General features: G+C 39.8%; 3 protein-coding genes and 1 long non-coding RNA gene across 5 annotated transcripts; all 4 read right to left on the minus strand.

Annotated features, from left to right (window-relative positions):
- Positions 1 to 1,577: 1,577 nt before the first annotated feature.
- Positions 1,578 to 7,207, minus strand: LOC110686846. 2 transcript variants are annotated; one of them, XR_002504323.1, is made up of 3 exons: positions 6,806 to 7,207; positions 4,391 to 5,223; positions 1,578 to 2,052 (listed from the first exon to the last, which is right to left on the minus strand). It is a non-coding gene; the product is annotated as an uncharacterized LOC110686846 (long non-coding RNA). The 2 variants fall into 2 exon arrangements; XR_002504322.1 differs by lacking the exon at positions 1,578 to 2,052 and having other exon boundaries at positions 4,078 to 5,223; positions 6,806 to 7,203.
- A 23,694-nt stretch (positions 7,208 to 30,901) lies between these two features.
- Positions 30,902 to 33,806, minus strand: LOC110686847. The gene is made up of 6 exons (XM_021863445.1): positions 33,474 to 33,806; positions 33,201 to 33,404; positions 33,014 to 33,106; positions 32,810 to 32,926; positions 32,333 to 32,719; positions 30,902 to 31,111 (listed from the first exon to the last, which is right to left on the minus strand). The coding sequence occupies exons 2-6, from the start codon at positions 33,393 to 33,395 to the stop codon at positions 31,076 to 31,078; spliced, it is 828 nt and encodes a 275-aa protein (XP_021719137.1). The 5' UTR covers positions 33,396 to 33,404; positions 33,474 to 33,806; the 3' UTR covers positions 30,902 to 31,075.
- A 973-nt stretch (positions 33,807 to 34,779) lies between these two features.
- Positions 34,780 to 37,077, minus strand: LOC110686803. The gene is made up of 4 exons (XM_021863391.1): positions 36,945 to 37,077; positions 36,541 to 36,798; positions 34,925 to 35,240; positions 34,780 to 34,814 (listed from the first exon to the last, which is right to left on the minus strand). The coding sequence occupies exons 1-4, from the start codon at positions 37,011 to 37,013 to the stop codon at positions 34,780 to 34,782; spliced, it is 678 nt and encodes a 225-aa protein (XP_021719083.1). The 5' UTR covers positions 37,014 to 37,077.
- Positions 37,078 to 37,085: 8 nt separating this feature from the next.
- On the minus strand, positions 37,086 to 40,171 carry LOC110686804. Its single transcript, XM_021863392.1, has 3 exons — positions 37,629 to 40,171; positions 37,204 to 37,528; positions 37,086 to 37,103 (listed from the first exon to the last, which is right to left on the minus strand). The coding sequence occupies exons 1-3, from the start codon at positions 40,169 to 40,171 to the stop codon at positions 37,086 to 37,088; spliced, it is 2,886 nt and encodes a 961-aa protein (XP_021719084.1).
- Between the last annotated feature and the right edge of the window lie 31,918 nt (positions 40,172 to 72,089).

Here is a 72,089-nt window from a genome sequence, read left to right on the forward strand (position 1 = left end):
TGTAAGGTGTTTAATTTGTGCCCGCATAAGGTTTGGGACTTTAATTTGTGTAACGCCCCGATTTCTAATTCAGTTATTAAGAGAATCTTAGCAGCAAAGTTAACCTAACTCGATGGAGGCGTCGCTGTCGTAACTCCCTCTGATCTCAGGATTTACAAGGCAACAATCATACTTAGTCAATAAACATTAGATAAAAATGGCATCCATCAAAAATTGATTCTTCCTAAATTACTTTTCGCATTCATGACTTTATGCTCAAACATTTGATAAAAGTAACTCCTATACAAAATTGGCTAAAAACTGATGAGTGCAATTTATGGCAATCATTTGATGAGTTTTAAGGTTGTTTTTACCTTCTTTTTATATAGCTTTCTTTCTAAATAAATGCTTAGTTTAATTCATTTTCTCTTGAGTTTCCTTATTCTTTCTTATTTTGTGGTTTTGTGCACTTTTGTGGATTTTCTAGTGTTTTCTCCTTCATTTGTTCTTTTTCATGGTTGTAGGTATTGTATGAGATTCAGGTCTTGATATTGGTGGCTTACAAAGTTGGAAGATGCCTTTTAAGCAATCTCATAGCATTGGGAAAGATACAGAATTAAGAAAGTGTCATGCTCCAAGCTGTAGCTCTTGCGCTCTCATGAAACCATGGTGTTGAACCCACCATCAAGTCTATTTAATTCTTCCATTCTTAGTGACTATCATGAGGATTGCACCATTCACATCATGCATGCACCAAAGAAGTGTCTTGCTCAGAGAGCGCGGCGCGCGCATCTTCATCTTACTTGGGAGCGCAATTGACGAGGGGTGAAACTAGGTCGTTGACTAATCCTCCCTCGGTCAAACTAAATTTATAAATACTAAACAAACCTAAATAAAAGTATAGAGTCAAGTCAAGGGTTGAACCAAAACGAACGGTAACGTTCAAATGCTTTCAATTTAGGCGCCTAAGCTAGGTCGAAGACAAAGATAAAGAGATAACACTAACATCTAACAAACAGAGAAACCAAAAAAATAAAGCACTAGGGAATGGGGATCAACAAGTAATCATGGAAATTGTAGCAACTCCGGAACAACATGAAAATCAATGGTTGCGAAGACTAATTTTAACATCAATCAAAAGAGCTCGACAAGCTATCTCTTAGAGGTCTTGCTGGCTCCAACTACAAGAGACTCAAACTAAAAACGTCAAAAACCAAACTCAATCGACAATTGCAAGCTACAAATCAATGGTCCGTATCAATGTAGACTCACAATGCAATCTAGCATAATTCTTAAGGCCTAATCGAATTACACACATGCACAATTTCCATTAATCACTTTAATATCAACAATTAATCAACATAATCCCCAAATTATACACAATCAATAAATCATACAAGTTTCACCCAATTCCTAACTAAACTACTCTAGAATCATTTTCATTACATTAATCAAGAACGAATCATCAAAATCAAACCAAACAAACGTAAAATTAAACCAAACAATAAAATGAGATAGAGTTAGAAATGCTCATTAATAATAGAGAAGATCTTCTAACACAATTGTCACCATTGAATTTTCAATCTCTCAATCACCATTGAAATTCCTCAATTTCTCTCTCTAAAATCTACTCCTAAACTAACCCTAAATCTAGAGAGAGAAGCTCTCAACTAAGCAAAAATTATGAATTCTAATTACAAATATCGGGTTACAAGTAGAAATTTATACGAGGCACGAAATGAAATCGAGCAAAAATAGGAACCCGAGAAGGTATGCCCACTCAGCTGGGATGCGCGCCCGCGCTCCTCTAGGTTTCTACGGTTCTTCTCGAGGCTTCGTGTGTTCGCTAAGGGACTTCGAGTGAACGCGCATTTATGAAGAGGCAGTAACTAAAAGCACTTGACAGTGGGTTTAACACCACATCCTCATGAGAGCACGGCTTGAGAGCGCAAGAGCTAGAACTTGGAGAATCTACTTCCTTGCACCTTGAAGTCCCAATGCTATAAGCTTGCTCCAAATGCATCTTCCACCTTAATAATCCTTCCATATCAAGACCCGAACCTCGTACAATACCTACAACCATGAAAAGAGAACAAATAAAGGATAAAACACTAGAAATACCATAGAATTGCTCAACACCGCAAAATAAGAAAGAAAAAGTAAAAAAAAAAAAAAAAAACAAAAAAAGAGCAAAAGCATGAAACTAAGCATTTATTAATGGGTGTCATTTATGACACCCATCAAATTCCTCCAAGCTTATCTTTTGCTCGTCCTCGAGAAAAACAAAACCTAGGGAAAGAAAATGACGAGTTTATTCAAACAAACAAAAGAAAAGACAAGACAAGCAAGAATATACACTAACTCCCTTTTGTAGGAATCACGGTCAATTTTAGCAGCTAAGGACAAGCCGTTTAAACCCCTAGATCGTCATAGAGGACGAGTAATACTCTCGTAAGGGTTTCCTAAGAGATTGACCCATAACTCTTTGTAGACCCATTTGTGTCTCCCCAAAACCAATCCCGATGATGAATACTTTTCACGTCGTATCATAATCGAATGAAGTGAAAGTGTGGAAAGTCTAGTGTTGCGGTTAGTTTTTATTAATTTTCTTTCTCTCTATTTTTGAAAACCTATTTTATGAAAATAGCCAATCCAGTTTAGTTTGGTCCATGGAAAAAATCCAAAAAATAGTGTAGTTAAATCGTGTTGGAATACAGCTTTCCAACGACATATTATAAGCCCTATTCCTTATGGCCAAATTACTAAACTAGGCCCAGTTTGATTTTTATATGCGGCTCGATGATCTAGAGGAGGGCCTATTATGATTTATCATTCCTATTGCAATTAAGATTGATTATAATCTTCTAGAATTTTCTAGAAGGTTCTTTTGAATCCTAATGCCATTAGCATTGATAATTAAGTTTTAAGAGTTTTATTTAGTTAAAAGAAGTGTTTTAAGTGAAATTACAGTTTTATCCCTCGTACGCTTAAATTTTATCAAAATATGAAAACGTGTGAAAAAAACTGTCTGCAGCGCCGCACCACAGGTTGTCGCCTGGCGACATACTTGTCGCTACGGCGACACATCTATCACTCGGCGATAGAGGCTTGTGCGGCGACAGCTTCGTGTTTTATTTTCTTGAATCTCCGATTCTTTTTTATCATATTCCGGATGATTTTTGTTATAAATAGCCTCCTTAAACCTCTGTTTTTAATCACCAACTCTCATCAAGAAATCTTGATACTCTCTCTCTCTTTTTCTAAACCAGCTTTTACAAACAAAATTCCGCATTCACAAGATCTAGACACACCTAGCCAAGTTCGAAGTTGCCTTCGCCCAAGACATGAAAGAAAGAGGTACGAGACATCCAAGTAAGTACTTTAATTGTTTAATTGATATTATGATATAAAAATCATATTTAGATTGTTATTTTGATTTCTAATATCATGTTTAGGAAGTTTTTCCTAGTATAATGTTAGGATGTTTTTCTTAGTATGATGTTTAGGGTGATTTGCTTATATCAATGCTTCTTATTTTCTTTCCTAATATCATGTTAGTATCATGTTTGGGCTAAAGTTTTAATTTTTATTGTTTAGTGACATGCAATGGTTTGTTATTAATCTTGTTAATATCATGCTTAGGATCTGGCTATTATTATGCTATATTATTATGATTTATTACTATGATAATTATAATTTATAATGATTATTGTAGTTTATTTTAGATCTATAATTTCATATTGATTATAAAAATTACATCAGCAGGTTTTCTGTGTGATTGGACATATAGTGTGGCCAATTGAGACACACCAAATTATGAACTGTGTAACCCCTAACAGTCTGAGTAACCCTTGATCCAAAATATTATTCTTTCGTATTAAGAACCAGAGTAAACTCGCACGATGCACAACTTAAATAAACAAATTTTTTAAATTTGTTTCATTTTTATTATGTCAAATTTTTTTAAAAAAACCAAAAATAAATATTACATCAAATATTTTTTTTTTTAGAAAAAATATCTTATAGAAAATTAAATGATGAAAGGGGTATTAAGGAAGAGAAATTAAATTATTTATGTTGTATTTAGAAAGCCAATAGTAATAATAATATAGCTAATCAAAATTTTAATTAAATTAAATAAAATTCATAAAATAATGTCATCATGTATAATTTTGCAGGGAAAATTTTAAATAACAACTTGACACGTTTCTAGGATGATGTTTGCAGTTGTTATTTTAGTATTAATTATAGATCATAGGTTTTAACACCAACTTTCATATGTGGTTGACAACACTGTTTGGCTATCCACAATATTTCTTTTTTGCCACTTTTCACTCCTTAATTCCTTATTATATTCTCTTCTCATACTTTACTCTCTCTCCTACCTTTCCATAAGGATGATTTCTCTCACCTATAGTGTTGATACTCACGTTGTTTATCATTCTTATTTACAAAATTGGTAGAAGCTTCCATGCTAGCCTTCATACAATCAACACCTTTTGCCAAAGCAAGCTCTTGATCCTTTTTTCCGGAGGAACTTTCCTCCCTTTCTTCTGAAAGCAGTCTCAGATACTTCCATGAGTCACAAGTAGTAACAAAAATTATAAGAGATTATAAAATAAAAGGCATGCATTAATACTAAATGAAGCTGTAATTTTCATTCAAAGGTAAGAAACACAGATGATTAAATTCAGAAAAGACAAAAAAAATAAAAACATAATAGAAAATGATATAAATATCAAGCTCATATAGTCATATCCATATTACCAAGTTGTTATAAAAATAGGGTTGTTGCCAACTCAAATTATGCTACCTAAAAACCTTAATCAATGAATCCATATCACTCAAACGTTAAGGTCAATTGAATATTTGGTATTAGATGTTAAGATTAAATTATTAAATTAGTGTCGAAATCATTATATGAAAAATTAATGAACATAATTTGTAACATGTTATAGAGACCCTAAATATTAAATTAGCCTTACAAAGAATCACTAACAATGAGTGATGTGTTATTAATGAAATAATCATGCATTCAAATGTCGAAGACTCTTTGGAAAAAAAGGGAATCAAAACAGAATATTAGAATATGTAATCCATAATTCCATATAATATGAATATGAATAATATAAAAAGAACAGGAGAAAGAGAAAGTGAATGACCGCTCCAACATGATGAGTAGAATGTGAAGCGCCGGCAGTATCTTCAATCCCAGACCATGCTCCAGAATCAATCTCCATAAACCTTGAGGATGCAAAAGAAATTGACAAATTAACCAAACAAATTTTATAACAAAATAAATCAAAAGAGAGAGAGAGTTGCAAAAGAAATTAAAAACTGTGTAGCAAAAGAAATTAGAGAGTTGAAAAAGACATCAAGAGTAAAGGATGAAATAAAGTAGCAAATGAATTAGAAAAGGAAGCAAGGAGCTCAATTATTCTTTCGATAATCAGAAAAACTTTGCAAGTAGAAACCCTCTGGAGTTTATTCCATCAATTATGTAGGCTTATTGTATGAAATATGGTTTATCATAATCTACTACATAGTTTAATTTCCCCTTTCTACCAAAAAAAATAGTAGCCGTATTCCTATCATCAGGTCAGTGAACAGCCAAACATCAAAACTTAATATCAAAAGGCAAAAAAAAATAATTAAAAGAAGTTTCGTCCCGAATTCAACAAACAACTAAACATGTTGAATTCATCACAAATAGGAACAATTGCAATATAATCCAAGCATTTCAATTTAAACATCTCAAATTTCACAAAGATGCAGTAACCATCTACAGATTTCTTATATGTTTGTCTTGCTAACATTGGGTCTGGTACTCCTTTCATATCAGCATGGAACTCAGGCAGCTAAATGGCTCAATCTATAAAAGGTAATCTGGATTTCTTGAAATTCTCTATCGATATTATTCTCACAAAACATCTGTCAGTAGCATAAGGCGAGTTTATCACAAAGTTTTCAATGTTATAGTATTTAATTCTTGGTATAATCTTGCTTAATATTACATGTAGAAGTAACATAGTTCATTATTTTTACCTTAGTGTATTATAACAAGATCAGTTTTCCTCCTGTATTATTAATTGAATCATCATATTAATTTTTCACCACATTTTAGGTACAATGATGACATATATGATCGAATTTGGGAACCAATGTACTTGATTAATGGGTGTCAAATCAGTACTGAATTTGATGTTATTCCTACCCTCAATGTGTTTCAATTGCCATCATCAGTAATGAAAGCAGCAATCATACCATTAAATGTTAGCGAACCTATTCACTTCACCTACACACCCACTACTAATGAGAGCATGGAATTTTATATCTACCTTCATTTGGCTGAGTGGGACACTCAGTGCTAATGAAGTCAGGGAGTTCAATATTACTGTCAACGGCCTGCATCTTTATGGACCGTATAACAAAAACAGCCACGATCGAACATCAGGACATTAAAAACCGCTTTTGGCGAGGTAATTCACAAAGTTTCTTAATACAAGATCACAAAATCCAGTATAACAAAACATATAGACTACCTCACCTCTTATCATCAGATCTCCTAATTTCGAAATAGATGAGTAAGATCATAATCAAAACCCCAATATAACTTTGTTCGTTAAAACCCTAAATTTTTAATTAAAACAGAAAACACATGCAATTGAACAAAATCAAACACTATAAATCAAACAAAATCTAAGATTTGAACTAGAAATTAAATCAAAACACTATAAATCAAACAAAATATAAGATTTGAAATGGAAATTATGCAAAAGAACCCTAAATTTAGAATTTAAATGGGAAAGTTTAAAGAAGCGCATACCACAAACACCAATCTGAACCCTATAAATCAGCCTCCACCATTACCATCACCGGCCACCGTCCTTGTGCTTGGTTATAATGACCACTGACCACCGACCACCGACCACCGCCATTATGCTTGGTTCTACGCTTCAATGAAGAGAGAAGGGAGTTCAAGGGAGAAGAAGGGAGAAGAAGGGACGGAGCTTCAATAAAGATTTCATATCTAATCTTGCAGACGGAGCTTCAATGGAGCTTCAGTGGGTTTGGTTAAGGAGAGAGAGAGAGGAGGAGCGACATATGAGGAGAGAGAATCAAAATAAAAAAAGAAAGGGAAAGAGATTAAGAGAATGAGTAGGGAAGGGAAAAAACGGCCGGGTTTTTTTTTAAAAAAATGCCACCGGTTTGAACCGGTGGCCTTTAAGGTATTTGGCACCGGTTTGGTGTGAACCGGTGCTAAATTTAGTAAACTAAATTTTACATTGTTTTTTTCCCATCGGTTTTGAAGAACCATAGCCAATTTGTCGGTGCGTATTTGTATTTTTCTACTAGTGTATATGATAGGTACAATCTACAAACGAATTCATGTAAGAAATTTACACAAAGAGCAAGTAATTTGAAAACCCCAAAATCAATTTTTAGGTTTTAACGTGCGATTTTCGGCATAATTCTCAACCAATTTCGCAACAAAAGGCATAAAACGGGGGTTGTTCAGTTTCTGGGTTGATTTGGTGGACTTGAAGTTATTTGTCGTCGTCATCCTTGGCGTTGTTGGAGTAGCTTCGAAGGATATCCATTGAAGAAGAAAATGAAGAATAGAGGTTACTCGGTTAGTCAGGGTTTACTTGGTCGTGAGTTACTCGGCCGGTCAGAGTTACTAGGTCTGTCATGGGTTGCTCGGTCAGTCAGGTGTTACTTGTGTGTTAGCTGGCCACACAGTGTGGCCAACAATACACCAAAGTTGTTGCTTATTTAAATATTAGAAACAAAATTAATAATTCATTTTATAATAAAAAAAATAAAATCAAGTCATAGGCAAGAGAATATAACATAGTTTATCATTGTATTAGTACAATGAGCTCATTAGAATGTTCGATTATTAGCAAATTAAATTTGAAGAGTTCTTTTTTCTTTAAGAATGGTCACAAAAGTAACTAAGCCCTAGAAAACCTGTAGAAACAACAACTATTTAATACAATGTAATAACGTAAAAAGAGCTGTAACCTTCTGTAAGGTGTTTAATTTGTGCCCGCATAAGGTTTGGGACTTTAATTTGTGTAACGCCCCGATTTCTAATTCAGTTATTAAGAGAATCTTAGCAGCAAAGTTAACCTAACTCGATGGAGGCGTCGCTGTCGTAACTCCCTCTGATCTCAGGATTTACAAGGCAACAATCATACTTAGTCAATAAACATTAGATAAAAATGGCATCCATCAAAAATTGATTCTTCCTAAATTACTTTTCGCATTCATGACTTTATGCTCAAACATTTGATAAAAGTAACTCCTATACAAAATTGGCTAAAAACTGATGAGTGCAATTTATGGCAATCATTTGATGAGTTTTAAGGTTGTTTTTACCTTCTTTTTATATAGCTTTCTTTCTAAATAAATGCTTAGTTTAATTCATTTTCTCTTGAGTTTCCTTATTCTTTCTTATTTTGTGGTTTTGTGCACTTTTGTGGATTTTCTAGTGTTTTCTCCTTCATTTGTTCTTTTTCATGGTTGTAGGTATTGTATGAGATTCAGGTCTTGATATTGGTGGCTTACAAAGTTGGAAGATGCCTTTTAAGCAATCTCATAGCATTGGGAAAGATACAGAATTAAGAAAGTGTCATGCTCCAAGCTGTAGCTCTTGCGCTCTCATGAAACCATGGTGTTGAACCCACCATCAAGTCTATTTAATTCTTCCATTCTTAGTGACTATCATGAGGATTGCACCATTCACATCATGCATGCACCAAAGAAGTGTCTTGCTCAGAGAGCGCGGCGCGCGCATCTTCATCTTACTTGGGAGCGCAATTGACGAGGGGTGAAACTAGGTCGTTGACTAATCCTCCCTCGGTCAAACTAAATTTATAAATACTAAACAAACCTAAATAAAAGTATAGAGTCAAGTCAAGGGTTGAACCAAAACGAACGGTAACGTTCAAATGCTTTCAATTTAGGCGCCTAAGCTAGGTCGAAGACAAAGATAAAGAGATAACACTAACATCTAACAAACAGAGAAACCAAAAAAATAAAGCACTAGGGAATGGGGATCAACAAGTAATCATGGAAATTGTAGCAACTCCGGAACAACATGAAAATCAATGGTTGCGAAGACTAATTTTAACATCAATCAAAAGAGCTCGACAAGCTATCTCTTAGAGGTCTTGCTGGCTCCAACTACAAGAGACTCAAACTAAAAACGTCAAAAACCAAACTCAATCGACAATTGCAAGCTACAAATCAATGGTCCGTATCAATGTAGACTCACAATGCAATCTAGCATAATTCTTAAGGCCTAATCGAATTACACACATGCACAATTTCCATTAATCACTTTAATATCAACAATTAATCAACATAATCCCCAAATTATACACAATCAATAAATCATACAAGTTTCACCCAATTCCTAACTAAACTACTCTAGAATCATTTTCATTACATTAATCAAGAACGAATCATCAAAATCAAACCAAACAAACGTAAAATTAAACCAAACAATAAAATGAGATAGAGTTAGAAATGCTCATTAATAATAGAGAAGATCTTCTAACACAATTGTCACCATTGAATTTTCAATCTCTCAATCACCATTGAAATTCCTCAATTTCTCTCTCTAAAATCTACTCCTAAACTAACCCTAAATCTAGAGAGAGAAGCTCTCAACTAAGCAAAAATTATGAATTATAATTCTAATTACAAATATCGGGTTACAAGTAGATATTTATAAGAGGCAAGAAATGAAATCGAGCAAAAATAGGAATTCGAGGAGGTATGCCCACTCAGTTAGGATGGGCGCCCGCGCTCCTCTGGGTTTCTACGGTTCTTCTCGAGGCTTCGTGTGTTCGCTAAAGGACTTTGAGTGAACACGCATTTATGAAGAGGCAGTAACTAAAAGCACTTGATAGTGGGTTCAACACCACATCCTCATAAGAGCACGGCTTGAGAGCGCAAGAGCTTGAAATTGGAGAATCCACTTCCTTGCACCTTGAGATTTCCCAATGCTATAAGCTTGCTCCAAATGCATCTTCCACTTTAATAATCCATCCATACCAAGATCCGAACCTCGTACAATACTTACAACAATGAAAAGAGAACAAATAAAGGATAAAACACTAGAAAAACCATAGAATTGCACAACACCGCAAAATAAGAAAGAAAAGGTAAAAAAAAAAGAGCAAAAGCATGAAACTAAGCATTTATTAAGAAAGAGAGCTATGAAAAGTAGGTAAAAACAACCTAAATACTCATCAAATGGGTGCCATTTATGACACCCATCAAATTCCCCCAAGCTTATCTTTTGCTCGTCCTCGAGCAAAACAAAACCAAGGGAAAGAAAATGACGAGTTTATTAAAAAAAACACAAGAAAACACGAGATAAGCAAGAATATACACTAACTCACTTTTTTAGGAATCACGGTCAATTTTAGCAGCTAAGGACAAGCCGTTTAAACCCCTAGATCGTCCTAGAGGACGAGTAATACTCTCGTAAGGGTTTCCTAAGAGATTGACCCATAACTCTTTGTAGACCCATTTGTGTCTCCCCAAAACCAATCCCGATGATGAATACTTTTCACGTCGTATCATAATCGAATGAAGTGAAAGTGTGGAAAGTCTAGTGTTGCGGTTAGTTTTTATTAATTTTCTTTCTCTCTATTTTTGAAAACTAATTTTATGAAAATAGCCAATCTAGTTTAGTTTGGTCCATGGAAAAGTTCCAATAATAGTGTAGTTGGATCGGGTTTGAATAGACCTTTCCAACGATATATTATAAGCCCAATTTCGATGAATAATGAGGAAGTTATGGCCAAATTACTAAACTCGGCCCAGTTTGATTTTTATATACGGCTCAATGATCTAGAGGAGGGCCTATTATGATTTATCATTCCTAATGCAATTAAGATTGATTATAGTCTTCTAGAATTTCCTATAAGGTTCTTTTGAATCCTAATGTCATTAGCATTGATAATTGAGTTTTAAGAGTTTTATTTAGAACAAAAGAAGTGTTTTAAGTGAAATTACAGTTTTATCCCTCGTACGCTTAAATTCTATCAAAATATGAAAATGTGTGAAAAAACTGTCTGCAGCGCCGCACCACAGGCAGTCGCCTGGCGACATACCTATCACTACGGCGACACGTCTATTACTCGGCGACAGAGGCTTGTGCGGCGACATCGCCGTGTTTTATTTTCTCGAAACTCCAATTCTTTTTTATCATATTCCGGCTGATTTTCGTTATAAATATCCTCCTTAAACCTCCGTTTTTAATCACTAATTCTCATCAAGAAATCTTGATACTCTCTCTCTCTTTTTTTAAACCACCTTTTTACAAACAAAATTCCGCATTCACAAGATCTAGACACACCTAGCCAAGTTCGAAATTGCCTTCGCCCTAGACGTGAAAGAAAGATGTACGAGGCATCTAAGTAAGTACTTTAATTGTTTAATTGATATTATGATATAGAAATCTTATTTAGATTGTTATTTTGATTCCTAGTATCATGTTTAGGAAGTTTTTCCTAGTATAATGTTAGGATGCTTTTCTTAGTATGATGTTTAGGGTGATTTGCTTATATCAATTATGATTTCTATGATGCTTCTTATTTTCTTTCCTAATATCATGTTAGTATCATGTTTGGGCTAAAGCTTTGATTTTTATTGTTTAGTGACATGCTAGGGTTTGTTATTAATCTTGTTAATATCATGCCTAGGATCTGGCTATTATTATGCTCTATTATTATGCTTTATTACTATGATTATTATAAATTATGATGATTATTGTTGCTTGTTATTTATTTTTATTACTTGATCACACCTTTTATGTATGTTTACAGGGAATTGGTACTTGTAATCACGCTCAATAAGATAATTAATAATCTTGTTTAGGGTTCATTTGGTTATTGTTTCGGGGTTTTTTGATGTCCTGCGGGAGAGTTACAATTCTGAGACTGGAACCGGACGCCTGTACCTGCAAAACAAACGGATGTTCCGGACGATTGGAGATCCGCCTCCGACGGTCAAGTTAGTACTTGATTAAGGAGTAATTAATGCGGAAATAAAAGTAATTGGGTCTCTCTAGGTGAGAGTGTTAAATGTGCGTAATCCCCCTTAATGAGGATTAATGGGCATATTTATATGCCTTGGGATGCGTGCCAGTACTAGGTTTAGGTTAAACCTAAGGCTGACTGGGCCTCCCACAATGATTGGGCCTTGTTGGCCGGTTTTCCCATTTGGAATGGGTGGACACGTGTCACATTGCAATTGGTCCAAGGAGGACGAATCTCTTGATGACACGTGGCAGGCTCCTATTGGCCTACATGAAGGACACGTGGCGAAACCTGGTTGGCCCACGTGTCGGATGCTGATTGGTGGATAAAAATCCCCTAATCATTTGCCCCTCACAGGTGGCACGTGACTGGTCATGTGTTACCTGTGACAGGTGTCGCACCGTGACAGGCGACGGCCTGCTACAGGTGTCACTCGGTGAAAGGCCGAGAGATTCTCCCGCCCAAATTTTGAATTTTGGAAGTGACCCTTCGCCTTCTCACTTTGCCTATATAAGGGTGTGTTGACTTCAGTCATTTTCACACTTGAGAACTTTTTAGAGAGAACATTCGGACCCCTGAACTTGCTCTGACATTCTGGACTCTTTCTGCCTACCGCCTGCTCTGACAAGCCGGCTACTCAGGATTTTCAGAACTCCGTCAACTTCACTCGTTCAGGTAACCGTCGGTTCTCTTACTCTTAATTTTCTCTTTATTTTATTCTTTTTTGAAATGGCACCACGGAAGCACACGACACGACCTAGGTTAGTGATCAGCCGGTCACCGGGGACGGCTGAATCTAGGACTAGGAGTGCCGCCTGCCCTTTTCCGGACCCATCTTTGCCCTTTATACAAAGTCCGACTGTCTCTGTGTCTATGCAGAACATGATGGCCAGAACAAAAAGAACTGCTAGGATCTCGAACTCAGACGGCTCCTCCCACAGGGTGCCGATTAGTGAAACATCTGACCAGGCGCCAGATGTAGAAGTGAACCAAGGCGGCTTGACAACCGACAGTTCTGAGGGAGGGGTCAAGGTGACCCCTTCCCATTTTACAGTTGACATGTCTACATTCTCTCCTACTCCTTTTGAAGGAGAGAAGGCGGGCCCCTCTGGGAGAGGGGAGGAGTTGTCCTCTTCGGACTCGTCAGAGGACGAATCCGAGTCTAGCTCTTCTGGTCATGCTTCTCTGGACACGGAAGAGAAAAACAACCGCCTACAAGAGGCGAGGATTCTCACGCAGTTGAGAAGGGGGACAATTGGGCGGAGCCATCTGCCTCTTACCGAGAGCAAAATACCCCTTACTACTGCACTGTCCCACGGGGCCGGATCACGGCCATGCAAGAGAGAGTGGGGAGCTTTATTGCGAACCACACAATGGGCCCCGACTTTTTAGTTTTCGTGCCGGATCCAGAAGACACAGTCGTCTGGCCGGCTGGTACTAGTTATGATAGCGCCTGCTTTGGCTGCTACGAGGCGGCCATCAGGGCTGGGCTGCGCTTCCCACTACATCCGGCTGTTCAGCGGATCTTGGATGGGTATGAGTTGGAGTTATGGCAGTTAGCCCCAAACTCCTGGGTTAACGTACTCGGCTATGTGGCCGGGTGCGAACTGCACGGGGTGGAGCCAAACTTCGAGGCTTTCGCCCACATGAACTACCTCAGCCGGACCCCTAAGGCAGGCGGTGCCGGCTGGTATCAATTGACGAGCCACAGAGGCTACTTCATGACAAGAGGTAAAGCAAACAAGTGGAAGGATTGGCGAAGCACCTTCCTTATCATTGAAAGTTCAGACACAGAGCTGAACAAGCGCTTCAACAGGTGGAACAGGGATCCGCCTCTTCTTGCAGGCGGCCGCAACATGCCGCCTGTTCCCCCCAAAGCCAAGAAAGAGATCCTGGATAAAGGACTCTTTAAAGTAGAGTCGAGGGTCGACTCTACTACAGGGGTACGAGAGCAAGTACCCCTGCACTGCGTCCCGAGCTTCAAATGGCTCTATGACAAGTACTTTCTGGCCGCCTGTGGCCTTAGCAGTCGGTGTTCAAGAGGTAGCCGGCCTGTCGAATACTCTTTTTTGCCATGAGTTACTGTTTATCTTTTTATTAACTTGGTATCTTGTCTTTGTAGCGGACGCCATGAGCAAGATCACCGCTTCCAAGACTGCGGCGGCCATGTTGCGAGCCTCTATTATGCAACAATCCTCAACCGACTCCCCCAACAAGGGGGCGCCCTTGGTGAGCTCCGAACCTTTCACTCTCTTTTTGGAGTTGGGTTTATGCATATACTGACCGAGTGTTTTTTTTTTTTTTTTTTTTTTTTTTTTTTTTTTTTTTTTTTTTTTCAGACGGGCACTCCAAGAACCTCTTCTTCCCAACAGCCGGACTCCAAGACCCGGAGGACGACTGTTGCGAGCTCTCTTGGTACTGCCAGGAAACATGCGGCGGCTGAGAAACAGCCGTCCACTCCTTCTAAAACTCCAATCAGGCCGCCTAGAAGTATGAAGCAGTCCTTGTGAATTTAGACTTGCTCCCTTCTTTACTAGGTCTAACCCGTTTGTTTATGCTTGATGCAGCCGACCCTCAGGAGCCAGACTTGGTCGAGGTGGCCAAGTCTATGATCAAAGCCGTCCCTCTGGCTGAGAGGGAGGCGGTCAGGGGTGTCGGCACCCTTGACCTAGACGGAATTGCAGGGGTCCTTGCTGAGGTATACTTAGCATATTTTTGGTTATTTAAATTCCAGGACGCCTGTTTTTTGTTTGAAAACTGACGCCTGTTCCCTTTTACTTAGGCCCTGCTCCGAGTGAACGGCCTTCGCAAGCCGCTTGACAGGAAGAACAAAGAGGTAAAGGCTGCAAAAGCTATGGCCGCCTCTGACTGTGATAAGGCAATGTTTCAAATTGCCCAAAATGAGATTTTGACAATCGATATTCTTTATTATCAGGCGCAGGCTACTTCTGCTATCCGGGCTCAGTTGGAGGCGGCCCAGAAGAAAAATAATGAGATGGAGGCGACCATCAACAATCTCAAGGCCGATCTGAGACCTCTTCGCCAAAAAATGTCCTCATACGACACCTTGGAGAAATCCTTGGCACACGTTAAGGAACGCCTGGTGACCTAGGAGAAGAGTCTTACTCAGGAGCTCTCGGCAAAGGCCGAGCAAGAAAAGAAGGAGCTGGTCCGAGAGATGATGGAAGACTCTGCTCAGATCCAGCGCCTGACCTGGGGCCGCCTCTTCCCCAATGCCGACTTTTCCTCATGGGAAAAAACGTACCGCCAGTGTTCTGATAGATATAATCAAGAGATCCTGGCGGCTGCTGAGGACGAGGCGTTGGAGGAGGAGGAGCCGGTAGTGGCGCTTGTGCCGCTTGGGGTGGATGCATCGAAGAAGGATGCAGCTGAAGCCGAGTCCAGCAAAAAGAGTGCTGACCAGGCGGCAGCTGCTATTATTGAAGATCTGCCCCCTTCTTAAGCTTTATGTCTTCTTTTTACGGCCTGCGTGCCGTTTGTTTCTGTTTACCCGACCAGGGGGCCGGGGTTTTGAATATTTTGCCGGTCTTAATGACCGGCTTCTTTTTGTATCTTTTACCCGGCCAAGGGGCCGGGGGTATGAATATTTATGCCGGTCCTTCTGGCCGGCTGTTAATATAACTCAGGCGACCATTATTTTAGGTCGCCTTTTTGCCAAAATGTTTTGAATTTGTTTCGTTTCGAATTTGTTTCGACTTTGCTAAGTATCGAAACTCTGATATCCAATTGCATACTATACCGACTGTTTTGCATGGCTGATAGTTGCGGACAGGTACGAGGTAGTTAGTCACGCCACCTATGCCCCTGGACGACTGGTTGTCTGTTTCCAGGCTAAGCGATCAGTCGGCCACTTTAAAGACTGGATCCCCTTCAACCAAGTAGGAAGGTGGTTTCCTACCTGCCTTGTTTGTTTTTTTTTAGGCTAGAGACTCTAGTCGGTCCAGGCCGACTGTTCCCCGCCACATTTAATCTAGTGTGAACAGGCGCTGTATGAACACCTTTTTAGTTTCATACTAAATTTTTAAGGAGTGACCAAGTAAACATGATTGTTACCTAGTCGCCGAGTGACTGAGTAGTAGAGGTTTCAAGCGGTGGGTACCGGTTGTTCCCCTTTATTCGCCAATGTTTGTTGGCTATTAACTCATAAGATACCGACTGTTCTTATCCCAAGTAGTTCAGTCGGTTGGTTGACACGGATGGTTACTGCGAACACTTGTTTGACCTGATTAGTCAGTTAAGTGAGAGGTATCCTTGTCCGGGAAACGGCTACGTGGTTGTCTTGGTTAGACAGTCGTATAGGTGCCGTGTAATGATTTTATAGAACAATGTTCCACCCAAAAGGGAGCTGCTCTCTGCGACAAATTTCATCCGGATGGATGCCGTCGGATGCCTGCTATAATGTTGGGACAGGTCGAATTAAACTTATATTTGGATCAGTTGGCTTGGCGCCTGGTTTGATCATTTCAGCCATGAGCCTTTGATAGTTCTTAGTGAACTGTGTTATGGGAGAGTAGCCGGTTGTGTGGAACAAGCAGCGTGCCCCTCTTAAGTAAGAATGAAAATTAAACATGGAGAGTAGCCGACTGTTTGTCAGTAGGCATGCCCCTCTTAGTACAAAATTGAATGAAACAACAAACTTTTATTAAGTAGCCCTCGACTATTTACATCATTCAAAAGAAATATTTCTTAAGATTATCTACATTCCAGGTTCGAGGCAACGGTTGGCCGTCTGGTGTTTCCAGACGGTAGGTACCGTCCCTGACCTCTTCATAGATTCGGTAGGGTCCTTCCCAGTTGGGAGTTAATTTGCCAGACTCATTAGCCCTACCAACTGCTTCCATTTTTCTAAGTACAAAGTCCCCCATTTTGAGTGGACGCCTGTGTACTTTTTTGTTGTATGATCTGGTCATTCTCAGGCGGTAAATTTCATGGCGCAAGACAACATTGCCCCTCCTTTCTGGGAGTGAGTCTAATGCCAGGCGCATGGCTTGCCAGTTTGCCTCTTCGTCATATAGCATTACTCGAAGAGTCGGCTCGTAGTGTTCAATACATGACTGACAAAGTAGACCGGGGGCTGACAACCGTCTCTTTCAGCAAGAAGAACAGCGCTTAACGCATGATCAGAGACGGCCAGGTACATGTAGAGTACTTTGGGCAAAGGGCTGACCAGCCTCGGCAAGGAATGCAAGTGAACTTTCAATTTCTGGAAGGCCGCCTCAGCATCCGGCCCCCATTCAAACCTTGCCTTCTTCTTAATGGCCTGAAAGAAGTATAAGCATTTGTCGCCTGATCGGCTTAGAAATCTTCCCAAGGCCGCCAGACAACCTGTTAACTTCTGAACCTCTCGGACGGTACGAGGCGACTGCATGTCGATGACCGCCTGCACCTTCTCAGGGTTCGCCTCTATTCCTCTCTGATTGATAAGGAATCCGAGAAATTTCCCAGACTCAACTCCAAATACACATTTCTTGGGATTGAGCATGACATGGTGCCGCCTGAGTGTGGCGAAAGTTTCTCGGAGGTCCGACAGATGATCTATCTGAAGCTTAGACTTGACAATCATATCATCAATGTATGCCTCGACGTTTCTCCCAATCTGATCAAAGAACACAGTGTTTATCATTCGCTGGAAGGTGGCCGGGGCATTCTTAAGACCAAACGGCATGACCGTGTAACAGTATAACCCTTGATCAGTGACGAAGGCCGTCTTCTCCTGATCTTTCTTCCATAAAGGAATTTGATGGAAACCAGAGTAGGCGTCCATAAAGCTCATCAAAGCATGGCCGGCTGTTGAGTCGACCAGGTTATCAATTTTAGGCAGAGGGTAACTGTCTTTGGGGCACGCCTTGTTTAAGTCTGTGTAGTCTACACACATTCGCCAGGTGCCATTCGGCTTTTTAACAAGCACCACATTTGCAACCCAGTCTGGGAAGTAACATTGCCGAATGAAACCTGCATCAAATAATTTTTTAACTTCGGCGGCTGCCGCCTGACTTATTTCTTCGCCATGGTTTCGCTTCTTCTGCCTTACCGGCTTCTTTTTCGGATCCACAACCAGTTTATGTACCGCCAGGTCAGCACTAATGCCTGGCATTTCGCGGACTTCGAATGCAAAGATGTCCTTGTATTCTTTCAATAGTTTGTGAAAGTCGTCACCCAGGACTCTCAGAGCAGTCGTCCCAACTTTGACTGTTCGGTCAGGACGCGAGTCGTCTAAGATCAGGTCCGTATGCTCACCAGCCGGCTGAGGGCGGAATTCATCCGACCGCTCCTCTGCCAATGATTGCTATTTTCTGTCTTTTCTTGCGGCCCCCGTCTGGGCTGCCTTTCTCTTCTTGCCGCCTGCTTCTTGAACAGGCGCACTCTCCTTGACATTGTCAAGGTCTGTTTTTCCACCACTTGACCCAGCGGCCATAACAGTGGGCTTGATATCCGAGAGATAGCACTCTCGGGCCATCCTCTGATCTCCCCTTAGGGACCCGACTGTTCCATCATCCCTCTCAAACTTGAGCAACATAAGAGATGGGATTATAACAACCTTGGAATTATTCAGGGTTGGTCTTCCCAGAATCATGTTGTAGGCCGAGAGTTCTTCTACTACCAGGAACCGGACTACCATGTGTCGTCCTTCCCCTTTTTCACCCAGGCAGATGGGTAAATCCACTCGTCCCACTGGGTGGACGACTCCTCCTCCAAACCCTACTAAAGGGTGGGATGCCGGATGTATGCAATCAGTCTGATATTTGAGTTTTGACAGACATTTGCTACTGATAAGATCTGAGGAGCTTCCGGTATCTATAAGGATTCGGCCAACTCTCTGGTTGGCCACTTTACATTCAATAACGATAGGGTCGTCATGCGGCCCCCTTACCCCTCCTAGATCTTCTTCAGTGATGACAATCTCAGGAAATGAATATTTGGAGGGCCGTTCTTGGTGAACGGAATTTACGTCTAGCCGCCTGATTTTGTCTTTGTTGCCCCTAATAGTGGGGCCGCCTCCTGAGAAGCCGCCTGCAATGGTGTAGACGACTACATCATCTGTATCAGAGCTGTCGGCCTGTTGACTCTTTTTGGCCGACTGCTTTTTCGAGGAAGTGTTCCCCGTAGATTTCTTGACATAAGAGTCAAGATCGCCTTGCTCAGCCAGGCGGTCCAGATACCGCATGAGACTGATGCATTCGTTGGTGTGATGACCAACATCTTCATGATAATCACAGAATTTTTCTTGGTTCCGGTTGCTTGCAGAACCCTTCATGGGGGCCGGCTTCTCAATTGAGATCCGTCCCTTGATTTCCTTTAGGATAGCTTGGCTATCCTTGTTAAACGCATACTTTGGGGAGTATGGTTTGAATTCTTTCCTCTTCTTCTGGGCCGACTGTTTAGAGGAATCAGCCGCCCAGACCTCTTTTCTCTTCTTCTCATCTTTGTTCGACGACTGTTTCTGTCGTCCTTCTCTTTTGTCGAACCTTTTCCCGTTCGACTGTTTTCCCGTACTACAAAGATCAGTCGCCTATATATAGGCTTCCGCTTCAATCAAGGCCTCTTGAAGAGTCGCCACCCTCTTTCGAACCAAATCAAATTTGAATGTCGACCCGTCTTTGAGGCCTCTGAAAAAGTCAGTATAGGCTACCTCATCCGGTAACCCTTGAATCTGTATTCTCATCATGTTAAACCGCCTGATGTAAGAACGAAGCCCCTCCTTCTCGCCCTGCTGAATCGTTCCTAAATCAAGGGTCGTCTTCTTCGCAGGTATGTTCATGGCAAAGTTGGAGGTGAATAAGTAAGCAAGCGTCCTGAAGTTATTCACACAACCAGTCGGCAGGTTGTCGAACCATTGTTGTGCGATTCCTTTGAGAGTCGCTGGAAAACACTTGCACCAAGTGGGATCATCCAACCCTTGAAGGTACATCAGGTTGGTGAATGCCATCAAATGGTCTTCTGGGTTAGTAGTGCCGTCATAGGCGCCTACTAATACATTTTTCACTTTGGCCGGCTGAGCTGCTTCAGTAATTTCCTTGGAGAAGGCCGACGGTTGTTCCCCAAGTCTAAGCAACCGTAGCTGCCAGTCCATAGGTTGGACATTCTTTGCTGCATGCCCTCCAAACAGAGGTGACTGCAAAAAATATTGTTGTTGCGGTACAAATGGTAAGTTTGGTACCGCCTGGTTACTATGAAAGCCGGACTGACGGGAGGTACCGCCTGACTGACTCTCATGATGCGACTGAGTATACCTCATCGAGGTATTGCGTAGACTGTCTTGGAAGTCTGAAGTAGAGGCCGACTCTGACAATCGGTCATTCTTCTTCTGCTCTAGCAATAGCCGAGCATCTGTGTATGTTTTCTTCGACCCGTCCGCCTGAATATGACGAACAGGTTTCCTCTTTCCTGGAGTAGGAAAGCGGTACTTTGTGAAATCAAGGACAGGCGGCTCCCACTTCCTAGAGTTAGGATGAGGGGTCGCCTCTCGCCCTTGAACAGGCTTCCTCTTCCCTGAAGAGGAAGGTTTCTTAGCCGACTGCTCCTTGGCCAGAGCAGGCGGCTTCTTGTTGAGCAACTCTTGAATCTCTCCCTTGAAGCCCCTCATGAAGGTCATGAGTTCGTTTCTTGTAATGGGAGCAGACCCATCAGCCGGCTGCTGCTGAACAGGCGGTGCGCCGGCTGGATTACTGAGTCCAGTTTGAAGATCTTCCCGTTCTCTCCTTTCGGTATGACGGGTGCGTCGGGCCCTTAGGGTCCCGTCTGAAGCTGTGTGAGCTTCAACTTCAAATTCTTCCTCAGTATCATGGTCCGACTGAACTTGAGGGTCGTCCAGGGGACGCCTCTCTTCAGGAGTCGGTACAGACGTGGATGCCATCTCAGAAGTACTCTCCCCACAGACGGCGCCAAAATGTTTCGGGGTTTTTTGATGTCCTGCGGGAGAGTTACAATTCTGAGACTGGAACCGGACGCCTGTACCTGCAAAACAAACGGATGCTCCGGACGATTGGAGATCCGCCTCCGACGGTCAAGTTAGTACTTGATTAAGGAGTAATTAATGCGGAAATAAAAGTAATTAGGTCTCTCTAGGTGAGAGTGTTAAATGTGCGTAATCCCCCTTAATGAGGATTAATGGGCATATTTATATGCCTTGGGATGCGTGCCAGTACTAGGTTTAGGTTAAACCTAAGGCTGACTGGGCCTCCCACAATGATTGGGCCTTGTTGTCCGGTTTTCCCATTTGGCATGGGTGGACACGTGTCACATTGCAATTGGTCCAAGGAGGACGAATCTCTTGATGACACGTGGCAGGCTCCTATTGGCCTACATGAAGGACACGTGGCGAAACCTGGCTGGCCCACGTGTCGGATGCTGATTGGTGGATAAAAATCCCCTAATCAGTTATAATTCAAGTGATCGCCAATAATAGTTTTGTTGTACATTAATATTCAACCAACATAGATAAACAAGTTTAGGGCAAACCTATTGATTGCATGTTAGTCAGAAAGCGCACATGAATACGAGAAGAATAAAGTAGAGGCCTATTATTAGGACAGGTTCAATCTCTTTTAGGTTGGATTTGTACCTTCATCCCCGAACTTTAAGTTATGGTTCCAGAACTATTGGAGTTAACGATCTCTTAGATCGTTAAGGGGTGTACCCTTCACCCTGTGAACGGTTTACAAGTTCCTAAAACTTGTTGGCGACTCTTTTGCTCTAGCTTCCTTCCCTTTGGACGCCACCATGCTTAAGTTTATGATCACAGTGGGGTTCAAATTTAGGGTAATGCTTGAAATATTCCCTACAGTTTTTGGCGATTACACTGGGGAAGATTTCTATTGTAATTCCTTAAATTTATTTTGGCAATGATTTAGAATGAGTGGATGAGACTCGAAAAGTTCTAAGTATTTCATGTGCGTAATTTTGATTAACATTATTGTCATATGCATAAGAAAGGTTCTCATTGGAAAGACCATCCGTAATGAATAAAAAACATAGGATTTTTACATGTAGGAAATTATAGGAATATCTTTCACAACTAGAACCGAAATAATTCTGTGAAAAACTGAAAAATTTTATGAACATAGAAAGCCGCGGGCTGAGGCATATAGGAACTGGCGTCTAGAAAACAGAGCATATCGCCGAGGATATGGCTCTGTCGCCGAGCGACAATTCTTTTGCCATGCGACAGGGCTATATCGCGGCGACAGTCCCTGTTGGGTGGCGCTGCGTTCTTCCAATACCGAGCCAGAAATATGAGTTCTAATTTCGACCATTCTTGCACTGTTGTCTCGATTCTACTTCCTGATTGAGTTTTTCTCACTTTTCTAAAACCCATATGTGTTCTACATATTGACATAACCCTCTCGGAATTCATGCTCCATCTACCTGATTGAACGCTCTGAGTAACAAAGGGTACATCCGAGAATGTTGAATTCACCAAACCATGGAAGCGAGTTTAACTCGCGGGGTCCCATCCACTCGCGCCAACCCTTCCAAAGGTAAGGCTTCAGCACAGTTCATCCGGACTCATAACCATGGACCCTCTTTGACTAACCCATATCCTGAACTTTAGAGAACTAGAGCCATGGTTAGGTTGTAAACTCATTGCATCATATTGTGCCTACTTAACTAATTGTGCATTATTTGTTATGCATACTCTATGTGTTTTTTCCTAATCGTTTGTTTGACTTGTGTTTAAGCCTTAAATAAACTAATTAATGGCTAAAAGGACTTTGCCTAATTAATTAATTTGAGTACTTAAAGTCTAATAAATTAATCAAAATTGACTTAGTACGACTTTAGGCCTGCCCCGCATAGTAAAAATACTGAAAGCAGTCCCAGATTAATGCTCCAGTAATGGCGCTAAAATTTGGGCTGCAGCGTCACACGCTGAGCAACAACGCTGTCGTCTAGCGCTGCACTGTAGTGTGCAGCGACAATCTTGTTGCCCTAGCGACAGTCTTGTTGCCCTAGCGACAGTTTAGGATTTTGCTCGAGTCATCACAATAAGTCTAATTCAACCGTTTGCTAATCAGTTTGATTATTTTGTTAATAACATTACTCTTGTTTAGTCCTTAATTTAGTCTAGGCACTTAGTCCCATGGTCTTACACAAGAGTCAAAGCATGTCACTTGCACTCACAAATAAAGCACACACTAATATGTATGTACACTTTGACCATGTCTAGAGAGTCTTGTCTGCGCGTGTTTTTCCGTCATTTTTTTAGGGGGGTAAGTTAGATATTAATCCTCCAATTGAACCACTTGTTTGAACCCCTATACTTGATTCCCAAAAATATACACCCTATTTTTTTTTCTTTTTCTTTATAAACCCGTAAAGTCAAAGTCAATTTGAGTCAAGTCATTAAAATAAAAAATGGTTTAATTTACAACGCGTGGTCAAGAAAGGAAGGGCGTTTGATAAGAGACAACCTTTTCGTTCAAGTTTAACTTTTTGACAAACCAATCGGTTGAAAAAGGAAAGCCAAGAAGATAATGGTGAGTTAAGAAGAAGTTAATGAGCTCTAAAAGCAAATGGCTGGTGTTACGGAGCTGCTAACAACCTTAACCCTCCAAATTAATGACCCTGTGAAACAACAACAAATGGAGCTCATGCAAGAGAGCTTGAGCAAGATATCCAATGATTACAGGTTCCAGGGTATTAGCTCACAAGGGGTCTTGGTGGACAAGGAGCTTCTTCCGCAGAAGTTCAATGCCAACGACATCCCAAAATTCAAGGCAAGTGATAACCCTTAATTTTATTTAAGAGATTTTGAAATAATAATGAATATGAAGGGTATTGATAGAAAAGTATTTCATTCTTTATTTTCCTTATCTCTTGAAACCGTTTGCAAACAATGGTTCTTTTCCCTTGACAAAGAGAAAACCTCTACATGGGAATCAAATGTAAACGCTTTCATTGATAGGTATAAATGCAATATTCAAGTTGAAACTGACCATAGGGAACTTGAAATACTTAAACAAAAAGAGAATGAAGGTTTCACTTCCTTCTTCAATAAATGGAGAGAAACCACTGCTAGGATGATTGAAGTACCGAGTGAGAAGGAATCTGTGAGATTGTTTATCAAGAACCTCCAAGAAAAGTATTCCAAACATCTTTAATATCAACACAATCTACACACTTTCAAGGTCGTCTATGATATTGAGATTAACATTGAAGACGACCTTGCTAAACAAAAAGCTGCTAACAATAACTCCAACAGTGGCTGGAAAAGCAAGAAGAACGACAATCCTTCTTCTTCTAAAACCACCCACTCAAATAATGTTAGCACCTGTAATTTGAGTGAAGTCCTTGCTATGAATAACCAAGGACAAAAGAAACCATTTAGGAGGAACTTTACTCCTATTGGTATGAGTTATGACACCGCATTCGATCGACTAAATGCAAAAGGTCTTATAACTCCTATTGAACCATTCGGGGATCCATCGGTTGAAAAGAGGACGGCCGATTGGAACCCCAACGCACATTACAAGTATCACCAAGGTAGGGGCCATCTCACTGAGAATTGTTGGAAGCTTAAGGAAGCTATCCAAGATTTGATTGACAATAATAAGCTACCATTTCCCCCTGCAAGCAAGAAGCCAAGTGTTTAGGGAAAAATACCCTAGACACGTGGACCCATGAGAGGAAGCCACGTGTCGAGCTCAGGATGGCCCACGTGGCTTAACATCCTCTTGACACATGGCGCCCTCAGATACGCCTCTGAAATGGCGCTTTTAAGGGCCCAAATCGCTAGAAGCGTCGTTTTACCGCGTAGCCCACTGAAAGTTAGGTCAAGTGACCTAGATAGGGGCACGCTCTCCTAGGACCCTATAAATAGAGAGATATTTCCCCACTTTGGGGACAGATTGAATCATTGATTACACCTGCATTCTCTCACATCAGAGAAAGACCTGAGCTTGGAATCCGAGCAGATACCCACCTAAATTTCCGCACCTTTTTCTCTCCCTTCAAGTTTCTAACTTGTGCGTCAGAGGCAGAGCACCACCCAACCGGTGTCTCCGTTATTTTGCAGGTACACCTCATCCGGATCAGGCTTCGTGACGTAACTCTCCCAAGGGACAAAAACACCCAAAACATTTGGCGCCGTCTGTGGGGAGAGTACCTCGAAGATGGTTCAAGAGTCTGTACCACCCCCTAACCGTCTGGGTGATGACCCAGAAGTCTTTACAGACCAGGAGGATGAGGATCCCCAGGTCGAAACCTTTACAGCCGGTGATGGCTCGCTCAGAATCAAGAGCATCCGACCTAGAGATATTCTAGAGCGGGGTGCCTCCCAGGCGGGTGCAAGTCGACCCCTTGGGCAGCCGGAAGGGGAAACCCATACGGCCGCTGGATCAGCACCTGTCACCCGAGACGAACTCATGAGGTTCATGAAAAATTTCAAGGGTGAAATTAAAGAGCTGATCACCCAGAGCCGGGCTGGCCCAAGTAAAGGTCAGTCGGCCAAGAAGACTCCTCTGGAAAAGGGGAAGTCAGTCAGAGAGCAGCAGCCCACTCCTCACCCAAAGGAGAAGGCAGCCGGGACCATTGATTGGTCGAAAATTCTTCTCCCAAATAAGAATACCAACAACACCCGCCGGACTCAGTAGCCGGTGAGAAGTAAAAAATCAACTCTTGATGTCCGGGAGATTATCTACCGGAAGAGAAATCAGCAGTTGTTTGAATCGGCTTCTACGTCGAATTTCCCAGACAGCTTTAACAATACTTCTGCGGGAAATGCACCTTCCTTGCATGAGAATTAGACAGGCGGTAATACCGTCCACTCTGGCCCTCAGATGATTGGGGCGGCACCATATGTACCTTCCCAGGTCTAAGGTCAGTACCCACCTTACTATATGCAGCCGGCTCTCTTCGGAGGTCAGGCGGCATATCATAATGTCTAGCCACTGGACTGGAAGCTTCGTCTGCTCCGCCCGGGAGATAACCGAGACGGCCCAGCCGGCCAAGGTTAAGAATGTATTGGTTGGCACCTATGATGGTACCACCAATCCGAAAGATCACCTCATGGCTTACACCAACCTCATGTATCTGCAGGGGTTGGATGATGCCACTTGGTGTCGTTGTTTCCCGGCTACATTGAAGGGCATTGCCCAACAATGGTTTGGTAATCTGCCAGCCGGGTCCATCGATAGTTTTAGGAAGCTTGCCTTCCTATTTGATTCCAATTTCTCAATGAACATTCCTGCTAAGAAAACAAGATTGGACTTGAGCACCATTAAGAAGGGGGAGAGAGAAGGGCTGCGCTCCTATGTCAGGCGGTTCAATCTGATTAGAATTCAGATTCAAGGACTGTCTGACGAGGTAGTTTTTACAGACTTTTTCAAAGGTCTGAGAGACGGGTCGACTTTTAAGTTCAACCTAGTCAGAAAAGCTACATTCAAGCTACTAACCTCTGCTCGCCTGGTAACCAGTCGGACTCTAAGAAGTCCGACAAGCAGAAAGACAGCCGGCCTGTCCAGCCGGCCAAAAAGAAAGGAGAGAGCAAGAAGAGAAAAGAAATCTGGGCGGTTAGTGATTCTGACCAGCCGTCCCAGAAGAAGAAGAAAGAATTTAAACCTACGTCCCAAGGTACGAGTTTAACAAGGACTGCAACTCCATCTTCATGGAGATTAAGGACCGGCTGTCCCTAGAGAAGCCGAATCCAATGAAAAGTTCCATTCAATCAAGGAACAAAAATAAATTTTGCCAATACCATGAGGAAGTTGGCCATGACACCAACGACTGCTTCAGCCTTCAACGGGCGTTGGACCGTCTGGCTGACAAGGGAATGCTGAAGTCCTACATAAGGGTCAGTCCTCTAAGACTACCCCCCAGCATGCTAGTAGCTCAGATACCGACAAGGAGCCAGTCTACACAATAGCAGGCGGGTTCTCATGTGGTGACCCTACCATTCAGGGCACCAAGAGCCATCTTCGAAAGATGGACAAAGATGATGATGGGCAAGCGTCTGCAAGCTCCTCCTTCCCAGATGTTCCGATCACCGAGAAGGATAGGGGCAGTGTTCGCCGCCCGCATGATGACCCGGTCGTCATCGAATGTAAAGTTGCCAACCAACTGGTTGGACGGATCCTTATTGACACCGGCAACTCATCAGATATCATCAGTCTCCGGTGCTTGCAGAAGCTGAAATACAATGACAGCAGCTTGCATCCGGTTACCCACCCCTTAGTTGGCTTTGGGGGTGGAATGGTTTACCTAGTCGGAAGGGTTGATCTACCCATCCGGCTGGGTGAGAAAGGAAAAGGGCGACATCTGGTCGTCAAGTTTTTGGTTGTTGAGGAGTTGACCGCCTGCAGCATTATTTTGGGCCGGCCAACCCTCAACGAATCCAAAGCTGTAATCATCCCTTCCCTTATGCTCATCAAGTATGAGAGGGATGACGGCTCTGTTGGTTCCTTGAATGGGGATCAGAAGACGGCCCGGGAGTGCTATCTCTCAGGCGTCAAAGATACTGTGGCCCCAGACAGCCAGGAACCAATAGACCTTGACAATGTCAAGGATGCCGATCCAGTACCAGCAGTCGGGAAGAAAAGAAAGGCACCTATGCTGGTGGAGGTGAAGAAAGAGAAAAAATAGCAATCACTGACCGGTGAACGGCCAGATGAGCTTCGTCCCCAACCGGCTGGTGAACACATTGATATACATCTGGACGACAGCCGTCCGGAGCGTACCGTGAAGGTTGGGGCGGTTGCTTTTGCTAAGTTGGGTGCAAACTTGCACCTTTTGCTGAAAGAATTCAAAGACATTTTTGCCTTTGAAGTGGAAGAGATGCCAGGCGTCAGCCCGGATCTTGTTGTCCATAAACTCGTCGTGGACCCTAAAAAGAAGCCCATCTGGCAGAAGAAAAGAAATCACGGTGAGGAAAGAAGTCAAGCGGCAGCTGCCGAAGTTAAAAAGCTGTTGGATGCTGGGTTCATTCGGCCATGTAATTTCCCCGACTGGGTGGCGAATGTTGTGCTTGTAAAGAAGCCGAATGGTACCTGGCGTATGTGTGTTGATTACACAGATCTCAACAAGGCATGTCCCAAGGACAGTTATCCGCTTCCTAAGATCGACAGCCTGGTCGATTCAACAGCCGGGCATGCCTTGATGAGCTTTATGGATGCCTACTCCGACTTCCATCAGATACCCCTGTGGAAGAAAGATCAAGAAAAGACGCCCTTCGTCACTGATCAGGGGCTATTCTGTTACACAGTGATGCCGTTTGGCTTAAAAAATGCGCCGGCTACGTTCCAACGGATGATTAATACGGTCTTTATTAATCAAATTGGGAGGAATGTAGAGGCGTACATTGATGACATGATAGTCAAATCCAAGCAGCAGGCGGATTACCTTGCTGATCTCCGAGAAACCTTCACCACACTCAGGCGGCATAAGGTTATGTTAAATCCTAAGAAATGCATTTTTGGTGTTGAGTCTGGGAAGTTTCTCGGATTCCTGATTGATCAAAGGGGGATAGAGGCTAACCATGAGAAGATACAGGCGGTAATTGACATGAAGTCACCCCGCACTGTCAAGGAAGCACATAGACTAACCGGTTGCTTGGCCGCCTTGGGGAGATTCCTCAGCCGGTCAGGTGATAAATGCCTTTACTTCTTCCAAGCAATTAGGAAGAAGGCCAGATTTGAATGGGGGGATGATGCTGAGGCGGCCTTTCAACAGCTGAAAGAACACTTGCACTCCTTGCCAAGGCTTGTTAGCCCACTTCCTAGAGAGGTGTTATACATGTACCTAGTCGTCTCGGATCATGCCCTCAGTGCCGTTCTCCTTGCTGAGAGAGACGGTGTTCAGCTTCCGGTCTAGTTCATTAGCCATGTTCTAAAAAATGCTGAGCTCCGGTACCCCATGGTAGAAAAAATTGGCCTTGCCCTGTATATGGCTTTCAAGAAATTGAAACCTTATTTTCTGGCTCATCCGGTAGTAATCTACACCGACCAGCCCCTCAAGCGGCCAATGTCTACTTTTGAACTGGGCTATTGAAATGCAAAGTCTTGAAATCACTTTTGAACCTAGAAAGGCAGTGAAAGGTCAGGCATTTGCCGATTTCATTGTTGAAATGACTCGACCGGTGCAACCGGATAATGTTGACCAGGTTTGGAAAGTGTATGTAGACGGAAGCTCAACGAAGAACGGCTGTGGTGTAGGAATTATATATGAGTCTCCTGAGGGGGAAAAATTTGAATATGCCCTGCGTTTTAAGTTTCAAGCCTCAAACAACGAGGCGGAGTACGAAGCCCTGCTAGCCGGAATGCGCATGTGTAAAGCAGCAGGGGCAATGAAAATTGATGCCTATTCTGATTCTCAATTGGTTGTCAGCCAGTATGAGGGAACATATGAGGCAACTCATCTAGCTATGATCAAATATCTTCAGGCAGTCAAAGAAGAGGCTGGGGCACTTGAGGAATTCCGTCTGAATCAAGTGCCTAGGTCAGATAACAACCAGGCGGATGCGTTGTCCAAATTGGCTTCATCCGCCTGCTGTGATACTCCTCGGTCGGTTTTTTGGGAAGTTCTTGAAAAGAGAAGCATTGAAGATCCCATTGGAATCTTAGACCGAAGCTCTACATGGATGGATGGCATCCGGGTATATTTGGCAGACGGCAAGCTTCCTGATTCACCACAGGAGGCAGCCGTCATGAAAAAGCGAGCAACAAACTTCGAGTTGAGAAACGGAGAACTCTTCAAGGTGGGTTTCCTCAAACCTCTACTGAAGTGTGTTACCCCAGAAAAAAGGAAAGAAGTTCTCGAAGAATTGCATGTTGGGTATTGCGCCTCTCATATAGGCGGCAGGTCCCTAGCCGTCAGAGCCAGGCGACATTACTTCTGGCCTACTCTTGAAGCAGACGCTAAAGAGTTAGTAAAAAGATGTGACAAATGCCAAAGGTTTGGCCCTCTTATTCACCGCCCGGCTACTGATCTGACGGCAATCCACAGCCCAGTCCCATTCGCCAAATGGGGCATGAACGGGCGGAAAGTGCTACATTTTGGTGGCTGTGGATTATTTTACCAAATGGGTAGAAGCTGAGCCGGTTAAGAACATCAAGACAAAGGATGTCATCTCTTTTATCTGAAAGAATATCATCACCCGGTTTGGGGTACCTATGTCTATGGTGTTTGATAATGGCCCCCAGTTTGAGACCCCACAGCTCAAGACTTGGTTGGGAGATCAGGGTATCTCGCACTGTTTTGCATCAGTCGGCCGACCTCAAGCAAACGGCCAGGTTAAAGCCTTCAACAAACACTACTACATTTAAGAGCTAATACAACGGCTTTTTTTGTTGTATTAGGTGTCAAAAACCGTTGTATTAGACCTAATACAACGGTTACCAACCGTCACATTTGCAAGGGTTGGATTAGGTCTAATACAACGGCAAAATAGACCTAATCCAACGGATTGAGCAATCCGTTGGATTAGGTAGATACCTAATCCAACGGTTTCTTCAATCCGTTGGATTAGGTTCCCTTTTGTTTTTTTTGGGAATAATTGGACCTAATCCAACGGATTGATGAATCCGTTGTATTAGGTATCTACCTAATCCAACGGATTTTTCGCCCAATCCGTTGGATTAGGTCCTTTAATTTTTTTTTTTACATCCGTTGTATTAGCCCCCCCCCCTTTTTTTTTTAATACCGTTGTATTAGCCCCCCCTTTTTTTTTTTAAAAAAAAAAACCGTTGTATTAGACCCCTTTTTATTCTTTTTGTTTTTTAAAACCGTTGTATTAGGTAAATTTTTTATTTTTTTTAAATCTATAATAATAAATATAAATTATATTAGTATATTTATAATTTAAATAAACAAATTAAAGTACATATAATATATCTTCGTTCGTTGCATTACAAAATAAACGAAGTACATATAATACATATTCGTTGCATTACAAAAGTAAACGAAGTGTCAATACTAACTAATTATAAATGAAAGTTCACTAGCTAATTAATTAACAAACGTTTAATTTGAAAGCTCTTAGAAGTTGCAATAGATACATAAAATCAACATTAGTCCTTACTTCATTCATCCCGGGGTAGCTCATCGTCATCAACCACCTAAGTAAAAAAAGTAATGCATAAGCCACAATACCAACAACAATAACAACACCAATTGGGAAAATTAAATAACGCACAACACACAAATCAGTCATCAAAGTACAAAATATACAATAAGAGAACAAAAATCAGACATCCTTGGCAAGATATCATCATTTTAACAGTTTTCCACATCCAATGGTAAGTGAAATCAAACAAACAAAAGACATTAGAAGGCTATATCAACAGTTTGAGCTAATGCTATGTTTAAACAGCTCGAAGTTGTTAAATACCAGGAACATATTAATGTAGAATGCTGTAAAGATTTAAGCAATACTTGTATGCAGTATAGTATTTTTACAAGGGCCTCGGCCCCCTTGGGATAAAACAAAGCTTCATCCCAGGCTAAGAATTACTTAGAGAGAGTTGTGGCCTAAAGCTACTAAGAGATTCATGGCCTTAAGTCATGCGTTTGTAATCTGAAATTAGTTATCAATAAATACCAACATTCTCCCTAGAAACATTAATTACACTGTTCAGTCAATTATTAGCAATTAATTCCTTGAGTGAGCCTTGATTTTCTGTTTCAATTGAATTAGAGTCAGAGCAGGGAGGAGTGAGAGTTGCTGCAGCAGGGGTCGGCTAGCCAGTCTCTGACAGTCTCACATGGGAGACAAGATCCAGCATAATGTGATCAGCATACGACATTAATTATCGCACACCTGATTGTTATGCTCGGGGAATGCTAGAGGGAGATAAGGAGTGGAATGATGCAAGTTGTGAGGCTCTATATGGGCAAACTCAGCATAACTACGCCAGCCCCTTCTATAGTAGGCAGGTAGGCAGGTAGGCAAGCAAGCAGGCAAGTAGTTAGGCAGACAGGCAAGCAGTCAGTCAGGCAGGTAGGCAAGCAGGCAAGCAGTCAGGCAGGCAGGCAAGCTTTCAGTCAGACAGGCAGGCAAGTCAAGCAGTCAGTCAGTCAGTTAGTTAGTCAGGCAGGCAGGCAGTCAGTCAGTCAGGCTCAGGCAGGCAGGCAGTCAGTCAGTCAGGCTCAGGCAGGCAGGCAGTCAGTCAGTCAAGCAGTCAGTCAGTCAGTTAGTTAGTCAGGCAGGCAGGCAGTCAGTCAGTCAGGCAGCCAAGCAGTCAGTCAGGCAGGCAGTCAGTCAGTCAGTCAAGCAGTCAAGCAAGCAGTTAGGGGAAGTTTAGAAATTAAAGTTTAGAGCAGAGAAGTGCAGATTATACCTGATTAAATGATTTTGAAGATTGTCCACTTTGGGCAGTATTTCGATTTGGTGCACTAGATGCATCATGCGGAGTCAATTGCTGTAGAGTACTAGGAACCACAAGATTAATCCCGGGGTTGACCTCGCGAATCGAATCCAAAACTGCAGCGGTGATGGTAGGTGCAATTTCTTGGACTAATTGTGTTTTTATGCCTACCAGGAATTCCTCCGGGAGTATGTAATTTGACTTTGTATCTTTGTTCTTCAAATCACTCTTCTTCACACCCGAGCCATATAGATGCAAACGACTTTTGCGTTTAGGAGGTGGAATCACTTCACTGTAAGGGTCATTGCATACATTACCATCTTCTTGTGATTGTGCTGACTCCAAAGCATCAATTTTGTCCTGTTTAGGCAAACATAGTAATATGTTACTAATTATCGAATAACTAACAATATTTAGGCGTACAATGTTACTAATTATCGAATAACTCACAATATTCTCTTTTGCTTTTTCAAAGCTGCTAATGTATGTCCTTTCAGCACTTCTTTTTCTTGATTCCTTGTAAACCTTTGCTTGAGAAGGTTCTTTCTTGTCGGGATCTTGTTGTTGCTATATATATGTAAATCATAATATATGAAATTAGAATAAAAATATATGCAACATGCCTATAATTTAGATTTTAAAAAATGTACTTACCAACTCATGGCGTAAAATAGCATATGATTTGCGTCCCAAAGTGTGCATATCATCTAACATTAGACGATTGCTTTTGTTGCTTTGGCTAATTGCCTAGGGAAAATCGAAAACCACCATTTAATTCAAAATTAAACACATATTAGATAAAATTATTCGAGAGAATTAGATTAGAATCAATATACAGTACCTTCGCCTCATCGGTATGCCAATATTGTAGAAGATCTAGGAACATCTGATCGGAGATTGTATCTGGTTTATGTTCCCACCTTAAATCATCCGTATCATATGCATAGAAGTGCTTCTTCTTGATTTGGCATTTATAATATTTCCAACAACTATTTACAGCATCCATCACCCAATTTAACCCGGCGTGGGGGACCATATACTTCTCCTGTTCAAGCTAAAACATTAGTAACGTGTGGAGGTGTACGTGTAATGCAACAGTATCATTGTGTACTACCTGGACATAATCCAATATCTTATCAAGTGTCGGTAGGCTAGGAAAATTTCTGTAGTTAAGCGGTGCAAGTTCGGAATCCCTTGCCACCGTTCCCAGAAAAAAACTTGAACTCTTGCACAATCTCCTTAGTAGGTCCAATTGGCTGACCTAATGAGTTCAGAACAATCACAGGACGCTCCTCTCTTGAACGTGCGTGAACCCTGTGGAGCATTGTTCGACCTCGATGTTTTTTCCTTTTCGAGGACAATTCACTTGATGTTTCTGTGGTAATAAACACTGCATTCGTAAGTTTATCCAGCTTAACAAGTTTATATATATCTCAACCAGTGCTTTAACAAAGATGGCAGAATCAGATAAGAAAGATTCTTCAACTGAGAATGCAAAAGAGAAAATGTTATTGCTAGGTAATTTTAAATGCGTGTACTTTATTAGTATTTTGTACATATTTCTGTAATGGCTGCATATGGGGTTAGTACCTATTACATAGGCAAAAGTAGTGTAAATTGATTCCATAACAATTATTACTTTTTATTAATGAATAGCATGATGAATTCTTTAGTAGTTGAAAATGGCTACTTTAAAAAGAGTAGGGACACGTTTTCTGCCATGTAAAAGAACTATTTGGTAGAGCTTATCCATCTAACCTCAATAGAAACCCCGTACAAAATGTTTAAAGTATGTTGTGTTTTTTTTCTTTTTTTTTTATTTTTTATCAATGAATAATTTTCCTAAAGAAAAATCTCTATTTTCGTCAACTGGAGTTAAAGTTTTTTTTGATGTGTATTAGTTACAGCAAATTCCATAAACTATACTAATGTATAAGTTGCTACATTATTCTCTCCATTTTCCATTCAGCCTTACTTTTGATGGTTATGTGTCTGTGGTACTTCTAGAAAAAGTCAAATTGTCGAAATGATTTATGTTTATCACTTAGAAGAATCTGTGTATCAGTTGAGGGTACTGCTGCAATTCATGATGAATTAGAGATATTAGTTGAATGAGTGCAAATGGAATAAGATAGGTGCTGAAACACTTCATGTTATTTTCTCACTGTGGCAGGGGAACAGGGAGAACCTAAGGAAGTATTCAGAGACAATATCTTATTAAGTTATGCTTTTCTTTCCTGTGTTCAGACTTTAAATTGAAATATTACATATTATATATTTTCAGCCATTAGGTCTAATATGAAATAGATACGATTATTTAACAAACTACAAATTTTAAGTTTTAGGAATCAGAGGCAAAATATAAGCTCCATTGCATATACAAGTGTTTTTCTTTTATAAATGTCTAGGGAAGAATGTATCTACTTCTTTATTGGAGTTTTCAATCTATTTATGTCTGTCAAAGCATATTTATACTATTAATTATATCTATAATTATATTTTACTAGAATTATAACAATTTGACAGGTCAACCTAAGGCAATCATAATTAATGATCAGAATATACCTTCTATTCCAAACTGTGCCATCAATGCTCGTTCCGCTGCTTCATTTCCCTCATCATTGTCCTCACAATCGAACTGAAGAGCACAATCGGTCTCATTCAGCTGCTCATCATCATAATTTTGCCCTTTTTCATGCACCTCACTGCTCATCATCAGCGCTTCATCCTTTTGTCGTTTTCGAAACTCGAGGTAAGCTGACATTGAGCCAGGAGAACAGAACGCTCTTTTCTTCACAGATGCCTTTGTTGACCCCAATTGCTGTTCTTGCTGCTTCCTTTGAATTTCCCGTGTAGGAACTGGATGTTGTTGAGAAGAGACCTATAAAACAAAAGCGAAACAAGTTACTATGTGACGGGTCTGGCAGAGCAAAGGCAGGAATGTATATGTCGTCAAAAAACCCAAGAGACGCTGTGTATCATCAAATCAACCCACAATACATTAAACCAGAGAAAGAAAAAAAAAGAGCGATTATGAAGCTGAAAGATATAAATTCCAATCATTAGCTTAAAAATGTATGAGAACAGCAGTAAAAACATTAAGATCAGCAAACAGTCTCAACAAGACTGAAATTTGGTTGATGAGTTTTTTCCATTTATAATATACGGCATTTGATTATATGAAATCCCTCCAAATATCTTTGTCACGTCATATACAAGTATGAATTAGTCCCTGGTAATTTCTTGACCTTTTGTTTTCTACAATGATAACTAAAAAGCACAACTTTCTTGATTCATGTTTTTCTTGTTTAATATATCTCTGTGATTTTCCCAAACTACGCCAAAAAAAATTAAAAATAAGACTACATAGAAGGAACAGAAAATGTTGTACAGAGTAATTTATAAGACTTTAGGAATTTAGCAATAACCAATCTATAAATTGATGGCTAGACAAGTAGTAATTAGCTAGTGTGCGCATGCTCATATATGGAATATGGTATACAGTCCCTCAATCTCTATAAAACAAGAGGTAGGGGAGGGACTGACTACTAAATGGTGATGCCAAATTGTAAATAGATAGTACTAGATAGTAGAAGCAAACAATATGCTTCGTCGTTCAACCTATTTGATGTTTAATTGTCTAGTGTGCTAACATGTTTATTTGTATCACTCTGCATCAGTAATATAAGCATCATCATCAGTGTCACTCGAGGCTAGATCAGCAAATAAATTTTCCAATGGGACTTACAACGCCACATCCCCAACTAGCTGCAGTACAATTCATCTCCTGTGAACATTCATCATTTATAGTTTCTTCATTTTACACTCTCACAAGATGCATAAAGGCATTGCGAATGCTACAAACATTATATTTGAATCAGAACTGCAGCATTTTTGTGTTTTTACTAAATGTCGAACTATCTCTATATTTGAATCAGAACTGCAGCATCACAGATGGGAAAAAAATTCAAATACGTAGTAAAATAGAGAAAAATAGAAGAGCCAGATAATAAGGTACCGGTCTAGTTTAGATGAGCTTCAAGGTTAAAATAGACCAAAGCAAACTGAATAAACATGTTTGTAGAGCAAAGATAATTCCTACACAACTTATACCAAGAGTCTGGCAGAGCAAAGGCAGGAATGTATATGTCGTCAAAGCAAATTCAAGTTACTAAAGATACCTTTTCACATACTTGTCTTTTTTCACTACCAAGAGTTTCCTGTTCCGTATCAGAGTCTCCTGAGGAGCCATCATCTGTCTGCCTCACACTCGAACAAAGTATGTCGCGTGTTTTTTGTTGCAGTATCTTATTCGCCAAGGATCCCGATCCTTGGGCTGACATTCTTTCAGCATTATGCTTCAATTTTCTGAGCCTTTGTAACTCATAGTCTGGAAGCTGACTTTGGGAATTAGAAGCTTTTGCTTTACTCCCCTTCATCTGCAAAGCCATTCAATGAGAACATGTTTACAAACCATAAAAGATAATAATATGAAAAACAATGCAATATAATATAATATAATATAATATAATATAATATGAAAAGCAGTGCAATATAATGTAATATAAATTGTTAGGGAAAAAACCATCAGAAAGCTCTCTAGGAGGGATTTGAACAGCATAATGCCAACCATCTCTATTAAGATCTTCAACATAAAACACTTGATGTGCTTGAGATGCCAAGATAAATGGTTCTTCTTTAGAAATTGTCTTAGACATATTAATTGTTACAAGCTCATCATCGTCTTTTTCAGAGTGAAACCACACACACTTAAATAAGACGACACAGAAATAGCCATGGTAAGATACTGAAATGATGTCTGTTATTGAACCATAATAATTGACATTAGCCTCAAAAGGATTTTGATCTTTGGAACTCGCAAAGCTATGTGTCATGGCCGTTAGAGTGACTCCACTATTTTGAGTTACACAATTAGCATCGCGCTTCATGGTATGGAACCTATAACCATTGACTGAGTACCATGTATACTTTTTAGCAATGTAAGAAGGCCCTTTTGATAACCATATGATATTGTTAGGGATGATCTCTTGACCCTCGTCAACAATGAAATCAACTTTCTCCCTAAACCAATCCACAAAATCCTTGCTGTGATCTTGAACACTATTCCATTTTCTTTTTCCTCTAGCGCTTACAAATTCCTTGTGCTCACTATGAAATAAAAAAAGATTACTTTATTAACACTACAATTAAAACATATTCAAAACCAAGAGAAAAAGAAAAAAAACTACATTTTGGTTGGTAATCTAACCTTATATATTTCTCAACTTCCTCGCAGTCACAATTGAACAAGACATAACGATGCGCTTGTACCCATTGATTGTGATCAAGTATGTGTTCACGGTCTTTTTTCTTTGATGTCCTTCCTTTCCCTTTTATTGGACGTACTACCTTAGGAAGAAATGATTGTGATGGACTACAAGCATTAACTTGAGGTGTGGCCGAGTTTGATCCATTCAAAAATCTAGCTACAAAGGCAACACATTCTTTAGCTAGATATCCTTCTGCCATTGAGCCTTCTGGACGAGCTTTATTTCGAACATCTTGCTTCAGTCCATGAAGATACCTCTCAATCCCATACATACACCTTGAACTTACAGGTCCACCCAACTTAATTTGGCCCACCAAGTGTAGAGGTAGATGTACCATTATATCAAAAAAGGCAGGTGGAAAAATCCTCTCAAGTAGGCATAATGTTTCAACTATCTCATATTGCAATTTTTCAAGATGTTGAGGATCAACAGTTTTACTCCATATACTTTTAAAAAAACCACAAAGTCTAATCAAAGGAGTAGCAACATCTTTGGATAATGTTGTCTTCACTGCAATTGGGAGCAAATAATTCATCATAAAATGTGCATCGTGGCTTTTGTAGCCTGCAATTTTCCTTTCCCCAACTTGTACACATCGACCAATTTTAGAAGCATAGCCTTGAGGAAGTTTGGCATTTTTGAAGACTTGGCAGAACTTACGTTTTTGCTCCAATGACATCCAAAAGCGGGATCTTGGAAATTCTTCGCCACTATCTTCCAATTCTCTTGGTTGAAGCTCCGGCATCAAATTAAGCTCTACCAAATCTCGACGAGCACTCACATGATCCTTGGTCTTTTGAGAAATGTCTAACAATGTCCCAATGACACTATCAAACACATTTTTCTCAATATGCATTACATCGAGGTTGTGACGATTAAGACAATGCTTCCAATATGGTAACTCGAAGAAAATGACCCTCTTTTTCCACGGATTCGGATCATCAACATCACGCCTTGGTTTCTTTTGCTTCTTTCCAAATTCATTTGGAAAATCACGCAACAGATTAGCTACATCAATTCCATTCAATGGAGTAGGTTGATGTCTTTCCTCAACTTTCTCATCAAAATTCCTCTTATCACGACGCCAAGGGTGAAATGGAGGTAGAAATTTACGATTTGCCCTATACACATTCTTAGCACTATAAGGCAACCACTCAGAATCTAATTCATAATGACACTCAGGGCACGCCAAGTATCCTTTTGTGCTCCAACCAGATAACATCGCGTAAGCAGGAAAATCACTCACGGTAGTCATCAATGCTACATGCATGTGAAACCTCTGGTTACTCGAAGCATCATAAGTTTCCAGTCCGAACTCCCACAAATCCTTTAAGTCCTTCATTAGTGGTTGCAAATATATGTCAAGGTCATTGCCTGGGGAAGAAGGACCCGGAATTAGTAGTGCTAACATCAAATACTCAGGCTTCATAATCATCCAAGGAGGCAAGTTGTAATTGATCAACATAACTGGCCAAGTACTATGTACAATACTCATTGAGTTGAACGGGCTGAAGCCATCTGTGGCTAGTCCTAGCCTCACATTGCGCGGGTCATCAGAAAACTCTTTGTACAAGGAATCAAATTCCCTCCAAGCTTGACCGTCAGCTGGATGATGTAAAAGATGATCATTTTCACGCCCATCCGCATGCCAAGTCATGTATCTCGCCGTCTCTTGACACATAAATAGTCGTTGAAGCCTTTTATTTATCGGAAAGTACCTAAGAATCTTTTGAGGAATCCTATAGGTCTTTCCTTTACCATTTTCTATGTCATCCTCTTTGTCCTTTGATTTCCATCTTGGTGTTTTACAAACATGGCAGCTTGTTGCATTTTCATGCTCTTCCCAATATATCATGCAATCGTTTGGACATGCATCAATCTTTGTATAATCCAACCCCAACACTTTCAAAACACTTTTCGCTTCATTGAAAGAAGTTGGCAACTTTGCATCAGGCAACACCTCCCTTATAAGCTCCAATATATCTCCAAATGCGGCATTAGTTAGATTATGATCACACTTCAAAATAAAAAGTCGAATCATGAAGGAAAGTTTTGAGTGATTTTTGGAACCAGGATACAATTCTTCTTTCCCTTCTTCAACTAACCTCAAAAACTTTTTTGCCTCATCATTTGGCCCCTCTCTAAAAGCATCACGTGCATCATGCAACAACCTCACTACGTCATCGCTAGAGTTATTTGGGATTAACCCTTCATCATTATCCAAAATAGTTTCTTCTCTTTGGATATTGAACCCTAAGTCTGATAACTTATCCGATCTTGGAACAAAACCATTACAAATTAGATGGTCTCTCACCACACCTTCACACCGCCAAAAACGATAATGACAAATTTGACAGGGACAACAAATTTGATTTCCTTGAGACTTAATAGCAAAAGCCCTTTTGACATATTCATCGACTCCTTGTTCATATTCATCGCTCCATTTGGCAAACATCCAACAATTCTTAGTTCCACCTTCCATTCCTTAGGGTAAAAATAGAAATTAACAGAGTAAATAGGAAAAATTATTTGATAATTCTAGAAGGCCTTGACTTAAGTCCCTAATTTAGCTGTTACATAATGTTCCATATTTTGATTGATGTGGATTAGAATTTAAAAACAAGCAAAACCCATATTTAATTTACCATTTACATCATACTGAACAATTGACATTCAACAGTAAGTAATGAACAGAAAATAATAAAGCAAACAATTAAATAGGCACAGGCACAGGCACAGCTATTAGTTTCCATACTCTTGCTTTTAAGTTTACTCTTGTTCCCTTTAATTTTGGGCCTCCCATCCGTTTCCAATAGTAGTTTTAGCTGAATAATTGATTGGCAGTGATAACAGTAAGACTGTAAGAATTTTTGCTGGAGTTCAAAAGTTTAGTGTAATACTGCCAGCTTTCGAGCTGTAGTGACTCCTAAGGCAAAATCAAAGGGCATTAATGCTGGAGAAGCTCTGTGAGCCTTCCGCTAAGTGTTTTAATACCATTTATTCATTTAAAGCACTTGAAAATATTAAAATTGAAGCAAACACAGATCATATTTCACGCTACTAATTAGTCAAAAACAGCAAATTTGATGAGAAAATCCACTTCAAAATTAATATGAAGTAGTGTCTATCAAAACAAAAAAAAGAAAGTAGTGATTCGGTCATAAACACTATATTTTGATTTATTCATGCAAAAGAGTACATTCAGATATTCAGTCCATCTGTCCATGGAAGTAGAAAGTACCTGACAAGAAATAGCTTCAAGATTCCAATTTTAAGATAGAGAACGTTGTAGTTCGTCGGTGCACCTAAGATCAAATCAAGAACATGGAACCTAGAAAAGCAAGGACAACAGCTCGGTAACAGAGGAAATCCAAAGCACAAACCACAGTAAGATTTAGAAAACAGAACATAGAGCCGAATGATATATCAAGGAGCAAAAAAAGAGTTTGGATTGCATAAAGCTACATAAGCGAATTGCCTGTTGGGTTCTGTTTATAGCAAATTGTCCAAATACGCCCACCCAAACAGATTTACATAAAAAAGAACAAAGGTTGCAGCATAATTATGAGCAATGTCTGAGCCAAAGTAATGTCAATCAATAAGAAAAGTATCATATTGATGCTTTCTTCGGCTTGAGTTTTTACTCTGTATGTGTGTATGGCTATATGCTTATCAGTTTATGTACAAAGGGATATCGAACCAACATTTAAATTTCATGAAGTACGGTGTATGTTTTTTTTTTTCAAAAAAAAAATACAATTACAATCTCTCTACCTTTTGTCATTTACTATTATACATGAACTAGATATATGAAGCCACTGGGTTGCTTGGTTGTATTCCCATCCCTCCTGGTGAAACTAGGTTAGATTTCTAATCTAATTATCAGGTGGTGAGTTTTCCCCATTCCTTTCATAGTCAAATTGAAAGCACGTCTATCCAAATGTCTTGAGTTAGTTTCCCCCTTACACTTTCACAGTCAAAATTAACAAGAAAGTGTATCTTTTGCCTGTTTAAAACAGCTCAAAAGGCAGAAAGTTTGTAGAATAGTTCTTACTGCTTTGAAATATTAAAAGCTTTTTGATAGAATTAAAATCCCTTGTTCTTGAAAACCTTGACTAGTTCACAAATCCACCCACAACATACACTCAACACATGACTAGTTCACAAATCCAACACAGGCACACATCATCCTTGCTGTCAAGCAAAGCAAATAACAATGCATAGAATCAATCAGATGTTCATTGCCACCAACAACCTTAGATGAAGAACTAATCTAAGAAGTCCTAAAGAAGCAATAGAATAAATGGATCTTTTTTCCAATTCTATAACAGTTGCGAAATCTAGCGATCTCACACAACATCCCCCATTGTAAGTTGATAAACAAACCCAAACTACAATCGGCATAACCAGAATGATGACAGAAATAACAAATTTCAAGCAAAATGGTTAAGCATGTGCTCATTCCAATATCATTGCCTGGTCGGAACTTGTAAAAAAAAGGTTGGCTTCTGAGAGTTCTAACCACACAATCAGCAATTATTTATAACAATAGTACAAACATCCATAACATGCAGATATCCAATTCAAAATTTCAAATTAGCCAATAAGTTGCATTTCAACTAAATAACAAATTGCTGCAACCAAATGGAAATGCTTTAAAAACTACCCCTGCAAAAGAGAATTTAAGGAAATAGAACAAGCAGCCTAACCTTGAGTAAGGGATGCAAATGACCACCTTGGAAGACCTTTAGCTTTAAAGTTGTATTCTTTGAGTTCCAAATTCTTCAAGGCACCACTGAGATAACATGCCAGCATTAGAAAGTCAAACAGCAGGAAAAAAATAACTAAAACCAAGCTCCCGCCAAAATGTCAACAAGTCATAAAAAGTTTGCTCATAGCAACACAAGAACAGATTACACTCATTACAGAGCACCAAGGCACAAAAGGCTAATTGGTAAGTATGCCAAAATTGGCGAGAGGGTATGTCACAATGTAAACTGTGCAAAGGGATCACATGACACAACAACTTCACAAATGGAACAAGGCCTGAAGGCCAACAGATTTTCAAACCAATTCATCACTGAAGCTTAAAGATCACCACTGGAAATACCATCAATTTATCAGAGCAATACCAGGCTTATGCAATAAATGCCAACATGTGTGTGTGTGTGTGTGTTTATGTTGCATGTCAGCTAGGTGAGCTAACCATATCCAATTTGTGAAGATAGAGAAATGTGAGTACAACACAATTAGAATCAAAATACAAATGACAGAAAGCTAGTTTGAATATGCACTTATCAGACAGTAACAAAATTAGATGAAAATCAGACACAAGCATGCGGTAATCAGTTTAGTTGTTCACTTACGCTTAGAAATTCAAATATGCACTTATCATATCCTCTCAAGAGTATGAAACTACAATTACTGAACTAATTTACAAAAAGTGAAGTAGTTTCTCCGAATGGATCACTTAGTTAGAGAATGGATCACTTAGGTGTAACAACAGCACACAGGGTTGCGGTTAGCTAGCAAATCGATCACTTAGGTGTTGATACTTGCTACAACACAGGGATTCGCAGCACAAATCAATTAGCAGATCATGTTAGTGTGGAGATAACCCATTGCTGCTAGCCTGTTATGATCATAGATATCTGCTCATGCAATCCTCAGGTTTTTAAGAAAAATGGGAAAGAGATATTTGATGTTGACTGAATGCTCTAACTACAACAGAAATGCACCTATCAAGCACCTCCAAATCATCATTCCTCAATTGACAGAAATGTGAGTCTAAATTCAGGTTTTTCCTCCAGAAAAGAAACTGTGTCTATGTTGGATGTCGAATTTAAGTCCATCCCACAAAATTACTAAGCACTTAAAAGATAGATGACTTCATATTACAAAATCAACAATGGCAACAACAGCCACTAAGTAGTACCTATTACAGTTTTGATGGGAGTGTGGAGAGGTCTACATTGATACGACTCCACCGGTAAAGGCATACCCTCAGTCGTAATCAAGAAACAAACAGAAACTAAAAAAGAGACTCCACCAAGGTAGTGTTTCAAACAGGTAGTCATGTCTATTTTCTTCTAAACAGGTAGTCATGTCACTCCTAGTTGACATATATTTAGACCCGGAAAAGCACAGCAGCATTGAAATTGCTCTTCACATTATAAAATGGGAGTAATGCACCACGAATAGAGAACATCCGTAGCTGCAGGCTGAACATTGCACTGATGCAAAAAAATAACCTTCGAAGCAAATTCTCCACTTCTTTCCACAATACTAATAATTTAGTTCTCCACTTGTTTTCGCTCTTTAACATTTCACTTTAGATGTGGCAGTAGTACTAATAAAAATTGACCAAATTCTCCACTTCTTTCCACAATACTAATAATTCAGTTCTCTGCTTGTTTCCATTCTAAACCCCCAAAACTTACAGAACCTTTCATTTCATTCATTAATTTTTTTGAAGTTTTCAACTTTATTCTAAAAGAAAGAAAAAAAAAAGAAGAAAAGCAAGTATGGCAGTTGTAGAGATGGTAGTTTCAGCAATGTTTAAAGAAGTGTTGGAAAAACTGGTTTCTGAAGGAGTGAAGCAGTTCGCGAAGCTGATTAAAATTTAGGAAAGAAATCAGCTAACTAAAATTTCACAAAGGACTTTTCATCGGTGACATTCAATGGGAGATAACTAAAATTTCACAACAAAAATCAGCTAACTTCAACAGGTATATGTCAAGTATTCCCAAATAAACCCCCAAAAAAAATTAGGGTTCATAAATCGAAAAACCACCCCAACAACCACCCTCAAGCAAGCAATCAGCCACATGCAACATTCGAACAAATCAACAAATCTAAATCCAAAGATTCGAGCAATCAGCCACATGCAAGGTTCAAACTAAAACTAAATACAAAACAAAATCAACCTACCTCAGATAGAGATTCGAGCACAGAAAAACGAAAAGGCGAGGAAGGAGAACGAAGCAACGGCGGCGGCGAGAGAGGAGAACGGAGGAACGAGCAGCAGCGAGGGAGGAGAACGAAGGAAGACTGCTGAGAAGTTTGGGAATTGGGGTTTCAATTTCATTTTTCAATTTCATTTTTGGCTCTAATATTTCAGCATTCTCGGTTTTTTTTTGTTTTTTACTCATCCGTTGTATTAGGTATTATTATTTTTTTCTTTTTATTAGTAATTGGGGTTGATCCGTTGGATTAGCTACAGTGGTCCGTTGGATTAGCTCCAACTAAAAAATAAAAAAAAAATAAAAATTTCGGGAACACTATCCGTTGTGTTAGAAGAATAATCCGTTGGATTAGCTCATCTAATACAACGGATTAGTTTATCTAATACAATGGTTAGTATAAACCGTTGTATTAGCCCTGTTTTAGTGTAATACAACGGATTAGCCTTGTCTAATACAACGGTGTAAAATTAGCCGTTGTATTAGCTATTTTTGTACCGTTGCATTAGATCAAAAATGTAGTAGTGAAACTCATCTCAGACGGCATAAAAAAGAAAATTTAAAGAGCCGGTGGTTTTTGGGCAGAAGAGTTAATTCATGTCCTATGGGCCATCCGGACTACTGCTAAAGGGGCAACCGGTGAAACCCCATTTCTTATGGTATACGGTGCTGAAGTTGTCTTGCCCATTGAGCTCTACGAGCCGACTCTCAGAATTATGCTCTATGATGAAGAAGCAAATTGGGAGGCCATGCGGCTGGCATTGGACTCCCTCCTGGAACGTAGGGGCAACGCTGCCCTGCGCCATGAGATATACCGTCTGAGAATGACCAGAGCTTATAACAAGAAAGTGCACAAGCGCCCTCTAAAAGTGGATGACTTTGTGTTACGAAAAATGGAGGCAACCGATAGGGCCAATGAGGCTGGGAAGCTAACCCCTAATTGGGAAAGGCCCCTATCGGATTTATGAAGAAGTCAGGAATGGCACCTACCGTCTGGAGACCCCAGACGGTTGCCGCCTGCCTAGAACTTGGAATGTAGATAATCTGAAAAAGTACTACTTCTAAGAATGTATATTTTTTTTAAACAGTAAGTCAATTAATGAAAATTCAGGCTTTGTTTGCATATTTATTTTGCCATTATTATTGTTCGTCCGCCTGGGCAATGCTCAGACGGACCCTGAGTTTAACTAACTAAGTTTGATACTTAGTTTAATTGAACATTATAATTGCTAGTCCGCCTGGGAAAAACTCAGACGGACTCTCTGTTTGAATCACTAAGTTTGATACTTAGTGTAATTTAACAATTGTTAGTCCGCCTGAGTAAAACTCAGACGGACTCTTTGTTTAAATTAATAACGTTTGATATTTGGTGTAAATTATCAATTGCTTATCCGTCTGGGTAATACTCAGACGGATTATTCGTTCAAACAACTAAAACTTGGCACAAAAATGCCTAGTGGCTATACAACCGGTCTCAAACAAGACCAAAGGTCAATATGGCCGGATGGTTGCTCATTTTACAAAACCGCCTGTCCCAACATGGACAAAGGCGTTCGGCGACACCCCTCCAGGTGCAATCGTCGCAGAGAACAGACTATTCGTCGGTTCTATGTACCAACGCAGACGGAGAAAATTGAAAGACCAAATTGGTCAGCTCATAGCCGTCTGACCAGAATAATCTAAAGAACGATTAAGTTACAGAAAAACGAATGCCCTGCGGCATCATTCGGTCATCGGCTGAAGTTCTTACTTAGGTTATTTATTCGAAAGTTGCACTCACTCCCCCTATTGGGGCAAAAGATTGTGTAATGGCTACGCGCTAACCCCAGTCGGAATACAACCGGCTGGGCAAGAAGCTCAAAGCACCCGTTCTATTGGCCGGCTGTGCACTTGGTTTGGGGAAATCACCATTGTGATTGATTGGCCTAAAAACACTCCATACTTCTTCTAGTATCAAGTGTTTTCAAGCCAATCAATCAATTTGAAATAAAACCAACCACACAGCCGCCTAGGGGCAAGAGCATCCGGATTGCAAATTGCCGCATGCTTTTTCAAGTTGGGAAAAATATTAAATAGAAAGCATACGCAAAAAATTTTCAAATTGAAAAACTCATAACACAAACATATATAAATACCGACTGAGTCAGAATACTTCATTGATATTTAAAATGGCACAAAGGCCAGAATAAGTGTTAACCGAATACCTTCGGTGAAGAAAGAAAGAAATAAAATGTTAACCCCACTCCTTAGTTGGCAAAGATACAACAAAACACGGCATATAAGCCGGTAAAGAAACAAGAATGGCATACTGTCGCAGAAAGTGGGGAGGCCCGCCTAAGGCTGAGGTGGTTAATGCAGCCCCGGATGAGTTTGGCTGGTGCGGCCCTCGTCATGCTCATCCGCCGGCTCCTCAATATCAGAGACATCATATCCCTGCTCAGCAGCCCAATCCTTGAAGCGAGGCGGGGGAGCATCACCCAGTAGCTAGGCATCATACACCTCAATGGCGTAATCATACCTCAGCTTATTGACCTCAAAGTCTATTTCTGGGTAAAGGAGGCTCCAGGTGATCTTCATCCGGGCCAAATTTTCCCGCTCATTCTTCTCTGTCAGCCGTTTTTGCTCCTGGGCAAGCTCGTCCGACTGCTTGTTTCGTAGATTGACAAGCTCAACCCCCAGGCGGGTAACGTCTGCTCGGAGCTGGGTGTTCTCCTTGTCAGCATCTTCTAATGCCTTGAGATCTAATTTGGCATCCTTCAGCTGCTTATCAAGGTCATTAGCCCGGCTGTTAGCTTCGTCGTTTGCAGCCGTCAAACTTCGGATCAGCTCCTCCTGTTTCAACTCTAGTGCTTTAATCTTTAAATTACACATATAATCAGAATATTCAGCAGAGTTGAGGTTTTCAAGGGCCCTCCGTTTGCAGTCATTTACCTCTTCCTGTTTCCGCCTGAAGGGGCCCCGGAGGCCGTCCACTCTCAGCATCACCTGAGACAATAACAACCAGTTTATGAGTTAGCGGAATTAAAGATAAAAGATATCAAGGTTTAGGGGTTTATTACCTCAGCCAGTGGACCCATTATCCGGTCGAAGTCCACAACCTGCAGATCAGGTATGGAGTTCTTCTTAGACCGGGTGAGGGTCCTCACCATCCGTCTTGCAAAACCCGCAAGATCCGGCTCGTCAGAAGTCAGATCTGCATCAAAAGTAATACTTTGTTAAATAGAGGCAGCGTAGTCGGCATTCATCCGTTGCCGGCTGCTGACCGACCCTTTAGAGGGATCAACCTTGGTCTTGACTCTCATAAAATCAAGTGGCCAAGGTATTTCAATCCGTCCCATACCTTGGGCTTCCGGATGGGTCTCCGGCCTCTGCTCCTCCCCAAGCGTTGCCGCACCGCCTGCAACATTAGGTGGCTCACCACCCTTCGATGCCGTAGAGACATCCGGCGCTTTCTGCTGCGAGCGTTCCGAGCTTTCGCTCAGTTTTCTCTGCACAACAGGGGATTTGCCCCCGGTCGTTGGACGATCGGATTGGGCAGATGATTATTTTTGAGGTTTAGTAGGGTCCTTCCTGGCGGCTTTCGCAGCCGGAGTTTTCTCAAGATCGTCTCCTTGCCTTTTGAGCAGCTTGGAGAAGGATCGTGGAATCTTCTTGTTGGACTCCTAAGAAATAAACAAAGGGTAAGTATACCCAACCGGCAAAGGGAAATATGCAAACACATAAAGTCAGGTGGTTTTACCCCGCCTTTCTTGGAATCTTTTGCCTCGACGGCTGCCTTCTTGGCAAGTGCCGCCTCTTTGCGCGGTAACGCCGCAGACTTAGCCGGTGTCTTCGCCTGGTCTACCATTCTCAAGGCTTCGTCTGCAAAAACAAGAATTTATGGTTAGAAGAAATTATGGCAAGTTTGCAATTAAAGTAAAATAACAATCATTCCGGATGAGAAGTATTCTACCCCTGGGAAACATGGTACTCAGCCCGTAGGAGGACAAGAAGTACTCGTCCTTGAAAAAGTCCGGATGGGGAATCCAGTTTTTGGGTACTATGATGTGAGTCCCATCCCTCATGGGCTCGGTTGTTGTTTCAAAAAATCACGGCTCCATTATTTGCTCCCGGGCCTTAGTAGATAGCGCCGGGAGAGGGCATTTACGTCCAAGAAAGGTCGGCTCAGTGTTGTACCGACGCAGTGTCCGGTTGTGTCTTAAGGTAGGGGAAGAAACCAAATAAAACTTTTCCTTCCACCCGGACCATTTGGACACTTTGTCCAAAGTCATCAAGTATTGGGGCAAGGTAGTCAGAGTATACCATGCCCCATGGCCGCCTGGAGCCTTGCTCAAGTAGTGCATATGAGCGAAGGCGGAAAAACTGGGGTTTATATTTTAAAGTTCGCAGGCGGCAATGTAACTAAGAATATTCACCCACGAGTTGGGGGTGAGCTGCCAAACCCCTAGATGGTACCCCTTAAGGATTTTCCTAATCCCGGGGTGGAGGGGGAACCGGAGGCTGGCTTCGATAACCGCCTTGTAGCAGATGAAGTAGTCATCTGCATGATCGATATCATTGCCCCAGGCCATTACAGCGTCAGACGGGGGAACGATAATCTCCCAACCCCTTCCAAAGGGGTGCTTTTCCTTGAAGGCCCTGAATCCGCTATTAAGGAGGGCGATGTTACCCGGCAGCATCCGGGTCCTTTTTGGGTTGATATTGTCGGCGACCTTAGGCGGCTGCTGATAGTCAGCCGCAAAATTGTCTTGGTCAGAGCCGGATGATTCGGCCCTTGACCGGCTTCAGCATCGCCGGCTTCATTAGAGGAGGCGGCTCCCTCGCCGTCTACCTCTCGTACCCCGGAGCTCCTGAAAGTAGAGGTAGCCTCTTCGTCAGATCCGCTCTCCTCCCAATCCCTCTGTTCCCCGTCTGGGAAAACCTCATCGGCTGGCATTCTCATAGTGCGCCAGCTCTTAGACCGCCTGTCCGTTTGTTTCGTTTTGGCCATTGTGTCCTGCACAGACACAGAGAGGGAGGAATTCGGAGATGAGCACATTGGTTCCGACAGTCCAGAAGAGGCACCCCCTGTTCTAGACTCAGCCATTCCGGGGGATCGGCTAAATGTCTTAGGCAGTTCCGAGTGAGTGGATTGGGAACTCATTTATATTCTCTAAAAAGCTAGGTATACAGGCGGAGAAAAAATGGTATACAAATTGAAAGGGAGGAAATCTAAAATGGTATAGGCGGTTACCTCGCTTTTTCTCTGAAAAATCTGAAAACCGCTACAGCCAGTAAACCGGGTGTTGGACTGCTAACACTCGGAAGCTTGAACTTGCTGTGACGCAGCCGGAAGCTGAGAACTTCTCTCTAGGATCCCTCTTTTTCTCTCTCTAAAAAGTCAAATGTGAACGTAAGGTGAGAAAAAGGGGGAGGTAACTTTCTATTTATAGAAAGTGAAAACAGGGGGGAAATCTTTGATTTGAAATTCAAAAATTTTACCCGTTACTGTTCACCTATGTAAGATGGACCCGTGTCACAGGCCCCACGTGATGTACACTGTAGATACCTAAAAATGTCTCCCCAAAACCAAACCCAATGATGAACAACCTTTCACCGTCATTATTGGTCGGGTTGAGTATTTAATCTTGGAGTGCTTAAATCCATATTTCCATTTCATAAACCAACCCAACTCCTATCCCATTTCCCCAACCATAACTTATTTTCCACTTTTCGTGCCTTTAAACCCAAAATAATTCATTTCGTGTCCTTTAAAATCGTTCATTTCGTGTCCTTTTTATAAAAACGTTTAATCCAGTTTATTTTGGTCCATAATCTGGGTCCAATGATTAAATAATTAGATGGGCTTGAAAAGAGATTTCCAACGATATATTATAAGCCCAAATCCGAGTTATAACGAATAAGTTATGGCCAAAATATTAAACTGAGCCCAAACCGAACCTAAGCCGACCTTACCTACGACCCAATGATCATGTGGAGGGTCCAAATTATTTAATCCCATTCCTAAAACAATTAGGATTCATTGGAAGCTTCTATAAGTTTCTAAAAGATCTTAATTATCCTTTTTGAAAGGATAAGATTAAATAGTTTGAAATTGAATAAAACTCTTTTTTTTGAAAATCCTATTTATATCTGAATTGAAAGACTTTCAAAGATAGACAGATATTATTTTCGTGTCTTATAGTTTTTATCCAAATTTTATATGGTTGAATAGCCCTTGAAATTATCTTTCCAATGATATATTATAATATCATTTCCGAGCTATAACTGAAAAGATATGAATTAAATAAAAGACTCTATCCAAAACTGACACCGTCTCACTATTTCGGCTATATCTTTTTTTTCTAAAAAATATTTTAATCTGATTCTAATTGGGTTAGAAAGTAGACTTCAAGATATTTCCAATGATATCTTATTCATCTTATTCCGATTTCTGGATCAAAAGATATGATAAAAACAACAGCTGCAAAAACCGCTGTCTATCGCAAGAGTTTTATCTGATTCGAATTCTTATCTTATCTTAATTTTTCGACCCTTCTTTTTTCTCTATAAATAGAGGTCATATCACCCCTTTTTAAATCATCAACAAGCTTGATCATCAAATCCTTCTCTCTTTCTCTCTTTTACACCAAAAATCATTCTCTTCTCTCTCTCCCATATTCTAAGCCTTAAACCTATATTTCTAATTCTATCATTTCTTCCTTAAGAACTCCAAGGAGTTCATACAATACCCAAAGTTCTATACTGTAACCAAGGCGTGAAAGGTATAAATAGCTGAGGGTTTGGACCAAATTAACTCTACTTTTAATTTAATTTAATTTCTATTTGATTTATATTTTTATTGAAGTTACTAACAGTTTATTCATGATGTAGCAATTCAAGGAAACGCGGAATGTAAGTAATTAAATTAATCACTTAATTACTCTTATTTTTATTCTTATTGCTAGTATCATGATTAGGGTTATTATTATTATTTGATTTGACTAACAATTTATTGTTAAATTGCTTCCAATATTAATGTTTATTCTATTATATTTTTTATGATCACCATATTGCATGTTAAAGGGAATATGTAATTGAAAATCACGCCTAATAAGATAATTTGGACAACCGGCTTAGGTTCCTTTTTAATCTTGTTATTAAATCAAGTGATCACAATATTTTAGAATTATGTGTTGCATTAATATTCAACCAATTTAGCATAATAGTAGTTTGGAGCAAATTGAATTTTTGTTTGTATGCCTTTGAGATCGCAGGAATCACTTTTCACTATAAGAATCGAGTAGAGGCCAATACGGGCGAATGTGACTCCATGACTCACTTCGTACCATCATCCCCGATCCTCCTTTCGTGGTTCCGAACCATATGGAGTTAGTAATCTCATGGATTATGAATTGGGTGTAACCTTCACGGGTCAATCGTTGTTGCCTTCGTTGTCCCTTTATCGTGGTTGCCTTTTATGATCCGTGAACGGTTTACAAGTTCCTTACAAACTTGTTGGCGGCTCCCTACTTTCCTTGTCCCTAATCGTTGTCCCTAATCGTATATGTCAATTCCCACTTCCTAAGAGTGCCAAGCATATTCACCACATGCTTTTAACGTAGGCGCACTTCGAGCGACGCCTACATACACGTGCGACCTGTGAGGGGCAAATGTTTAGGGAAAAATACCCTAGACACGTGGACCCATGAGAGGAAGCCACGTGTCGAGCTCAGGATGGCCCACGTGGCTTAACATCCTCTTGACACATGGCGCCCTCAGATACACCTCTGAAATGGCGGCTTTCAAGGGCCCAAATCCTTAGAAGCGCCGTTTTACGGCGCAGCCCACTGAAAGTTAGGTCAAGTGACCTAGATAGGGGCACACTCTCCTAGGACCCTATAAATAGGGAGATATTTCCCCACTTTGGGGACAGATTGAATCATTGATTACACCTGCATTCTCTTACATCAGAGAAAGACCTGAGCTTGGAATCCGAGCAGATACCCACCTAAATTTCCGCACCTTTTTCTCTCCCTTTAAGTTTCTAACTTGTGCGTCAGAGGCGGAGCACCACCCAACCGGTGTCTCCGTCATTTTGCAGGTACAACTCATCCAGATCAGGCTTCGTGACGTAACTCTCCCAAGGGACAAAAACACCCAAAACACCAAGTATTAACAACGCACCACTTTCTGATTCCTTGGCTGTATCCAATGAGGAAAACCATGTTGATCCCTCATCTCTCATCAAACCTGTTTAAGAAATTCATGCTATCGAAGAAGAGGAGGAAACCTTTTTCGATGCCATGGATGATATTCCTTCTGAACAAGAACCGACAACCAAGGAAGAACTACGGATTCTTATATGGTCAATGTGGGAGGGAATAGAGTTGTTACATGAAGCTATTGAATTAGTGAAGAAACAAGGAAAGGAGCTTCAAAGTAAGTGTGCTAAAGTTCAATCTATGAAGAAGAAATCATTCCCTCTCCAAGTAATTGACACAGCCAAGAAGAGTAATAAACTCTATACTCCAATTGGGACTTCCTATGCTAAAATGTTCAAAATGCTCTCCGAGAAAGGTAAGGTAAAACCTCTCGAACCAAGACCATTTGAATCACTAAAAAGGATAAATAATAACTATTATCCATACCATCAATCAGGGGGACATACCATTGAAAACTGTTTTAAATTCAATGATTTAATTCAGAAGATGATTGGTGACAAGAAGCTAGTTCAAATCCCACAAGAACAAGACATTAGCATTAATGGGGTTTGGGACAGCAATGACGAAGACGTCTACCTTAAGGACATGTAAGAACCTCCACTTTCAATGTCATATTCAATAACTGATTTTTGGGATGAAGAAGATTCACCCATAGACGTCCTCACAAGATCTGGGAGAATGCAACCTCCCATCTCTACACAACCCATTCCTACTGTGCAAAAAGTTCCCATACCTATCATAGAAGACAATGATATTGTCAGTCAATTCAAGAAGACCAAGGTTTAATGAACGTATGGAAACTTCTAGCTGCATCCCGAGAACATAAGTTGGCGCTAATGAACGCCTTGGATAAGATAGGGATAGATTCTGACACCACCCCTGAGGGGTTGGCTAAATTCCTTACGAGTGATCCCCCTATTCAACTTCATCACCTTTTCTGACAAAGATTTACCTCAAGAAGGTGACAAGCATTACAAGGCAAGAGGATGAACGTCCCAATGACTCTTGTAGACAACAGATCAGTAATTAATGTCTGTCCACTAAGAACTGCAAGGATTGTTAGGCATAAGGGATGAAGACTTAACCCCGTCAACACAAGGAATAAGAGCCTACGACAATACTCGTCGCCAAGCTCTTGGAAAAATCACTATGAATGTAACGGCGGGAGCAATAGAACATGCCACTGCCTTCTAAGTGGCAGATATTAAGGCTTCATTCAACCTATTATTAGGACGCCCTTGGCTTCATAAACTCAAGGTCGTCCGTTCATCTCTTCACCAACAAAGAAAAGCCATAGTTGGAGGAATCCCCAACACAATCGATGCTTCACCTATGAGGATTAAAGCTGTTGAAAATCCAATCATTAATGTGGAACACGATGACGATGATGAAGACTTGTGGGGCTTTAATAAAGAGGTCTCCTTAATGAGGAGGATGAAAGGACCCCTCTTTATCACAACCCCCACTCCAATATGACGGTAAATGCTACTCTCAAGAGACAGGGACACTTTCCGGAATGACTCTAGGAAAAGAAAAAAAAAGATAGCTAAACAAATGGAATTATCTGGCCTCCCTAAATTAGATACTTTCGGACTTGGTTTGAACCGACTCGGGAAGATCTTAAGCGATCCCGGGAAAGGTCTAAGGCGCGTAGGAACGCACGCACCCAAAAGAAAGCAATCCCAATGGACTAGTATCCTCTCACTCTTAATGGACAGTTCATAAGAGATGGAGGGGACTATCCATGCTATGAATTTCCCGAACCTTTCATTGTAAATGGCCTAAGGCAACATGGGTTTGAAATCTTTCTAGATTGCTACTTTCTAGATGAGATCCCAAATTCTATTCACAAGGAGAAAGCACCCCCATGCTTTGACTTTAATGTTATGGGACTACTCTTTGGGCGTGAAAAGAATGAGCCGAAATATGCAGAGGTTAATTCCTCGTTTATCCAAACGGTCCTACAAAGAGAGAAATTTGACCTTTCGAAGCTCATCACTATAGCGGAAGGCTTAGTGCAAGGATGGCGCAAGACGGTCAAGGTGACTACTCCGAGTGGAAGAAAAATCTCAATACCAGCAGGGCAAGGACCAATGTTTGAAGAGTCGTCTAAGTTAGAGTCTGAGTCTGAGTCTGAGTCTTTTCCTGTAGAGTCTTCCAAGTCTTTAGCTATAGCATCCCCTGTTTCTAATTCTTCTATTTCTACTCCTATGATAGTTAGCAATCAAGTCCCTGAGGACATTTCTCTTTTCGATGTAATGATTTTAGAATTAATAATATGTCTTCTTCCTCTTACTCCTCATGTTTTACATTAACCCAAGATGAAGAGCATTGCTTAACTAACGATGACAATGATAAAGAAATTATTAAAGTAATGGAAACACATGAAAAGAAAACACCAATAATTGAGGATACTGAGACGGTGGATATCTCAAATGATTCAACCATTAAAAGAGAAGTTAAAATCGGATTAACGCTTAATAAACAAGAAAGAACCGATTTAATTAATCAACTCAAAGAATTTATCGATGTATTTTCTTGGTCATACGAAGATATGCCAAGCATTAATAGAGAAGTAGCTCAACACACTATACCACTAATTCCAGGAATGAAACCTGTAAAACATAAGCTGCGTCGAATAAAACCCGACAAAGCTCTTAAAATAAAAGAAGCACTACAAGAAAATTCTTTTTTCGTAGCGATTATTTCATAGCGATTGTACATTCGCTACAATATGCAAGTATGTTTGTGAAATAATTAAGGATGTCGTATCATTTTTACAATCGCCATGGTTTTTCCATATAAAATCGATACGGAAAACATAATAATACATATCCACACTATTTTTTACACATTTATATAATTTTGAGAAATTGTATCATTTACAATCGCCACTAAATCCTAAAAATCGATACGAAAAGCCTTTTCAACACTAGATATATAAATATTGTTTGACAAAGAATACATAAAATATGTCATAGCTTATTGGTGAAACATTTAATATAAGAGTTTGAGGTTGCATGTTTGAATCTTGTAAAATATGTTTTTTTTTAGAAGAAAATGAGTTAAACATTTCTAGCGATTGTAATTGTTACAATAATCACCACGGTTGGATGTAGTTTTTTGTATCGATTATTGAGGCCAACCCTAACGATGTTGAAACCCACTACTAAAGGCTAAGGCAACAGGAGATATTGTATCGAATGACCATTTATTGGGAAAGCTTTTTGATGCAAATACAATCGATATTAAAGGTTAAAATAATTGCTACAAAAAGGCTATTTTCTTGTAGTGAAGTAGTTTAGAAATAAATAACTGCAGGTTTTATCAGGGTATCTAAATACCCCAAATGGGTAGCCAATGTGATCCCAATTCTGAAGAAGGATGGAAGGGTAAGAATGTGTGTCGACTATCGAGATTTAAATAAGGCAAGTCCAAAGGACGACTTCCCTTTACCACACATCGATATTTTAGTAGATAATACAGCAAATCAAGCGCTTCTCTCATTTATGGATAGATACGCGGGATACAACCAGATTCTCATGGAAGAAGAAGACATGGAGAAAACCACATTCATAACACCATGGGGTACCTACTGTTACACGATAATGCCATTTTGGTTAAAAACGCGGGTGCTACTTACTAAGGAGCAGCAACTGCCCTACTCCATGACATGATGCACAAAGAGGTCGAAGTATATGTCGACGATATGATTGTGAAATCAAAAGATCACCCAGGACATCAAGTTGCCTTAAGGAAATTTTTCGAAAGGCTAAGAAAATACAACATGAGGTTGAATCCATCTAAGTGTGCTTTTGGAGTCACCTCAAGCAAGCTCTTGGGGTATGTCATAAGCTCTAGAGGAATAGAGATAGACTCAACCAAGATCAAGGCGATCATGTCGATGCCACCGCCCAAAACAGATAAACAAATTCGAGGATTTTTTGGCCGATTGCAATATATAAGTAGGTTCATATCGAAGTTGACAACGATATGCGAACCAATATTCAAGAAGCTCAAAAAGAATGTGCCAGTAATATGGGATGACGAGTGTAAAAAAGCCTTTGAAAAGATCAAAGCCTATCTCGCAAATCCTCCCGTATTACACCAGCGCTTCCAGGGATCCCTCTTAGGTTGTACTTAACAGTCACCAAGGAGACAATGGGGGCTATGCTTGCACAAGAAATAGAAGGTAAAGAAAATGCAATCTACTATCTAAGCAAGAAAATGCTCGAGTATGAAGTACGCCATACACCGCTTGAGAAATTGTGCCTTGCATTGGTCTGGGCCACAACCAAGCTAAGACATTACTTGCTCGTGCATACAGTCTTTATAGTTTCCCGAATGGATCCACTTAAGTATCTATTCGAAAAGTATACACTCAATGGGCGCATATCAAGATGGATAGTCAATTTAGCCCAGTTCGATGTAAGATTCATGCTTCAAAGGGCTATTAAAGGATATGTGGTCTCGGACTTTCTAGCAGATTTCCCAATAGAAGATTCGACGCTAGTATATGACAATGAATTTTTAGAGGAAGACTTGATGGTCACAGAAGATGATACTTAGACTTTATACTTTAATGGAGCCTCAAACCAAAAGGGATGCGGCGTTGGATTACTATTAGTATCACTTAAAGAAAAACACAATCCAATCTCTATAAAGCTAGATTTCAACGTTACCAACAACGCTGTCGAATACGAAGCATGCGTGGTAGGCCTTGAAACATCTTTGGCATTGGGAGTGAAGAAATTGCGAATATTCGGAGACTCTTTGTTGATCATCAACAAAATTTCTAAAAGATGGAAAGTAAGGAGTGAAATTCTAGCCCCTTACCAAACTTATCTGGAAACTCTCACCAACCAGCTTGAAAAGGTAGAATACACCTATCTACCTAGAGAGGAAAACCAATTTGCTGATACCTTGGCAAGACTAGCCTCAATGGTTAGGATTCCTACGGAAATTGAGCAAATGCCTCTAACCATAGAGAAAAGGCATAAACCGTCTTACATTCAAGCTATAGAAGATGATGAAGTAGTCCAAGATGATGAAGAAGAAGAATAAGAAGAAATGTGGTATACGGATATACTTTTTTACGTCACCATAGGAGAATATCCTCCTCATGCTGACAAAAGAGCAAAACGAGCATTGAGACTCTTGGCTTCCCAATACGTACTCATAGACAACGAGTTACATAAAAGGGTACCTAAGGGTCGAGCTCTCTTATGTGTAGGGAAAAAGGATGCCCAAAAAGCTATGAGGATAGTCCACGAAGGCATTTATGGAACCCATGTTAATGGCAAAATGCTAGTCCAAAAGATAATGCAAGAAGGGTATTATTGGACTACCATGAATAGGGATTGTTATCAATATGTAAAAAGATGCCCTAAGTGCCAAATTTATGCCAATCTGCAACATGTTCCTCCGTCTCTACTTTAAACCTACACTTCACCATGGCCATTCTCTACATGGGGAATTGATATTATCGGTAAAATTACCCCTCCTGGGACAGGTGGTCACGAATACATCTTAGTAGCAATTGATTACTTCACAAAGTGGTGTGAAGCACAATCATATGCTAAACCCACTACAAAACATGTAGCACTCTTTATCGAAAGGAATATTATTTGTCGATACGGAGTCCCACATGAGATGATAAGTGACAATGGAACTCACTTTCAAGTAGAAAGTAATGAATTGTTACAAAAATATGGTATTCAACACCATCATTATTTCCCTTATAGACCTCAAGCAAATAGTACAGTTAAGGCCGCTAATAAAAACCTAAAGACTATTATCGAGAAAATGACAGAAAATTACAACGATTGGCCTGACAAACTCCATTTCGCACTTTGGGGTTATCGCACGTCCATTCGCACATCAACATGAAATACGCCATTCTCCTTAGTTTATGGAATGGATGTCGTACAACATGTAGAGCTAGAAATACCATCTCCACGCATTGCATTAGAAAGTAAACTTGATGAAGTCGAATGGACTAGAGCAAGGTATGAAGAGCTAATTCTACTTGATGAAAAGCGACTAGAAGGTCTAAATCATACCCAATGCTATAAAATTCGTATGTCTAGGTGTAGACATCTTAAAATGTCTCCCCAAAACAAAACCCGATGATGAACAGCCTTTCACCGCCATTATTGGTCGGGTTGAGTATTTAATCTTTGGAATGCTTAAATCCACATTCAACCCCAATAAATTTCATAAAACAACCCAATTCCTAGCCCATTTTCCCAAACCATAACTTATTTTCCTCTTTTCGTGCCTTTAAACCCAAAATAATTCATTTCGTGTCATTTCAAATCATTCATTTCGTGTTCTTTTTATAAAAACGTTTAGTTGAGTTTATTTTTGTCCATAATTTGGGTCAAATTATTGAATATTTGGATGGGTCTTGAAAATATCTTTGTAACGATATATTATAAGCCCAAATCCGAGTTATAACGAATAAGTTATGGCCAAAATATTAAACTGAGCTCAAACTAAACCTAAGCCCACCTTACCTACGACCCAATGATCATGTTGAGGGTCCAAATTATTTAATCCCATTCCTAAACCAATTAGGATTAATTGTAAGCTTCTATAAGTTTCTAAAAGATCTTAATTATTATTATTAAAAAGATAAGATTAAAGAGTTTAAAATTGAAAAAATCATTTCTCTTTGAAACTCCTAATTTTATTCGAATTGAAAGACGTTCAAAGATAGACAGATATTATTTTCGTGCCTCATAGTTTTTATCAAAATTTTATACGGTTGGATAGCCCTTGAAATTATCTTTCCAATGATATATTATACTACCTCCGTTTCACATTTTTTGCAACTATGAAGGGTGCACGGACTCTTACGCAAAATTTGTTTGTGAGTGTAAGATAGAGATTGAAAAATAAGAATGCATGTGATGAGGAGAGAGAAAGGGAGAAATGACAACTCAAAAAGGAAATAAAACATTAGTTGCAAATAATGTGTAGCATCCAATTTTGGCAAAAGTTGCAAAAAATATGAAACGGAGGAAGTAATATCAATTCCGAGCTATAACGGAAAAGATATGAATAAAATATCAAACTCTATCCAAAACTGACACCGTCTCACTATGTCGGTCATATCTTTCATTCTACAAAATAATTTAATCTAATTCTAATTGGGTTAGAAAGTAGACTTGAATAGCTTTCCAACAACATATTATTTATCTTATTCCGTTTCTGGATCAAAAGATATGATAAAAACAAAAACCGTTAAAACTGTTGTCTATCGCAAGAGTATTATTCCAATTCGAATTCTTATCTTCTCTTAATTCTTCGACCCTTATTTTTCCTTATAAATTGAGTTCATATCTCCCCTTTTGCAATCATCAAAAAGCTTGATCACAAATCATTCTCTTCTTCCTCTTTAGCCTAAATACTAGCCTCCCTATTCTTCCATAATACTTCCCTTAAGCACTCCAAGGAGTCTATACTTAACTCAAGGTTCCGTCCTTAAACCAAGGCGTGAAAGGTACAAATAACCCCAGGGTTTGGACCAAATCAACTCTACTTTTTATTTAATTTAATTTAATTTTCATTTGATTTATATTTTTTTATTGAAGTTACTAACAGTTTATTCATGATGTAGCAATTTAAAGGAACGCGCATAATGTGAGTAATTAATTAATTTAATTACTCTTATTTTATTTTAATATTGCTAGTATCATGATTAGGTCATTTTTTATTTGATTTGACTAACAATTTATTGTTAAATTGCTTCCAGTATTAATGTTTATTTTATTATTTATTAATCACCATAATGCATGTTTAAAGGAAATATGTAACTGAAAATCACGCCTAATAAGATAATTTGGACGACCGGTTTAGGTTCCTTTTTAATCTTGTTATTAATTCAAGTGATCACGATATTTTAGAATAATATGTTGCATTAATATTCAACCAATTAGCATAGTACTAGATTAGAGCAAATTGAATCTTTATTTGCATGCCTTTGAGATCGCAGGAATCACTTTTCACTATAAGAATCGAGTAGAGGCCAATACGGGCAAATGTGACTCCATGACTCACTTCGTACAATCATCCCTGATCCTCCATTCGTGGTTCCGAACCATATGGAGTTATTAATCTCATGGATTATGAATAGGGTGTAACCTTCAAGGGTCAATCGTTGTTGCCTATCGTTGCCCCTTTATTCGTGGTTTCCTTTTATGATCCGTGAACGGTTTACAAGTTCCTTAAAAACTTGTTGGCGGCTCCCTACTTTCCTTGTCCCTAATCGTTGTCCCTAATCGTATATGTCAATTCCCACTTCCTACAAGTGCCAAGCATATTCACAACATGCTTTAACGTAGGCGCACTTCGAACGACGCCTACAATTTAGCGACTCCACTAGGGAGGATTCTTGGTTATTTATCGATTTGGGTGATCGGTATTTAATTGAGATGAGTGGATGAGACTTGAAAGATTCTTGAAATATTCCTGTGATTTAATAGGCATTGTAACATATACATATGCTTTTTAGGTTACCTTTTTTTGCCACAATAGTACGTGTTCTACGTATGTGGCTAGCCCGGGGTATTTAAGATCTATCAACCAAAAAACGCTCATGGCAATAAGGGTTCATCCGAGTTTTTAAATCCACCCAAACCATGGAGTCGAGTTCAATTTCATCACGAACTTGTGGAGCCGCCCGTTGGCATACACCCTCAAGGGAGGCTGCCTTGATAACGCGTCCAAACTTTTAACCATGGTACCCTTTGACACCCTTTTAAGCTTGACCATAGTCGAACATAGAACATGACTTTAGGTTCCGAATTTCATTGCATCATTCGTGAAAATGTGCTTATATGTGCATTTTTTGACTTTTTATTTAATTATTCTTTTTTCTCTTATCAAACCTTTTTTTTATTATGAGAGTCGAGCCATAGATTTTTAGTTTTTTTTAATTTTTGAGTCACCCGGATTTTTATTCCCGTATACTTCACAAGAGTAAACTTGTTTTTGGTCATATCCGAAGTTCTAGAAAGAGTTACGTGTCGTGCCACTATGGATCTGTAGCCCCGAGTTTTATCTTTCATTTGGAATTGGTTTCGTCCCAATCAAAGTCACAGCTCAAAAGTTATAAGCGATATACTACAGCCTGTGCAGTTTAGGTGTCTTTTTAGTGTCAACTTTGTTTTTTTTTTTTTTATATATCTTTTCGTGTCAAGCTAGTCTTAGCCAAGTCCTTTTATCCGTTTCAGATCTCATAATATAGGATTATAAATATTTATTTTTATTTTATTTATTTTTTATATCCATGAGTCCTAACTCTTCTAGAATTCTAGTCCTCATCCTAGTTTCTTGTGATTTTTTGTGCTAACCTTAACATGTGTTCTTTGTCTTTGATTGTGGTTGATCTTATTAATGACTAATGATTTCCAATGGACCGTTTTCACCTAGTAAATAGCATTAACATTAAAATTTTACAAAATTAATCAAGTTAGTTTGTCTTTTAGTCTTTCGTGCTATTTGGTGATTAGGTCCTTTGTTTTTCACAAAGTCCTCATGTCTAGCCATGCGATCATACCACGAGTCTTAATAAACTCACCTAATCAAACATGTTGAGTAGTTGCACACACTTTGTCTTTGAGTAATGCACTATATTGTTTATGATCGTATACTAGGACCATGCATGTGTCGTTTTCCGTCGTAATATGAATGGGTGGAGTATTCCCCATTGGTTTTCAAAATTCTTTCATACACTCTTCCTTTCCAATTCGAGTATTGAGTCAATGCATTAAGTGAGCTCATTTTGTTCCATAGTACTCGAGTTCAAGAATCACTAGTTAAGAGTTGGAAGAATAAGGGGAACGTCATTCCTTCCTTCTTTTCTTCCAATCAAAGCATCAGCAATAACAAACTTCGTGTTCCTCTTGGCGGTAACAAGTAATTCATAGGCAGCCATGAAGACGAAGCACAAGACAAGTTCCCATAAAAGATTTCATGCTTTTTTTTTCTTTCGTTTCAACCCTTTTTCCCCTAATAAGTCTAACATAGGTTCTCCTTATCCTTATGTCTATATGCCATGTTCTGTTAACGACCATTTCTTTCCTTTGCTTCGATCATGTCATTCACAAAAAAAAAAAAAAAAAAAAAAAAAAAAAAAAAAAAAATTAAAAAAATAAAAAAATTGCCGAACTAAACACAAGGTACACCAATGACTTGAGGCACCTTTGCAACCCTGTCATTCCCTGTTAACCGTTCAATCACATTCCATTTCTTCATCAACCACTTTGAGCCTCGTCTAACGTTTGGCCTATATTTCTTCAACCCACATTCACTTAACCCTGGGATTGGAAGATGTGTAATTGTATAACATTCAAAAAGCAAGTAAAAAAAAAAAGCAGAAAAGCAACAATAAAACAATGTTTAAAGGCAAGTGTTCCAATGTCTTTGATATGAACACATCTCAAATTGCGTCTCTCATCAAGTTCTTGGTATCGTGCCTGAGAAACATGAATGCTAAGTGAGTGATGGACCGCATGATCTGAGATTGCCTACATTGATTCAAAAGAATGAAAAAAAAAAAGAAATTTAAAAAATATTGAAAATAAAACTTGCAAAGTCTAATACATAATTGCATATCTTGGGGGCTTCTCTTGGGTCTTGAGCCTTTTATGCCTTTCTTCCTTAAACCTTCAGCTTAACCACCTTACAACCCTTGAAAGACCTCTTTATGGTGTACACACACTTGTGCAAAGTTCGGCTAGAGCTACGTTCTTCCTGATTCCTAACGGATACGTAGGCAACCTCACATCGAGGTGCGGCCACATTCATATTTGTATCCATGCATGATCGAGTCAAAGAATATCCGATGCTTACCCCTACCTATTTAGAGCTAGACTTGGGTGCTTGAACCCACATCATTTATCCTACCCAGCCTAAAGAGTCATCATCTTTTACTCTTCTCACATCTCTTTCCATCACCATAACCCTTGCATCCAGCCTTAGTATCACATTCACACACTTCACTCACACATCCATATCCATATCAATAATCCTTCCCTTTAAGAGCCCTTTATCATGAAATCTTGTTTCAACACTGTGCATACTTCATCATCTTTCAAGACAACATTCATTAAAAGAAACATTGTATACTTTCTTAGCTTCCTGACCTGAGCAATGTTCATTGTTTCATGCATCGCATAATGTGCTGAGCAACATTTATATATCAATGATTTGTAATCATACAAAGCATATCGTTCTTAGCTCCTTGACCTAAGAAACATTCATTATCCAATAATCACTTCATCTATATATGTGCTTAGCTTTCACACCTAAGTGACGTTCAAGATCGTTTCTTTACACCATATATGATGCTTAGCTCCATGACCTAAGTTCATTCATCTATCGTGTCACATGATGTAATTGTACTTAGCCTCCTGGCCAAAGAACATACATCATGCATAAACTATTTTCAAGACAAGCAATTCAATCCATACGATTCATTTCGTCTTGCTTAAAGAGGAAGTTCAAAGCTTCTTCCCCTTTTTCTTTATTTTCTTTTGGGGAAGTTTTATAAAAATTTCAAATTTTTTATCGACGAAAGTTCGAAAACAAAACTTCATTTTTCACGTCTTTCTTTTTCGGGAGAAAGTCAGTACCTTCCACTCATCTCATAAATGACGGAATTTTTTTTTTCTTTTGCATTTTCGATTGCTTGTGTCTGTGCACACACACACACAATCAGAAGTCATACTCATGTCATGTCATGTCATGTCATGTCATGTCATGTCAAGTCAAGCCTGGTCAAGTTAGTTGGTCAAGAAAATCATAGTCTATACGAGTCCCTTGGCGAATTTTATTTTTCATGTCTCAATTACAGCCCACGTCCGGGGACAAGCGGACCATTTACAGCCTACGTCCGGGGACAAGCGGACCATTTACAGCCCACGTTTGGGGACAAGCGTACCATGTACATCCTACGTCCGGGGACAAACGGACCATCTACATCCCACGTTCGGGGACAAGCGGACAATTTACAGCCTACATTCGGGGAAAAGCAAACCAACTACATCGCACGTTTGGGGACAATCGAACCACCATCATTTCACAACGCAAGGTTCTCGATACACTAAGACTTGCAATCTCATCATCTGTCGACTTTCCTCAAGAATGGAAAGTATTATTCGGTGGATTTCTTCAAGCACAGAAAGCTGCCAAAATCATCTGTCGACTTTACTCAAGCATGGAAAGTATTATCAGGTGGATTTCTTCAAGCATAGAAAGATTCCAAAATCATCTGTCGACTTTCCTCAATCATGGAATGTATTATGGGTGGGTTTCTTCAAGCATAGAAAACCGCCAAATTCCTTTGTCGGCTTTCCTCAATCATGGAAAGCATTATTGGTGAATTTCTTCAAGCATAGAAAAACACCAAAATCATATGTCAACTTTCCTCAAGCATGGAAGTATCATCCGGTAGGTTTCTTTAGGCTTAGAAAGCTACCAAATTCATCAGTCGACTTTCCTCAGGCATGGAAAGTGTTTCAAAAAAACGTCATCTAATGAATTCCTTCAAGCAAAGGAAGTTATCAAATTCATTTTTCACCGATACACTGGTGTCAGATACGCATTCTATCCCTTTACAGCCTTTCACCGCCATTATTAGTCGGGTTGAGTATTTAATCTTTGGAGTTCTTAAATCCACATTAAATCCCAATACATTTCATAAAACAACCCAATTCCGAGCCAATTTTCACAAACCATAACTTATTTTCCTCTTTTCGTGCCTTTATACCCAAAATAATTCATTTCGTGTCCATTAAAATCATTAATTTCGTGTCCTTTTTATAAAAACATTTAGTTGAGATTATTTTGGTCCATAATTTGGGTCAAATTATGGAATATTTCGATGGGGCTTGAAAATAGCATTCTAACAATATATTATAAGCCCAAATCCGAGTTATAACGAATAAGTTATGGCCAAAATATTAAACTGAGCTCAAACCAAACCTAAGCCAACCTTACCTACGACCCAATGATCATGTGGAGGGTCCAAATTATTTAATCCCATTCCTTAACCAATTATGATTAATTGGAAGATTCTATAAGTTTCTAAAAGATTTTATTTATCATTTTTAAAAAGATAAGATTAAAAAGTTTAAAATTGAATAAATCATTTCTTTTTAAAACTTCTAATTTTATTCGAATTGAATGACGTTCAAAGATAGACAGATATTATTTTCGTGTCTCATAGTGTTTATCCAAATTTTATATTGTTGGATATCCCTTGAAATTATCTGTCGAATAATTTATTATAATATCAATTCTGAGCTACAACGGAAAAGATATGAATAAAATATCAAACTTTATCCAAAACTAACACCGTCTCACTATTTCGGACATATCTTTTATTATACATAATATTTTAATCTGATTCTAATTGGGTTAGAAATTAGACTTGAAGTTCTTTTCAAGACATATTATTTATCTTATTCCAATTTATGGATCAAAAGATATGATAAAAACAAAAACCGCTAAAGCTGCTGTCTATCGCAAGAGTATTATTCCAATTCGAATTCTTAACTTTTCTTAATTCTTAGACCCTTCATTTTCCTTATAAATAAAGTTCACAAATCATTCTCTTCTTCCTCTTTAGCCTAAATACTAGCCTCCTTATTCTTCCATAATACTTCCCCTAAGCACTCTAAGGAGTCTATACTTAACCCGAGGTTCCGTCCTTAGACCAAGGCGTGAAAGGTACATATAACTGAGAGTTTGGACCAAATCAACTCTACTTTTTATTTAATTTAATTTAATTTTTATTTGATTTATATTTTTTTATTGAAGTTACTAATAGTTTACTCATGATGTAGCAATTTAAAGGAACTCGCAGAATGTGAGTAATTAATTAATTTAATTACTCTTTTTTTTTATTTTAATATTGCTAGTATCATGATTAGGTCATTTTATATTTGATTTGACTAACAATTTATTGTTAAATTGCTTCTAGTATTAATTTTTATTTTATTATTTATTGATCACCATAATGCATGTTTAACGGGAATATGTAATTGAAAATCACGCCTAATAAGATAATTTGGACGACCAATTTAGGTTCCTTTTTAATCTTGTTATTAATTCAAGTGATCACGATATTTTAGAATAATATGTTGCATTAATATTCAACCAATTTAGCATAGTACTAGATTGGAGCAAATTGAATCTTTATTTGCATGTCATTGAGATCGCAGGAATCACTTTTCACTATAAGAATCGAGTAGAGGCCAATACGGGCGAATGTGACTCCATGACTCACTTCGTACAATCATCCCCGATCCTCCTTTCGTGGTTCTGAACCATATGGAGTTAGTAATCTCATGGATTATGATTGGGGTGTAACCTTCACGGGTAAATCGTTGTTGCCTATCGTTGCCCCTTTATTCGTGGTTTCCTTTTATGATCCGTGAACGATTTACAAGTTTCTTAAAAGCTTGTTGGCGTCTCCCTACTTTCCTTGTCCCTAATCGTTGTCCCTAATCATATATGTCAATTCCCACTTCCTATGAGTGCCAAGCATGTTCACAACATGCTTTAACGTAGGCGCACTTCGAACGACGCCTACACTAGGCACTTTAATAAGAAGGTCAAGACAAGAAACATCAAAGTAGGAGACTTGGTGTTAAAAGCGTTATGGAAAAATGTTTTGGATCCAAGAGGCAAATTTAGGCCTAATTGGCCCGGACCATATATCGTCAAAACCATCCTATCAGGAGGTGCAGCAAAACTAACCGACATGGATGGCAATGAGTTCTCAAACATGACAAAACTTGACCAACTTAAAAATTACTACCCATAATTACTTGGGTAGGACACTCAAGAGAGCTACGTTTGGCCTGATTCCTTAGGAAAGGATACGTAGGGAACCCTTTACAGGGTGCGGCCACATTAGTTTTCGCAAACCTTGCATCCCAGAAATAAAAAGAAATTCGACGGAATAACAGCGTCACAGAAAGAGGTTTGTCGCCGGCCGACAGACTGCAGCGCAAAGCGACAGAGCCTGTCACTCGGCGACCGACAGCAACGCTTGGTGATAGCTGCAAATCAATGGCGCCGTTTTTTCTGGGAATATCTTGGCAAATTTCGGTGTTTTTAGGAAAATTTTGACTTCCGTACTTGAAAAAATTTCCTGAAAATAAAATAGTAAAATTTGTTTTCATTGCTTTAATAAATTAAATTTAAAGAAGCTGATTTAATTAAAAAGCTAAAATTTCAATAATAAAATATAATAAAAATTACATTATTGATGGAATTAAAATGAAAGCTTAATAAAACAAATTAAATTTAAATTTAAACTAGTCTAATAAATTGAAAGTTAAGCAATGCTTCAATCTTTCTTCTCTTTCTTTGCCCTTTTTCCAATTTTATCTGCATCCTCTTCATCGTCCATGACTTTAGCTAGTAGGCATCCTTTAGAGGACGTACATTCAATTTTAGAGTAAATGGTTTCTCCCTTAGCTAGGACTCCATATTTCTTTTCTACCCAAACCTTCTTTCCTAAAGTGTCAGCTTTTCTTTTCCCTTTATCTTTTGTAGAGTCTTTCTTATTAGGCATCACAGGTGTTTTGAATTCAATATTTTCACCCCAAAAGTTCCTTAACAGGAGTCACTTTGTCACCTAGACGATTCTTCACATTGGTTCTACTCTGACTTTTCTTCATGTCCTTTGTAGGCTTATTAAGAAGCCATCTCTTCACATCATTGGGCAAGGAAGGAGGAACCTTTTGTGTAATCACTTCCCATAAAGTCCTACCACTCCAATATGTGTCAAATTTCTCTACTTCTTGTGAAACAGGGAATTCATAGGGTCGACGGAGATCCCTTGAAGGAATTATTTGAAGTAGACCGTACTGCCTTTTTACCCTGCAGGGATGATAAAAGTCATCTTGGTTAAGCTTGGAAGACGGCAGAAGGGTTGCTTATTAGCGCCAACCATCTTCTATATTTTCCACCATGGGACGACCCACTTGATAGCAAAATTGCAAGAGGCAAAGACTTTATTCCACTCATGGCACCCCATCGTAGAGAAGCGTTTCTTTTGTCTCACAAAACAATTTGGATTATATTTTTCAATATTGTCATGTGAACTAATTAATTCTAGCCTCTTCATTAGACATATCTGTAAAAAAAAAAAAAAATCAATGCAAATAAATTAGTATTACTATACAAAAATATGTTTTTGATTTTTGTAATTAAAAATATTATTTTTCTACCTGTAATAAAATTAGACATCCCCGAAAAGCTGCTTTTGGATTTTTCTTTAATTCATTAAGACTAAGCATAGTCTCTCCAACAATTAATGGCATTGGATTCCTTCCAGATTCAATTTTCTCCAAAACAGTTAATATAATTGCTTGACCCTCATTAGTTCTACCACTAGTGAGAAGATATTAGTAGTTAAGCATGCAAAAGAGAAAAACCCTTCTTCTATAAACATGAAAAGATTCAGAATAAGGTCTATCAAAGTAGTGGCGTGCAAATTCATTTAGATTAACTACACTACCATCTACAATATTTGTTAGATCTTTGTCTCTTAAATTAAAGAAGCGCTCAAAATCTTTATAATAATACTCATTTATTATAGGGATTACAGCAAGATCTAATGAAGGGAAGCCTAGGATGGCACCAAATTCTTCCGATAAAGGGCTAATTTCATCACACCCTAGTCTAAAGCAATGCGTATCTGTGTCCCAGTATTCTAAGGCGGTATGAATAACATCTATATCAAGATCTACCCCCTTAACACCATAAATACCTCCCATGTGAAAAAATTCAAGTTCTTTTCTCTCTTTAGCAGTTAAGGACCGTCACCATTCACGAGTAAAATTGCTAAAACTCTTAGTAACTAAAGACATGATCGTTTAAGGAGAAGCTAAAGTTATTATTAATCTGTTCGAATTATACAGAAAATCGGCAGATCAAGGGGCTATTTATTTACAAAATCCTGTCGCCTGCAGTTTACAAAATCGAATTATGCAGTTTGACTCCGAAAAGGATTGAGAAGCAGCGCACTGCAGCGCCAACCGACAATCTTGTCGCCTGGCGACACTAGCAGCGCTCGGCGACATGCGGCGTCGCAACACTTCCTCAATGTGCTATGCAAACCGCGTTTTTCTGGCTATGATTCGAATTCGTACAATGACTTTACAATTTCGCCCTTTGTTCAAATACCCCATATATATTAATTTAATATATTTTCCTTCTCTTTTCTTTTTGGATTTATTCAAACTTAATTTAATTTAGGTTTATGTTTAAGTCCGATCTATTTTTGATTTTTTCTTTTTGGGGGAGAAAGTCGGATACCCTCCATTAGTAATAAAAATGACGGAACTTTTTGCGCAAAATTAATCACAATTTTTTGCACACACACATATGCACATAAAAATGAAATATAAATGCAAAGATAATATACTCATAATAAATAAAAGTCTGTATATACAAAATATGTCTAAAAATGTAGCTAATAATGAGTCGATCAGGCAAAGTCCTATAAAAGTCAAAATAAATAAACACTGGTACAACTACGGCGCTGGAGGACGCAGATGATGAGGAATGTTCATCATACCAAAGAACTGCGCAGATCGAGGAGTATGCTCCCCACCAGCTCCGGTCTCACCAGGAGGAGGGAAACTCAACTCAGGACCACTCCACCCAAGGTCGCCCTGGTGATGAATCAGCAAAGGCTGAGGCTGCGGAGGCTGCTGCGACGACGAGCGTACCTTGTACGTCCCACCACCTACCGAAGTCGATGTCGCCTCTCCCTGGCCACTCGGCCCAGCCTGTGCACTCTCAGATGAAGAGCCTGAGCCCTCCACCGCCTCGGTCCGAGCAGCATCAGATCGGCCACCCCGACCACCGGAAGTAGTGCGGCGACGCCTCGAGCTAGACCTAGCCGGTTCTATCCGAACCTCAGGTCTCGTCCGAGTAGGGGAAGGAATAGGCTGTCCCTGCAAAAGAAATCAAGTTAGATGCAAAGAAAATAGAAATATAAACAATGCAGAAATAAAGAGGAAAAGATACCTTCCGAACAGCGTCGTTGCGACGACAGGAAGCCACGGTCCTCATCCGCACTAGCTGGCTCCGAAAGGCGTCTATGCACCTCGCCATCGCCCTAACCACCTCGCGCGAGAACTGTCAAAGAAATAAATTTAGTAACAATACAAGACAGACATAAACAAATAGCAAGTAAATAACTTACCCGAGTCTAGTGACGAGGGATAGATCGCTCCACGAAACGCTAATCCTCAGGAGCCGGAGGGATCATCTCCTCAATAGGCCCGATGTCCCCTGATAGTGGATGGACATACGAGGGGGAATGAACTCAGTAGGCTCGGTCTAGCAAAAAAGAAGGCAAACCAAAGTGAATAAAATACCACTTGGGGGCTACTTAGTAAAAAGATAAAAGACAAAAATCATACTGCCGCCTCCTCGGACAAAACAGGGGTCGGAGCTAACAACAGCAACAAATCCTCCTTGTAGCATCGCCCCGAACTAGCATAAGATCGCCAAGGCGTACCAGCAGGAGACCTCTCCGATAAGTTGAGCCGCATCGCGTCATGGAACATGTGGCGTGGCGGAGGAGTAGGGACGACGAAAATCTCTGAGGAGTGCTGAATAGCAACTCTCTCTCCTAGGTACACCGCCGCCTCATACGTCCTTTAAAAGTAGTGACGCTCAGCAGTGTACTGCCCAGCTAGCGCAGGAATAACCAGACCGTCCCATGGCCGGTATAACACATCAGGCTCCTACAAAGAATGTCTATAAGATAAAGCTCTACCAAAAGCGATACAAATATGTCAACTATGTAAAAAGAACATACCGAGAGGATCATCTCTCGGACACGGGCAGTAGTTGCCTTGTAACTTAAGCGACCTCCCCAACAAGCGCCAATAAGGAGCTCGCGTGGAGATGGTCTCGACGGCGCAAGCGAGGGAAAGTACTCGTAGAACCAGATCTACAAAGATAAAAAGATATCAGCAGGTGCTAATAAGAGTTTAGAGCTAACTTTTAAGAAATAAAATATACCTCTACGACTCTCTAGAAGCTAGATAGAGCGATGTCTCCTGTGTAAGACCGATATCGACAGGAGTCTTGCAATCCCCGCAGAAAGTCAGCATAGGCCAAGCTGGCCCAATCATAAGTCCCGATCAGCTGAAGATTGCGAAGAGCAGGAAGGTAGTAAAGCAGCACCCGA

This window comes from Chenopodium quinoa, unplaced genomic scaffold (assembly GCF_001683475.1).
Source record: "Chenopodium quinoa cultivar QQ74 unplaced genomic scaffold, ASM168347v1, whole genome shotgun sequence".
Classification (NCBI taxonomy): domain Eukaryota; kingdom Viridiplantae; phylum Streptophyta; class Magnoliopsida; order Caryophyllales; family Amaranthaceae; genus Chenopodium; species Chenopodium quinoa.

What these genes read in the sequence shown, in the direction of transcription:
- LOC110686847 (XM_021863445.1), bottom strand. Translation starts at nt 33,395, where the DNA reads ATGGTCCCCCACGCCGGGTTAAATTGGGTGATGGATGCTGTAAATAGT. An exon ending in CTATTTTACGCCATGAGTTG is followed by an intron (nt 32,927 to 33,013) that starts GTAAGTACATTT and finishes ACATATATATAG; the next exon opens with CAACAACAAGATCCCGACAA. An exon ending in AAAAAGCAAAAGAGAATATT is followed by an intron (nt 32,720 to 32,809) that starts GTGAGTTATTCG and finishes TTGCCTAAACAG; the next exon opens with GACAAAATTGATGCTTTGGA.
- LOC110686803 (XM_021863391.1), bottom strand. Translation starts at nt 37,013, where the DNA reads ATGTTGAAGATCTTAATAGAGATGGTTGGCATTATGCTGTTCAAATCC. An exon ending in TCCTAGAGAGCTTTCTGATG is followed by an intron (nt 36,799 to 36,944) that starts GTTTTTTCCCTA and finishes ATGGCTTTGCAG; the next exon opens with ATGAAGGGGAGTAAAGCAAA. An exon ending in AAAGACAAGTATGTGAAAAG is followed by an intron (nt 35,241 to 36,540) that starts GTATCTTTAGTA and finishes TTTGTTTTATAG; the next exon opens with GTCTCTTCTCAACAACATCC.
- LOC110686804 (XM_021863392.1), bottom strand. Translation starts at nt 40,171, where the DNA reads ATGGAAGGTGGAACTAAGAATTGTTGGATGTTTGCCAAATGGAGCGAT. An exon ending in GAAGTTGAGAAATATATAAG is followed by an intron (nt 37,529 to 37,628) that starts GTTAGATTACCA and finishes TTTATTTCATAG; the next exon opens with TGAGCACAAGGAATTTGTAA.